The following is a 72089-nucleotide window of genomic DNA, read 5'->3' as shown; positions in this document are numbered from 1 at the left end:
TCTCTCTTTCTAGGTTTAAAGAAGAAATGAGAATATTTTGAAAGTCTAAATTTCACCAAATTCAATGGACAAAGTAATTCACAGAGTGAGAGGGACTGAATTAGGAGTTTTCAAGATCAAGCCTGTCAGAAGCACTAGATTTAGAGGGTAAGGTGGAATTTAGGCTGACTGAATATGGCCAATAATCTTCAGCAACATAAAGCAATTCTTACAAGCTAACTAAGCCCTAAATCACCAGCAATGTGTTCTCAGTGATAAAGAAGTAAGATTAAATGTTTCCCACATACCAATAAAATTCAGCTGACATTTTAAATATAAACTAGAATTGAAGATTAAATCTACAAGGCTTGAAAGCCAGATCACCTGTGCAGACATATTACTCTATGCAAAACCAAAACTCAGATGACGATTTTTTGTACTTTGTGTCTGAATGTGTCTCCTGTGCTCAACCCATTAATCCCATCCAGATTATCCTGAGCACGGCAGGCCCTGGCCAGCTCTTAAGAACTACTTCAAAACAACATCTAACTTCCAGATAAACTTTCCAAAACAAATATTGATTAGAGGCATGGGACTGAGTATCATGTAGGTCTTCTGTACCCAAACAAGATTCTTTAAGGCTGGAAAAATCTTCAAGCTGCTGGAGAAGGGCGTGAGCCAGCTTGACATTGAGACACAGAGCACTGGAGGTTTTAGTTTGAACATTTTCATATGTGACATTAAGTGACTACAGAAAGAACAGCTCCCGTGGGGAGTTCCCAAACCCCTCAAAAGCCTGTTTCACTCTCAGTGGTGTCTATGCATCTCTAATGGGGAGACCAACAATATCTCTTTACCATGAAAATTATTGGTAGTACAGTGAAAAAAAACCCTGAAAACCTGTTAGGCAACAAACACATGATGCAATAACACTACCACCCTCTGAGAACCCTGATTTAAAGTTTCTCACTGATAACAAAACTACCCATACAGAGGCTGGTCAAACTTCAACAAGACTGTCACACAAAATTTTCAGCAGTGACAGATGTGAGGCACAGTCATAAAAGGTCCAGCCACTCAATATTACTTGACTTTTTAAGGTGGGCTTTTAAAGGAAAGAGCAAGTTGGATCAAAGAGAAATGAAGAACAAACATGTCCTCTCCCATCTGGGTTACATACAGCAGGGAAATGATTGACTGGTTATTCCACAGATTTATTTTCTGGGTGGTTAACACAAAAATCAACCTTAATGAAAAGCCTTGGAAAATAAATGCCTGAATCTGGATTTTGCTTTGGCAATTATTTAAGCTCCCAGCAGTTTACCATGTGTGTTTTCCTTTCCCCAGCAGTGGCATCACGCCAATGTTTTGCTCAGTATCTGCAGCAGGCCCAGCACAGGGGACTGCAGGGAAGGGGAAGATAAGAAAAGCTCCACTGACCAGCAGCTGACCCAGCCGCCTGGGAGGATGAGCTGCTGGAGGTACTGAGGCTGCTGCCCAGCTTTACAGCTTTACAACTGATCCACTACTGGAAATAATTTAAAACTGGGCATTTAAGGCAAGAACCAGGAAGAACACACACAGTTTTATGCTTCAGCGAACGTTGTCAGGCTTGTTTTGAATAATTTTACACATCCTTGTTGGATCCTGAATGGAGCAGGGGCTTTGTCTAATTCTTTTCTTACTGAGAGGACACTTAGTTTAGCTCAGGCACACCTTTTATGACCTTACTTACAAACTTCTGTTTATAGTATTTTCAATATTAGTACCAATGGCAATATTAAGAGGGCCAAAACAACAACCAAAACAACTTCATAGCAAAATCAACATAGTAATACACCTATGTAGCTAGTTAAAATTTAGCAAACTTTACATAGTAATGTACCTTTTCAGTTTGTTAACATTTATTCTCCTTCTTTCCTAACAAACAAACATTACAGAGACTAGAATTTGAGTGGAGTAAGATAGAGTTCTGCCTATGACAGTCGGTCAATAATCCCTGTGTCATTTTTTGCTCAGAAATATTTCTGAGATACAACTTTATGCCACGGCAGTGTTGCAATCAATGGCAATCTGCTCATGGGCTCCAGCAAGGTCAGCGTATCTTCTTCACCTTATGATGAATGGCTAACCTGGGGTAAAGGGACAAGGGACAAAGTCTCACCTATTTAACTAGCTCCTCATGCTATTCTTGCCTTTTAATAACATCTCTTCTAGTGCCTTATTTGATCCAGCTGTCAGCTGTTTGTGTACTCCTACACACTGACCATATAAAATTGTACCTGACTGTTTCGTGGGGCTGGGTTTTGCTTTTGTCAGGAAAAAAATCTTTTTTCCTGGAAGTAAATAAACTGAGTAGCTGCCCTTTTACAGGAATTCCATCATGCAAAGATATGATACTGCAGCACTAAGTGCTTTGTTATTATTTTTTTCTAATTTAATTGTGTTTTGTGCCCTCAGAACTCCATTACAGAGATCAGAAAAGCTATTAGCAGCACAGTATGTAAAGTGGGAATTGTCTCTTGCCCTATGGCCATGTTTTAGTGAAGTACTTAAGCCACTTAAGCAGCGTCATGCAAATTTTTTGGAAGTGCATTGGCCAATAATGATGTTGCCACTAAATGTGTGATTCAGTACCTTGCTGAAAAGGAAAGTAATTACTCATCTCTTCAGAATTATGCACACCAGGAGCTCTCATGGTGTAACAAGTCCTCCTCTTACCTGCCAGAGATGCCTCAGTTGTTCTTTTCTTTCTGTTACTGTTTTCTAAGCAGCTACACCCCTTCTCTTTAGGAAGCTGAAGATTTCGACACACCAGGCAGCCTGGGCCTTCTGTGATTTTGAGTTTGGCTCTTCAGGGTGTCTGGATGCTGCCTGTGCTTTGCTAGGAAATCACCAACCAGTGTAGGTTTCATCTTGTCCAACTCAGCCATCTACAAGACTTATGTCTTCATTTTTACTGAGGTCCCTTACAGTCAGCAGAGAGAAGCAAGGATATCTAAGCAGTCACTGGATCCATGAATACAAGCACACAACCCTAGACTGCTGCTCCTGTGAAATAGAAGTGTTTAATGAGTACCTCTAGTTAATTTCTACACCAGTCATACAAATATCTAAAATGGGAAATAAATCACAGCTGCTAAAGTATTTTCTTCCTCATAAATCAATGTATGCCTAGTAAGCAGCTTGGGTTCTTCAAACCCACCCATGTGCATTTTATTTCTATTGAAGCTGAAATAAGGATCTGAGATGCCAAAACACTTTCTCCTACAGCCAGATAAATAACAAGACAAAGCCAAGAAGTCTGTTTTCAGAAATTGTTATTACAGCACAAATCTCCATTGTCTGCATGGCACTTGTACTACCACACCAGAAAGGTCCAGGTCCACAGGTAGCACCACAAAGTGTCTCATTGCTGTCAGTTCTCATCATAGCCAACCTGGGAAGAAAATTAAAATGTTTTGCATTTAGTAGATCATCCATGTTCCTCCTTTAATGGCCTGCTGCCCAAGGGCACTTGGCATCTAAATGGCATTTTGGCCTTTAATGCTTCTTCTGCAGATGCAGCCTATTTTCTTAATAGCAACAGAAGTGGTGATATGTTTATGGATGTAGGTTATGTAGTTTACGGATAACTATTTTTTTAATGGACTCAGATTATGAAGTGGCTAAGATTGCTTGCAGACTTGCCTGCTTTATTTTTTTAAGAATATCTGGAATTTTCAGTTGCCAAAGAGTAAAGCTATAGTGTTTAAAGATTTTTTTTCAAAAACTTATCATTCCAAGACTCACTGGAGCTGCCTAGGAGAGAAATTCTCCATAAACAATTAAAGTTTGGTGTATTTGACTTGGGCAATTATTTGATATGTGTTACACTGGTTTTGTGTTATTCATGCTCCTTGATAACCAAGTCAAACAACCCTGCAGAAGCCCTGGTACAGGGCACAGACATAACTATTTCTATGAAATAAGTCATAATAAAAGATGCCAATTGAGATCAGTTGCTCATCAGTTCATATCAATCAACATTTTTACACTATTTTTACTTAAATTTGTTATGAAACCATTCCATTATTTTAACTGACACTATATCAAATTGACTATAATGAGCCACTTATCCCTTTAATGCCCTTACATTTTGACATCAGCATCAAATCTTCTAGAACATCCCCTGTATTTCAGTGGAGCTGAATCAGTGATCACTGTCATGCTTTAGCCCTAGCAGGCAGCCAAGCACCACTCAGGTTTTGTCCCTACTAATTTTTAGGGCACTGGGAGGACCAGAAAAGTCCTGAGACTGTGTAAGCAGGTCAAGGTCAAGGTCAACATTAGTTAAAACACTGCTTATCAGAGATAGATTTGTACATCAGAGCAGCAGGTTTGATAATTTTACATTGTGACAGATTTGGGGTTTACTTTAGTTATTCCATGCGTATTTAACTTCTGAGAGACAGATTTGGTAACAATACAGGGACTGAATTTTACTTAGGGTTACCAATATAGTACCTGCAGAAAAACTGAAATTTCAGTTACAGTTATTGTTATAAAATAGGATATATAATCAGAACCCATTTGTGTTTAAGCCTGTGTTTCACAAACACCCCTAAAAAGTAAGCAGATTTAGTTCAAAAGTAAGACTAATCATTTTAACAGGCTAATCAGCATGCAAAATATCATTCCATTTTTTGTTATCAAAATGTCTGTTCTGTTTTGTTATCATTTGGAATCAATTTTGTTGCAATGAAACTAATTTAGATGATCTATACAACTAATAACATATTTCTGTGTTACAAAAATGAAATCAGCATGGAAACAGAGAGTTTCCTGTATTAGCTGACTTCACAACATTGTTGTTTACACAGCACTAATAGCATTTGTTTCAGATCTCTAAATAACAATTTGGTTTTTCTCACTCTGACAATCCATGTTTTCAAAAACACCTAAATACTATAGCAACTGCTCACATTGTCAGTTCATCTGACTGCTGAATGCAGACAGCCCATGGATCTGTTAATAATTTAATTTGTTTCTGTCAAAACCAGGACATCATCACTTTTGTTTCAATACAAGTCATTCTCTTCCATTTTAAAAAGCATAACATCTCAGTTTTCCTATTGATCTGTTAAAATACAATGAAGGTTGATTGGTTTTAAGATAGAAATTGGGCCCTTAAGTATTTCTATTTGAAGCAAACCCTGTTGCTATTCTCAACAAATCTGTCCTTTCCAGGAGCCCTTCTGATCTACCCCCTGACTTAGGAACTCATCTTAGGACGTCTCCTAATGTTATGGAAAATGTTAGAAGAAAAATGAAGGGGCAATACATGGCATGGGCCTGTTAATAGCAAATGTAGCACTATAAAACCATCTCATCCAAATTCTTAGTTTGCAATAAATACATCAAATTTGAGCTTAGGTAAGAATAGAAGGATATCAAAAATGAACTGTGGAAGGCCATTTTGCCGAAGGAAGCAGAAGAGGTGATGAGACCTGAGCAGGAATTGTTGATGGACTTAGAGAAAGAGATTAGTTCATTAGAGGTGGTTTTATTCAGCAAAATTCTGTCCATTAGCTTTTTCCCTGAAGAAAAAAAAAAAAAAAAAAAAAAAAGAAGAGCTGCTATTTTGATAGATTCATCACCATTAGTTTCAATCAAGGAAGGCAGGAACACTTGGAAAACATATTTCAATTTGCCCAGTCTTTGAAGAATAAAAACAAAACAATGACATGGTAAAAGTAACATTCTCAGTGTGTGCTCAGATAACATTCTTTAATATATGTGTTTTAAACACATACTTTTTAATTTCTGACTGGAGCTAACATGCAAAAATATAAAGGGTTAAAACCAATCTTCTGTGCACGTCCCTCCTGGGAAATTTTCAATGAGAAACAAATAGTATTCAGTTGCTGTCTCTCTTGTATGTTGTATTCACTTCCCCACATTATTAAATGGATCCCGAGTCTAAGAATGTTGTAAAACAATTATTTTGTCAGTGGTTCTAGGGAAGAAAAAAAAAAATATATGAAATAGCATTAAAAATTTTATCACTGCAGTTGAAAAATATCTCATAAAATATGCAGCAGCATCTCTTTCACTTTCAATATTCAGATGGCTTCTGACAAAACTTATTAAATCTTTAAAATATTTGTGAGATTATGACTTTGGAAGATCTTACAGGAATGTGTGTGGTTAGTCCCATTCCAGCAGTGATCTGCCTTGAAACCTCTGCCACGACACTTTGCCTCTTTGAACTCCCTATCTCTGATGCAGAAAGAACATGTGCTAAAAATACAGAGCAGAAAGGTTCTCAGGCAGAATTTTTACCGGATTTTTCCTTGTTAATGAGGAGATCTGCTTCATTCTTGGGGAAATCTGAGTTCTCTGGGGACAAAATCCATTCACCCCTTATTCAGTAGGGAATGAGGGAACCAAATGTGAGCTGCACAGCAGCTCACTGGCTCTTAAGCAGCTTTTCAGCTGTGCTGCTCCTGTTCCACTCATGCACAAAGTTCTGCATGTCCAACCTGGCTCTGGGAACAATCGCATTGCATTTGTGAGTACAGCAGAGAACACAAAATAATGTGGCTTTTTTTTTTTTTTTTAATGTAACAGATTTTCTCACTTAGGACTTCCTGCTGCAGTGAGACATTTTAAGTAATCCCTATAGGGATTATTTTGTGTTAGTTCCCATTTCAACAAGAAAGGAACTGTGAGTTCATGAAAGTCCATATTTGTAAGGCTATAAAATTCCCAAAATATCATACTTTTATGCCTGGCATTTTTGTGCACAATATAAAATAATATTTTGAGTCTGCAAGAGTTAAAGATGAGATTAACATCATAAGAAGCCTTTTTCAACCTCTTCATATATTTTGGTAGACATTTCCTTTTTCATTCAGCTTTTCCTTGGAAAGATGCTTTCAAAGGAAACATAAAAAAAAAAAAAAACTTTTCTGAAGTTTTACTATTTGTTTTGTTCTGGTTGTTATTACAATAATAATTCTTGTTGTAATGATAGTATTATTAATATTGATACTAGTAGTAGTAACAATAGTAAGAAGGACTTACTCTCCCAATTTTGTTTTGCTGTCCCATAATGTGATAAAAGCAACTCTTTGCATTTTGGTCAATCTGCTGCTGTATGGATTCATTTAGCACTAAGAATGCCCAGATTATGCAAAAATCATTAGGATTTGATCACGCCTCTGTAAGATTTCACATGCAATACACTCAGGTAGGTGTCAGGTGAGAACATGAATCCTGTTTACCCTTCTGCAGGGGGGCTCTCTTGAGGTCACCTGCGAGCAGATAGCAGAGCCCAGGAACTGCAATGAGTAAAAAGATAGAGTATGAAATGCTTGGAGACAACAGCAGGGCAACCTGTTCTTAAAATCCACTGTCAGAGTCCTGAAGCATCCCCAAGAGGCAATCCAAGATATGTTTCCTGCATTAAAACGTCTTCAGAAATTTGCTGGTGAAGGAAATACAAAGCATTAAGGAAAATGCAGATCCTGAGTTGGGATTGCCAGAACCAGCCTTCCCAAATCTGGCATCCTGTCCCATAGGAAGAACTGAGCACAACTTAGAGTTTGATGTGGAGGCTGCTACCACTTGTCTTCATCAAGATTTAGTTTAATTTTCTCCCTGTTTCCTGAGTGGCCTAACTAGTTAACCTGCATCCTTTTAAAGTTTAATTTCCTGAACAGCCTGCAGGACAAGAATTCCATTTAGCTTCATCCTTCCAAATGCACATGAGCTGTCCAGGGCTCCCACAGTCTCTGCCAGGATAATAAACCTGTATTTTTTATCCTGCTTAGCTCAGGCTTTGCTTTAATGTGTACAATTAAAAATCTACCCTTTTCAGCAAGGCTGGTTATTGAATTTAAAAATTATTCTGTAAAAGCCAGTCCTGAAGAATTCTGTAGACCCTTCCATTCTTTAGTATCCCAAAACAGCTTCTTGTCTCCAAAGATATATTTGAAAGCCATTTCAACTTCTTATAAAACTATTTATCTCTTTTTAAAAAACCAACCAAACAAAAAATTTGCAGAGCAAAATTTAAAGGAAGATTCAAATTTCAATGGCATCTTTGCAAATTACTTCAGGGTTACTTTTATATTTCATATATTTCAATGGCATAAGTTTTGTTTATCCCAAAGTTTCACTCATAATTAGAAAGAAATGGGGTTGTCTTTTTTTTTTTTTAAAGAAGTTAGTCCATGCTCGAACTTTTTGTACATGCCACTGTCTTTTTACACAGGTTTCAGAAGAGAAAAATATCCTATGCCTGTCTTGCTCCAAGCTCAGTGGGAGAGAGGCTCCCTCCTGTGGAATATGAAGTCTCCATAACTTTTCACTTACACATTAAAAATCCCCTAAGGAAGTAAGCCGTGCTTAATTTAGTTATAAATTAGTTAAATTTTGAAGGCAATCAAGAAAATAAGACAAAAATCTGTTACCATATTTTTTTGAGATTGAAAGATTTGGGCATTTAACTCTCACTGAAATCTGAGCAGAATCTCTTGCTGAATTTATCTCCGTGGAGCTGAAATTTCTTTTTTATTTGAAAAGTTTGGTCTGGAACTCTTACTAAAGCTTGCTGCTTTCAAATTTTCTAAGAGGAGGTTAAGCAGATTTGAAAAAAATCATGAAAAAACAGAATGATGCAGGAATTTCCATTTAAGAAGAGCACCATTCAACAGTTAAAAGGAAAAATAACTCAAGAAGAATGTCAGAAAGCTCCCCTGATGGTATCCTCTCTTTATTCTTTTCTGTTTAAAGAAAAAGAAAGCTGTTGACTTCATGTATTTGAAGATCTGCAAAAATGATTTGCAGATGGATTATGCTGACTTAAGTTAAAATTTTCTCATTTTTTTCAGGGAAAAATACTTTTGCTTAAATAAGGAATATTTCCTAGGTATACACCTAAAGTACTATATTAAGGTTTTTTTTAAACCTATTATAAAATTTTTATAGATTAAAATGCTTATTCAACATCATCTCTCTCTTAATTCTCTTTTTTTATCCTTACATACTTGAAAAGTGCTTGGAGCATTTTTAAGACAGTAGGACATTCATTGAAAAAAAGAAAATGATGTTGAAATAGCACCATTAAATAATGCATTTTTAAATACATTTAGGGTTTAGGGTTCTTTTTTGGTGCTTTTTAATGAATGGTACATATGCTATATCATTGCTGCGTTTCCAGTGCTCCATTTATTAAAGTGCATCACATTTTTAAATGGCCTAGTGTCTTCTGGTTATATAAAATCATCAGAAAATTCAGTCAAGGAGAAATATTTGTCTGAGTTTTTGATTAGAGTCATTGGATTTTTTGTGTTTCAGTGCAACATTACCTAGGCATTAAAATACCAAAAAAAAAAAAAAAAAAACAAACCCAACACAACAAACAAAAAGGTGGTACATCTCTTATATTGCTTCAATTTTTAACAAAATATTTCAGCTTACATGAGCAAGTTTCTGTGCATTTTGTCTTGGATAAATAGGATCTATCATAATGAAGATAAGCAAAGCAGTCCTTTTCAGCAGGAATAGAATTTATCAATAATTTTAGACAATGAGTATTTTATTTGCAGAAGGTTTGTAAAGAACTTCTTTAGCAATTTGAAATAAATAAACTACAGTGGATCTTGCTTTTGAAAATTGATTAATTGCTTTCATTCTCAGGCCAGTTGCTGTTTCTGAATAGGTTGTTGTGTTCAGGTGTTATTGGTTTATAGAGCAAACACCTCCCCCGGAAAATAAGTTCAGTTTCTATTCTCAGTGACTATGTTCCATAATTTCATTACTGGTGCACAGTAGGCACTGGCCAATTTATTCTTTATTCTTTATTCTTTATTCTTTATTCTTTATTCTTTATTCTTTATTCTTTATTCTTTTTCTTAGAGAATTACTTCTTAATAAAATAATCATATTTTAACTTTGCATTTTGTCTCTCACCCAGAATGAGTGGGAAATGTGCATGGGGGGACAGTGGAGCCTCCACTCCATCCTTCCCCCAAGCTTTGCTGGGCTGCACTCAAGCAGCTCATCCAACACTTCCTTCATTCTTTTCCTTTCCACCACCACAAATTTATCAAAACACATCTCCATCACTGGGATGTCAACCTCATCCTGCAAGTTGAGGTTGATGTGTAAATCAGAGCTTTTAATTTGTATTTATCACTGTTGATTGTAAGAAAATTTATATTTTACTGAGTCTATTTTTGTCTTCCAGATAAAGTGCTGAGCCTGCTCCATTTAGGCAAACCACATCTTATTTTTAAACCATTAATATTTTGAATGAAATATATGCAATGTGCTTATAAATAGACATAAACAAACTGTTGTATTAGTAAAAGCACACCATTTCCTTACATGAAATATGATGAAGTCATCCCCACTGATTTCAATCCTCTTGCAATTGCTATATGTCCTTTTTTTAAACTGAACAGTTATTTCTCTATTTGCCCAGCATAAGCCAGTGGCAAACATATATGTTCATAAAATGACTATTCTAATTCTATTCAGAGAAAGGACAGTAACTTAACTAAGTATATCTTTCCAATACAGCAATCTCCTCAGCTTAAAATCCATCTTTCCATGGTAAAGTGGCAAATTATCTCACTCTCAACCAAAATGACTCTTGAAAGTCTCAGTAATCATACATGACATAAGTAATTTCATTTTAGAAACTGCAAGATGAGCATCCACATATTAAAATCCAATACTGCAAAATCAGATACAGCTGTAAAATTAGAACTCAAGTAACTAATCTGCTCAGTGTAGCAACCTGACTGCAAGCATAATTACTCCTCTTGTAATTAATTTTAATTAGATGAGATGAAAATAGGTAGATCAGTTTAGTAAACAAATCTTAATAAATATAATCAAGAATGGCATTGCACTAAAATTTCCTGATAGCACTTTCTTTTCTGCTACTAGGTTCTTATAGTCATTTATTTCTCTTAAAGTATATCTATTTAATTGAGTTTCTACAAGAATAAGAGTGTTTGCAAAATGTGATTTGTGTTACAGACCTAACTTTTTTCAATTACAATTGCAATATCAATTTGCCCATGCCTTAAAACAGGTGGATCAGAAATTAAATTACAGGCTGGTTACAACTAGAAATTAGACAATATTATTTCAGTTCCATTTTGGAGTTTGACCTGGACAGTCTCACAGAATAGTTGAGATGGGAAGGGATCTTGGGAGACCGTCTAGTCCAAGCCCTTGCTTATGTCAAGGTCAGTCAGAGCAGGTTGCTCAGGGCTGTGTCAGGCCAGGTTTTGTGTATCCCCAAGGATGGATGCCCCACAAGACCCCTGGGCAACCTGTTCCACTGCATGACCCCCTTTTCCCCTTAAATTAGCCCATATTCCCTTTCTTTTTCCCTTTAAATTAGGGAAATTAATGTCTTATTCATGAAGCAGATGATTATCTGTGCTCACACAGTAGATCACTCTTGGAAAATACAATCCATACTGAAATGATGGACAGGAGAAGCTCACAAATATGATGAAAGACCATATTCCAACTGGGTTGGCACAAATCAAAGGTAGGCTTGATAAAATGAAAGGAAAATGTCTGTCCAGACTGTACTCATTTACCTACAAAATAATACTTAGGCAATTTGGAAGTTGCATTTTTGAGCCCTAGGGAGCTCTGCTTTTCTTACTCAGGTGAGCATTTGAGAAAATGTATCAATCCTGGTTTCAGCTTTGAGTTAATGTGGAGCTGGATTTATTTGATCATTGAAATCTTGTGGTTTTCACTTCATGGCAGTGATGAGAAGTTTGGTTCCAAAGAAAAAAGTGTAAATAGAACTGCAATGGTTCATTGTATTTTCTGTATGTGCTGAGGCTGAAAGCAAAGCTCACTTAAAATGATTTGTGAAAATCATAGTTCAATTAAAAATTGGCCTCTTGGCCTCATCTTATCTCACATAAACAGCCCAATACAACAGAGTGATAAATTCCAGTCCCTGAGAGTCATCCAGCATTGGGATTTTAACAGGGACAATAAATTCCTTAAATTGTTGGCCCTAGACAGCTTTGATTTCCCCCTTCTTTTACCTCATGAAAGTCACCACAGCTTGGAGGTGACTCCAACTCTTGACTCAGCATCTATAACAGCAAAAATTAAAGTCTTTTCCTCAACCTTGGTCATCTCATTGCTTTACCTCAGATACAAAATGGAACACCTGGGGTGCTCTTTTTGGAAAGTCTATGGTAGTAGAGCTGTGACTGACTTCTGAGCCTCAAAAATATCTGTATCACCTTTTTTGCTATACCCTTGGACAGCAAATGACAAGCATTTAACAGGTCTTAAACCTTCCATGGAATAAAAAGGTTTAAAAGGGTTGCAGAGAGGAATCATGACCAATAACCATAACCCCTTCCTCCAGAGTACCTTTTTTGTCATGTTCACCATATAGACCAGTATTGACTAAAAAAGCTGTTTTCCTTTGCTCAGGAGTACAATGGGTTTTTTTTAAACGGCAGTTTTGTTGACAACCACAGCACTGCATGTGTCAACCAAATTCTCTGACAGATAATTCAGATTTTTTATTAGCATGTTTTTGGATTGTATGCTTCAGTTTTTTTACTTGAAATTTATGAAGTTAATAAAATAACACTGAACACAATTTAAAAATCTAATTTGGCAATCTATTAATTGATATTAGCTTGTGCATCCCACATAATATTTTTAAATGCCTATTTATTTGTCAACTGCAGGGAAGTTAGCCTACTTTGTGAGATGATAGTTTAATAAACTTTGAGCATGAGAAAAATTGCTGTTCAAATCAGTCATGTTATGGTTTGGTTTTTTAAATACAGTGCCATTTATCTTTCTCAACAAAAAATTTCCTGTGTAGGTTTGGAATACAAATCAATTTTAAAAAATAGTACAAAGATGGCTTTAGAAAGATCTAATTTAACCTAGGATATGAGATTTAGAGTTAATTACACATATACACACAAAAAATATGTTGTAGGAAAAGCCTATTTTATAAGAAACCTGTTTTTCTGCCTTCTCAATTTTCTTTATGCTCATCACTTAGGTATGTGATTCTCCTCTGGGACAAAAAATATTCCCTGCTTTTTATGCTTTTACAAGCATAAAAGCTTTGTCAGAGTAGACAGCACTGCTCATATTGAAGGCAGCTGCTGGAAAAGGAAAAGAGAAAGAGAGAAAGGGAGAAGAAAAGGAAGGAAGGAAGGAAGGAAGGAAGGAAGGAAGGAAGGAAGGAAGGAAGGAAGGAAGGAAGGAAGGAAGGAAGGAAGGAAGGAAGGAAGGAAGGAAGGAAGGAAGGAAGGAAGGAAGGAAGGAAGGAAGGAAGGAAGGAAGGAAGGAAGGAAGGAAGGAAGGAAGGAAGGAAGGAAGGAAGGAAGGAAGGAAGGAAAGGAAGGAAAGGAAGGAAAGGAAGGAAAGGAAGGAAAGGAAGGAAAGGAAGGAAAGGAAGGAAAGGAAGGAAAGGAAGGAAAGGAAGGAAAGGAAGGAAAGGAAGGAAAGGAAGGAAAGGAAGGAAAGGAAGGAAAGGAAGGAAAGGAAGGAAAGGAAGGAAAGGAAGGAAAGGAAGGAAAGGAAGGAAAGGAAGGAAAGGAAGGAAAGGAAGGAAAGGAAGGAAAGGAAGGAAAGGAAGGAAAGGAAGGAAAGGAAGGAAAGGAAGGAAAGGAAGGAAAGGAAGGAAAGGAAGGAAGGAAAGGAAGGAAAGGAAGGAAAGGAAGGAAAGGAAGGAAAGGAAGGAAAGGAAGGAAAGGAAGGAAAGGAAGGAAAGGAAGGAAAGGAAGGAAAGGAAGGAAAGGAAGGAAAGGAAGGAAAGGAAGGAAAGGAAGGAAAGGAAGGAAAGGAAGGAAAGGAAAAAGAAAGAAAGAAAAGAAAGAAAGAAAGAAAGAAAGAAGAAAGAAAGAAAAGAAAGAAAAGAAAGAAGAAAGAAAGAAAGAAAGAAAAGAAAGAAAGAAAAGAAAGAAAGAAAGAAAGAAAGAAAGAAAAGAAAGAAAGAAAGAAAGAAAGAAAGAAAGAAAGAAAGAAAGAAAGAAAGAAAGAAAGAAAGAAAGAAAGAAAGAAAGAAAGAAAGAAAGAAAGAAAGAAAGACAAAGAGAGAAAAAGAAATAGAGAAAAGAAAAAGAGTAAAAAAAAAAGGAAAAAGAAAAAGAGAAAAAATATATGGCTGCAGTAGTCCCTTAATTTTATAATTCATCCCCACCAAGATCCTATCTATGCCTTTACCAGCAAAATTTATCTGAAAGAGAGATAATGTATTACTCTTGCTGTCTTTAAAAGATCACAGGATTCAACTATCATTCAAAAATACATAGCACCCTATTGGAAGAATGATAAAACAATTATTTGTTTGATATCAAAAGAAAGCCCTAAGTTATCAAAGTTTTAAACACTATGAATCTTCTGAAATTAAAAAAAAAAAAAAAAAACCTGCAAGTTTTTATGCTGTAAATCAGAACATGAAGGCATAGCTAACAGCAGAAGGGTGGCTGGACTTATTTCAGCTAGTATCACAATCCAACCAAAGCAGAACCGTGTAGAACAGCCAAATGAAAGTGTTATACTAAGAATGCTGCTAGCAGATATTGAGAAAGAAAGAATGTAGTAAAATGACCTCTTTTAGCACTGCTCCTAGTGAATGTTACATACAATATGGAACACTGTATAGAAATTAATATGCACACTGTATAGAAATGGCTCCTTTAAGATTTCACACATGTAAGAACACAGAATTGTGTCTCCATTTTATATTTCATTCCCTAAACAATGATGTGAGATTACAAAGAACTACTACAGGTCAGTCTTTACCCATAGGAATAATTCTATGTTTTATACTTTCTAGTTGATGGCCAAGGCAGATACTGAGAAAAGCCCCCTGGGCACTCTGTTACCTCCAAATGACATGGAAAATACACACAGAATGTTCATACTCAGCATTTTTTGGCAAAGTCATTTAATTCTTCAGTTCCAAGTTCTTCATATTGTAGTTTCTTTTCCTTCTTTCTAGTTTTATTTGGGAATAAAAATAGGCTTGCAAGATTAATATCACAGCATTAAAGTCTTATTTCCAAAAGAAGCTGGAGTTTATTGCTAAAATTGGCCCATCCTTTATCTAAGTCATTTTGAAAATTCAGTTTAATGCAGCCAGGTTCATATAAAGTTCCTTCAGTGTATTTACTGATCAAAATCTAAAGTTCTTGTCATATCAAAAGGCATTTAAACAACAGATGACTCATTTCAGTTTGTTTACTCTGACCCTTTCCCCTGCAAATTTTCTTATAATTTATTTATTGCCAGATTTGTGCTGGCCAGGCTAGAACTGTGTGTATTCTATGTGTTTCTTAACTCTCACATTTCCTTAATTCAAAATCCTTAAATTCATAACCTTGGTGTTCTCTACTTGAAGTTCTCTTAATTAAAGTTGCAAGCTTTAATTTATATTGTGTGTCAGAGGTTTGCGAACTGTTATGCCAGGTATAGTCATTTCCAGGGAAAAAATACTCTTTTCAGATAGTTATACTGATTTCCAGATCATTACCAGTGATGGTAGCTCTTTTATGTGATAGGATATAGAGATTTCAGGTCCTCTCACCCCTGAAAGACTCACAGAAAAATCTCTACAGAGGGAGAAGCAAAATCCACTCAGTGTGATTGTTCTTCTGTTGCTTTTCCTTCAGCAGATGGCACATGCATGGCTAATAAATACCAACACATGAGCCCAACCAGCCATTCCTCACAGTCCCTGTCACTCTGCTGCTCCCTTTGATGCTTCTCATCCTTGCTGGTCTTCCTCCAACAAAACAAAGCCATTGAAATCACTGCATCCTGACCTCCTGGTTTGATACAGCCCTTCAAAGATGGAAGAGTCACATGCAAGTTATGCAATATTCTTTTGAACTGCACTGTACACACAAAGAAAAAAATATTCAATTGCCTGTGAGAACTTGCTTTCCTGCATTGCTTTCCTGGGAAGCAGAATGTCAACCTGTTGTTGACTTTGTACAGACTGGAGAGGGGTAAAATCTAACAAAATATAGCTGGTCAGCAACTCCCAGGGAAGAAAGCTCATTTTTCATCAAGATCCAAGAGAGGGGAAAATCACTCAGGCACTGTGCAGCAGCACAGGAACAACAAAGAGTAGCAGAGCAGAAGGTCCTGGGGGACATCTGTGTATACAACACTACTATCCCAGAATTGAAATATTTGTGTGATGGTTTAGCCTGTTTGTTCTTAAATGTGCTCGACAATAATGCAGTAGTTCCTCTGGTTTCCAAGACAGGACTCTGAGCAACCAGATCAAGGTGAAGATGTCCCACTTCATTGCAGGGGGGTTGGAGTAGGTGGTCTTTAAAGTTCATTTCCAACACAAATTATTCTATTGTTATTTTTCGGGATTCATTCAATTATCTGATGGGGTCTTCCATATTTCCCATCAATATCTCACAAAAGGCAGTGAGATACCTTCCAATCTTGAAAGATATCGCTGACTTAGAATAATTTAAGTTGCCTCTGGCACAGAACAGGTTATTTCTGTGAACTAAAGTCTCTCTGACAGATGAATGACCAAAGTGATCCTTTCATTTTTCTCTGTAGGAGATTTTTTGAACTCTTAATGATTATCACATCTCAGATGCATCTCATAGAGGCTAAATTTAAAGCTAAAAGCTCTCCTGATGGTCATAGATAAAGTTCACACCTTTCAAGATATCGTTTTGTTTGACATGCAAGAAATGTCTTTATTTCAGCCATGAATTATCACTGATATTTCAATGTAAAATTTAAAAAAAAAAACCAAAAAAAATATTACTTTGTTATTCAAAATAAGTCTTTCCACCTTCAGTGGCCTCTAGGTTGCACTAACCAGTCATTATTTTATAGCCATCATACTTAATCCTTGTTTCTCCTAAAGTGTTGTGCTTGTGCAAATATCCCTTTCTAGAGCTCTAAGGTCCTGGATGGGTTATAATATCCATGAGTTGAATTGTCTTTTTTTTACTTCCATGTCATTTCAAAAGGCTAATACATTCTGTCTATTCTTCAGGCCTCAAGTCATAGTGTATCAACAGGTAAACTTGCAATTCCTTATGGACATCATGTCAGTTTGGTCCCAGCAGGAGAGAATATCCCACAATGTAACCTTCACTTTCTGCAGAATATAATATGATGGGTATAAAACTTGCAGACTCATTAGTACTTTATGAATCCTCATTTTGGTTTATAGTGTGATAAATTTAACCCACCCTTCCTTCTCTCTTACATAAAATAACTTTCTTAAAACTTTTACTAGCCTGTGTGACCAAACAGAAATTGTAATTTTTCTTTATTATTTGTCTCAGTAAAAAGTTTAGAAGTATAAATTAGAAAATAAATTATCCAAAATTTTAATGAGACATTTTATGATATTCCAACATATTCTGCTTTCAGAAACTTATTTTGCATTTTAAGGTTTATGTTTATTACAACAATTTAGTATATTTATAGTCTCATTACCATGCTTATTGTAACATGTAACTTGCCTATATTTCCAATCTTTTATTATTTTCCATTAAAAACAATACAGAGACACAAAGTTCATTAAAGTTTGGAGCAGATTGATTCAACTCCAAGTCCAAATACTTTCTTGCTATTATTACTCAATTCATGAAGCATCCATTCTCAGTGTGAAGAAATCTAACACCATTTCCCATCTCTTTTTATTATTTCTTCTTCATAATTTCCTACTTATTTCCTCTTGATGAAAACAGAAAACGCTGCTCTTTTCCCAACTCTGTGCTGGAAGCAGATTTGACCTTGCTCAAGGTAAGCCATATTCTTTACCTCCCCATCTTTGCTCCTGCCTGCAACACTTCCTGCAATGTTTGCATATAAAGAAACCAAAGACTTCAGTACGTCCTACAGAACTTAATTGCAATGTTTTCATGTGACTTTGAAGTCAAGGATTATATAAGCACCTTTTCTTATAGCTCCACCAAAATTGTCATTAGCTGTATTCTGAGTAACCTTTTACTAAGTTTGAAAAAGGAAAATAAACAACACTTTGAGCAATTGTAACTTTGGAGATTTAATCTGAGGACTAAATCTCTGTGCTTTTTAATTTATTTCGCAGTAAACTACAAGATTACATAATTTCTGAAAAGGAGTAACACTTTGAAGAAAAAGTGGCTGACAACTGAAGTCACACTCTTCTTCTATGTACAGTTACCAAGAAACAATGTCAGTAATTCAAAATCAGCTTTTGAAAAAGAACGCAGAGAAGACCTTCTGTTTGACAGACGTAGTTAAGTTTCAGCAAAATATCCCATGTTTGATACACAGGCTCTTTGTTTTTCTTAATAACTTTTATTTCACACTGAAGCGCATAATAATATACAGTTATTCTTTATAAGATGGAATACAAATATAAAATTTGTCCTTTTGAGTACTTCTCCTTCTGGAAGAGATAAAAACAGGGATAGAAGGCTTTTAACTACCTGAACAGAATTACTGCCATTTGATGATTAATACAAAAGAAGTGGCTCAAAGAATTCATATTTAAAACAAACAAATTGCCAGCAGAAGGGTCAAAGTCCTGGACTGGATCTCAGGATTCAAGACCTGTATGACTTTAGGCAAAGGGAAGTAAGAGATCTCCTGGGGTTTTCTATTGTCTCCGTTTTCCAACTGATAGGCTTGGATTTGTCATGCAGCTTTTTTGCTGCCCTGTTTGTTAGTCTGACTTATTGAGGTTATTTTTTGAACAATAGATTCAGAGTGCTCCTGAAATGGACACAGGCTGTGCCATGTACAAATCACATCCCAAGGATGCAAGGCTCACTTTTTTTTTTTTACCCCCGCCTTTTTTCACTCTCCCCTTGTCACACCTTGGCTTTCAGAGGAAAGAAGTGTGGCTACAAGAAGCCAAACACTATATAGTGCAGCCATGTTATTTGTATGGCCAAATCATATTATTATTTTATTTATATGGCCAGATTCCATTATTATTTTATTTCACATGGCCAAATTCCCACAAACATGATCAGGACATGAGGCAGAAGCCCAAGGCATTTTTGTCCCCCACTTCTATTGCAGACAGCAATGCATGAAAAGATATCATGAGCTCTGTACTGATACAGCTTGGGGAATATGTTGATGAAAAAGGGTCAGACTTCTACTCTTGTTTGGATGAAACATGCATTCCTTGGTCCCACATACAACCACTGAATGCACAGATCTATGCTCTTCATGTTGTAAGTTATTTGTTCTTGGATTTTTGTCCATGTGGAATTGCAACTGATTAAAACCTCGACATCCCTAGAAAACAATTTGCAGTCCTTTTTCATAGCTATGAGTAGACAAGAAATCCAGACTTTCTTCCTCTCCAGTGAACTCCCCTGGATATAAGAATGAGAACATTAGTCTGTGCTTGTCTGTGCATTCCTCTGTGTGCTCATACATGCAAAAAATGAAGAGCCACATCACCCATTACTAACAGACTGCCAAACCTCAGAGCAGAACACAGCCCAGCATGAATAGGAGCTCAAAAAGCTCAGAGCAGCTTTCACAATGGGGTAGGAGAGGAAGTTGAGGAAAAAAACAATCCTAGAAAGCTGATACAAAGAGGTCTATATTAACAGTATTCAATTTTCTTAATTTGAACTATTGCCAAGATGTTGTTTCAGAGCTGTGGAATACAGCATAGAAGACAGAGCCTTTTTTCAACTATGTCCCTATGATGGAGAAAAGAGGAGCTAAATTCTCAGTTCAGGAGGGAATAAACAAACTGTTACTGATGGATCCCAGTAGTGAGAGGAAAGATAACGGAAAGCAGCTCATGCATGTTTTCCAACTGACTGCAATTCCTACAGACACAAATTTTCGTCTTCTTTTCCATCTAAAATGCATAAAATTGGATGTATGCATTTTACATGTATGTTTGCCTATATATATTTGATGAAACAACTTAATTTCCTTTCCATACTGTGGATTTTTTTTTATTTTTGGCATCTTGCAAGAGAGCAAGTTCTGTCTCATCTGGGCCACTGAATTCTGAGTTATACTGACCTCTTTAGAGAGAGGGAGAAAGGAGAAAAAAAGCATGAAGTAGTGACAGGAGAGACCCCCAAGAGAAGTAAGGGGCAGCCTGCAAGGAAGAACAGACGTGTTCAACTTGAGTCACCTGCCAGCTACTGCCAGAAGATTTGGTGCTGCTCCTTCTCCTGCCAATCTCACAGGAAGCCAACCCAATAAAACAGAAGTTTCTAGTTTTGCAGCAACTGCAGCAAGGCAAGCCAGGAATCTCACCGAGTGACCAAGCTGCTGCTACACCCACCACAAAGGAAAGATCAAAAGCAATTAACTGAAAGTGCAAAGAAAGAAGTGGAACCTATCATTTTGGCAGCAAACTATGTAAAATTTGGCATTGCACAGTACCTTGAGACAGGGCACTTCATTAGCAAACCAGAAGAGGCTGTAGGGGTTTCTGCAGTGTCCTCTTGATGGGCAAGGGGAAACAAACAGATCTGCAAATATCAGAGTGGTCAGGAAGGAGATTTATTACAGTTCATCCATCTTAACTGTAAAGGTGTCCCAAAAAACCCGTGATGCCATAATTGATAAATTTACATTCTAAATAAAACAGTGATTTAACAACTGAAGGCCTCTGGTGTTCTTTCCTTGTTAAAAAAAACAGAGTTTGGGGATGAAATTCCAATCTTTCTCTGCACATGATTCCAGGTCTAGTGGGGAAAACTTTCAGCAGGGCTTTCAGAGAGGCTGGAAAGGAACCTGTCAGTAACAGAAGATGTCCACAGTGATTTTCCAGTTAAATTACTTGCCACTGCACATTGTGCAGTCCCTTCTTCCAAATAAGATCTAGACAAAAAAGAAATGTCTTTGTCTGCTTAGACTGCTTTTGGGTTGAATATTCCAGTTTAAATTGCATGTTGAGATAAGGGCTTTTTGCAGCTGTAGGAAATAAATTAGCATCAACAGCATGCCTAGGGATCAATTAATTTTCATCAATGTCAAAAAAAAAGTACAACTTGAACAAGATCAGCCAGGCTGGATTCAGATTGTGGAGAGACTGACAGATTCATTTTAAAAAAATCTTAAGTGTGTTGCCAAAACCAAATGAAATATATTTTGTGGAGGCCAAGACAATATTCATCCATGCTATATCTGCATTATTGGCAGTGGCTTGACATCAGGGGTGCATTTGGAAGCATTACTCCATATTTTCAGGAAGCACTTTATCCCATTCTCCCATTTGGAATGATTGCCTGGAGTTGCCAAAGGGGAGTGAAATACAGTATCTGCTGGCACAGAGAAGGAAATTCCTAGTTACAGTCTTCATAAACCTAAAAATGAAACTGGATACTACAGAAAGCACAATGGGTCTGCACATATTTCTATAATTTATCTAAATACTCCACAAACTGGCAAAAAAAACCAGCAGTACCCAAATCTCCTGCTAATATTAAAATGATAGTTGACTTCAGGAGAAGACATAGCAAGGAGCAATTGACTGGCACAGAGAACTTCCACTGTCCAGATTTAACATCTGCATTAACAGCTGGCAGGTGCTGTGATATGGATAAGTATACATGAATTTATTATGCAGCAAGCGAGCAAAGGGTAAGCATGAGAGTGTTTTGAGTATATTGATCAAGCCACAGCTAGAAAATGTTTGTAAGAACCCCTCCAAGGTTTCATCTCATTTTGCAGATGGCTGGAAGGCCCTAGGTGCCAAACTGTCTGTTTGGGTGATGCTGTCAAGTTTGGTTCATGAACACACGTGAAACATTTTGCAGTCTTTGGAACAGAGCAAGAAATTTAAATTTGGATTTCATCCATTGCTTACTCTCTAGAGGTTAGAAACGTGTTTCTAACAAATATTTTGGTTTACTCTTTTAGGCCTTCACAATTTTAAACTGTTTTTACACACTTGACCTTCATCATTAAAGCTGATGTGTATTCTAAAGCCCCATGGACACCTTGCAAGACCACCAAAACTACAGCAGTGGTTTGCTGTCCAACTGCAAATCTCAAATCTCATACAGATGTGCCAGGAAAATATTTAAAAGCAACTCTCAAAGCAAAGTTTACACATTAACACTAATCCAGGTCAAGATCAGGACAGTTAACCACAGTGACAAACTAAGAAAAAATCCCTTTCAGAGAGTCTGCCAGAACCGGAAATATCATAATAATAGTAGAATTTAATTATTCCTATATAGGAATATATATATAGGTATTTTTAGGCACTCAGCAGGAATGTTTCATGGATAAGCTAGTCAGGCAACTCAAGGGGAAGCATCTGGTTTTGATTCCCTTCCCAGTGGCATTTTTGGCTCGTGTCACAATGTTACTATCAAGGACTATCTCTGTAATAACCACTAAATTGTGTTTATATTCAACATTCTTCAAGGAATGTGAAGGTCAAAAAAGAGGTTCTGCACTAGTGTTTGACTTCAAAATGTCAGTTTAGAAGTAGCCAAAAATGCTAACTGAACATAAAGGAATTATTAGGTGCAGAATAGGCAGGAAAAGAAAGGAAATAATCACTATATCACTGTGTAAGTCCAAGGTGTCTCGGCACCTTAAGTACTGTGTACAGTTCTGGCATTCCATCTTAAAAATTGTAGAGTTGAGCAAGAAAAATGAAGGGTGATAAAGGTGACCTACAATCTGAAACAATTTGCATAGAAAGGGAGATGAAAAGGTTAGAGGACTTTTCAGCCTGGAAAACCAATTTCAGAGGAACATAACAGTGAACTGTATAATCAGTAGCACAGACAGGATGACTAAGAAACTGTTATTACTTTTTTTTTTTTTCATAATGCCAAAAATAGATTACATCAAATGAAATTATCATGCAGCATTTTGGAACAACACAAAAGGGAATGTATCTTCTCATACCCTGTAATTAAGCTGTATAACCTGTTAGAGAGGGGCAACAGTCATGCAAAAAGGCATCATTCAAACAAATAGGGGAAAATCATTGGAGACAATTAAACACAAAGGTACTGCCTCTGGCTGGAGATATCCCTGAGCTGCTGTAAGCTGCAGAAGGATACTCAGGGAGTACTGTTCCACCTTTGTGCTGTTTTTATACCAGACATCCACTGCTGGCTACTATGGCAGCATGGTAGGTTACCTTAGGGTAGCCATAGTTCTTGTGCACTCCCTAGACCATGTTGGAAATGCCTAGGATATTTACTTTTTCCTTGTATTATACCCACCAGTCATTGTGCTAACAGCAAAACCTAAAAAGAGTTATAAACCTTAAAATGTTTAGGAAACCAGGTAGCTTTTTACACTGCAAACCTGTTTGCAATTATTTTGAGCCAGGATCAGATCGGACTGTACTTTCCCTGACCTCACAAAAAATGTGCCCATAAAATGTGGATCAAACTGATGGATCAAAAAAAAAAAAAAAAAAACCACCCCCAAAAAAACCTCCCTAAACTGTTGGGAAGTCATTGTGTCATGGAGCAGCTCTTGACGGCAGTCCTTGCTGGCCAGCTGGACCTGCTGGGCTTACATACAGATTGCTTACAAACTCTTCTGGCAACTGGAGTCTGAGATTTTCCTTCCCCAAAGACAGAGGCCAGCTTTGTGCCTGCTTTGTGCAGTTGGGAATTCCAAAATGAACATGTATGTGCACTTCAGTTTCCTTCCAGCTTCATGTGCTGTAAGTTTCAGTGCATTCTGTCATTCTCTTATGGTGCCTGGGTAGGGTGCATTACATGGCATACTGCAGATGAGTGTCTATTATAACAGACCGTTCACGTGTGCACCCTCAGGTTGTGGATCAACAGAATGATACAGAAATAGTCTCCCATCACACATTAAATATATTAAAAGCAGATTAGGAAGATATCTGTGTTATTTTAGATACCGCTAATCCTGTTTTACAGCAGCAAATGAGTAGGTATATTCCTCAAGCCCCCTTAGTACTGATTTCTACAATTTTGCTAAATATAATAGTAAAAGAAATTAGGATATTTTAATGAAAATAAGAATTTTCATTTTGCCTGAAGTACAGCTGTTAACAGCTCTTATTAAAAAAAAAAGTAGCTTTATCTCAAAGTTTTATCATCTTATTGATGGGGGAGATATAACCAATAGAAACTCTTTTACTAACACTAGAAAAAAAAAGAGTCTTTTTAAATGTTACTCTAATACTTTCCTCAATAATCCCATCTCATACATTTCAAAATTAGGAGCCAGAAAATAAGAGATGGTTTTCATTCTCTGGGATACCACATTTCTTAAGGAAAAACATATAATTTCTCCATCCCTGACTTGTATATAAAGAGGAGACGCCAGTCATTTGGATGGTATTGTTTCCTTGTAGCACAAGGTGAATTCAAAAAACTCTCACACATGCAGCACCCAATGAAAGAGGGCCTTGATAAAATTCAGAGCCTCTAGGTGCTACTGCATGCAATAACAGCCCAAATAAACAAAAATAAACCCCAATGTCCTCACTTTCAGAATATTTATACCTCTGCCTACATATACAGCACATTCTTTTACTACAGCGACCAAAATATTAATGCCTGGGAAAGCATCCACACCTGAGACAACAGAATAAGTGTGTTACCCAGAGCAGTGATTGCAGCTTCCTGGAATTAGCCTCACTTCATTCCTTTCATTCCAAGCCCTACAGACGAGTCACATTGCATTGCTGCTCTTTATAGCACAGTGTCTGATACCACCATTTGAATGTGTCTTCCCAGATCTTTCCTGGCTGTCTTCCCAGATGATTCAAGAACTGACAGATGCAGGGCACAACCTTTGTCCTAAAAACTGCTTATGTGCATCTCTGAGGCTGAAAAAGGAGAAAGAGAAAGAAAACTTTTAAAGTATTACACTTGATTGTTAAAGTGAGAGTCTAAAAATGATAGGATGATTTGGAAAGAAAAGAAATGAGGACAAGAGGACAAGTCAATTGCTTGAGTCAGCAGGACAACAGTCCAACACATGGACAGGACCATGCTGTTACTTTATTGATGCTTAAATGCAGCATTACCAGCTTTGCCCATATCTCCCTGCTGCTAAGTTTTGTCTGCTTTGCCAGCAAGCCTTGAGCCTGCTGCGATAAACTGGGCAAGAAGAGCACAGTCAGGGGAAGGTTATCCACAAGATATTGACTGGCTGGGACAGCAGGGGCTTTGCCACCTTGCCCCAGGACTTGCTGACCACCCCACCTCCAGATCACAGCATTAGGTGATCCTGCCAAACACAAAGGATCAGCTGGGAACTGGAAATTTTAGATTAATGCTGTCTCCTCCATTTTTAATCTCTGAAAAATACCTTCCCAATGGGGCTGTGCAACCAGACTGTCCCCTACCCACAGTTCAGAGGAGCCTACTATCAAGTAAAACATTCCCCAGGATCTATCTGGGGAAGCTCCACAGGGATTATTCATGGTCGGGCATGTTAAAAATGTTATCTCAGTTCCCTCTGTTCCTGCTGCCTCCTTCACTGTGACAAAACCCTTTTACAGCATCACAGAGGACAGGTGTCATTGTACACAAGGGCAGCCACCCTTTCTCTTGGAGATTGTTCTGCTGTAGCAGAGCACAATCTAACCCCACAACTTGCGCTGGGCACAACCTTCAAATACCTCCCTTGGTTGAATGCACCCCAGCAAAGCTCCCTAGCAGATCCCTGGCAGCACCACCCCATTCCCATCTGATCTGTCACTGTGTGGCAGTGACACCAGGCAAGGCTGCTCCTCAGACTGTGGCTGGGAACTTACCTGGGGACTACAGTACTGGCCAACAGCAGCTGCCACCCTGCTCTAGACACCAGCACCTCCAGCTGCAGGGAGAAACAAACTGAGGCCTGACTGACGAACTGAACAGGGTTTTGTTAATGACAGCAGGATGCAGGTGAGTCATGTCCTACTACACAATAAAAAAAAAAAAAAGAAGCCTGAGGAGCCACTGTTATCTGCAGTCCTTGGCTCTCTTGAGACATAAAGCAAAGCTCATGGCCACGCAGCAGTTTTGGTATGGCATTGCTCAAGTCACTTTGTCAGCTCTAGGCTATGGCCTGGATTTTCAAAACCAGCAGTCCCACACTCACCTCATGGAAATGAGTGAATGCTTGTGACGTCTCAATGAGAATAATTTTCATCGTGTGTCTATGTGTGTGTGTGTGACTGTGGTTTTCCTTTCCTCAGGCAATTTGCTGCTCCCTTGAACTCTGTCTAGGTCAGGGAGAGAGTCTCAATCACAGCCCTCATTTCGTTTATTGCAATATCTCTTACAGGCAGAGAACTGCTATCACACTCATTTTACCAATGTAAAAATAGCACTTTTCCTCTAGGTGTCTCAGGAAAAAAAGTATTGACTTTAAATTATCCTACAAGACCAAATAGATCATCTTCTGCTTCTGTTTCCAAAAATGATGCTAGAGTGAAAAAAAAAATGCTACTGGAAGAAGATGCAAAAAAAAAAACTGCAATAAAATACGGATCTCGAATGTTTTAAAGCACGCAGTTAACTCTTCCCTGTGCGCTCTCCAAGCTCTGCCGGGTTTGCTGGGTTTGGCCGGGAGCTGGCACCGGGCGGGCTTGGCCGTGCCGTTCCAGCAAGGGGACACGCGGTGGCACTGTGGCCTCTCGCTTCTCCAAGGGCTTTTCCTGGCCTTTCCTTCAGTGGGATCACGCAAATCCAACCAGAGAGAAGAGGACACCTGTAGGGAAAAAAATCCTGCTCTTCCTGACTAGCCAGTACTTAGATACAACACCTCCAGCCACGGGATCCAAAACAAAAACGGAGGGAAACCAAACCTTGAGTGAATGGCACTTTGTTTTCTGTGTGGTCCTAGGGGTTTACACACATTATTTCTGGGTGTATTTAAGATGCTGTTTCACATTTAAATGAATGCATCAGTGTTCATACTTACACCCGTTTTTCCTGCAGCTGAAAATAATTTGTTTCCAGGGCACAAACCCGGCTGGTTCCATAAGTCCTAACAGAGAGAGAGGGGGACTGGGAAGGAAAAAAAGAGTGAAAGAATGAATCACCACAACTTTCATATAAATATCACTTGTGGGAAACTTCTGGTGGAGAAAGGTTTTGTGGTTTAGGCCAGGCACATCTGGTAAGAATAAGAAATATGTCTTATTAAAAAAAAATTGGTTTCCTGATCTGCTTGACTGCATCAGACACTGGGCTGAAAGCAAATGTTTTTATATGGTGTTTCACATCCCTTAATCAGCACTTGCATTATAGTTAATTATCTTTTTCAAAAATCTAATGAGCAAACATGCATCACAAGTTGCAATCTTTTAGGGATAATCCCAGCTATGTTGTTTTCCACCTGCAAATGACACTGCTAAAGTATTTCACTCTCAACAGACTTTGGTTTGTTTTTTTTTTTTAATTCAGTTGAGATGGGATATTAATCCAAAATAAATCAACTTCAAGGAGTTGCTATTGATGGGGCAATCAGTTACATGACATTTGTTTATTTTCTTCATCTAAGAAAAAACCTTAATTCATTTCTATTTAAGATCTTGGCTAAGCATTTTCTGAATTGCTGTGCAGGCAAAATTGTTTCTTTCTCCTCTCTCCCCCTGCCCCCAACTTTCCAGTCAGCACTCCTCGTTACAAGGACAGAAATCTATCTCAGAAATCTAATTAAAAATTTTAAAGCCCAGAGCAAACTGCTATTTCTTTTGCCATGGATCTCACAAGCACAAAGAAATGTACATACTTGCTAAATAAAGTTAATAACAATTCAACAGACGCAATGCCACTGTGCCAAGAGCTTGTACTGACGCTCTGTAGTGTCAGTGGCATCTGAGGACACCCTCTGCAAGAGTATTTTCTAAATATTAAATCTATTTCAGGTGCATTATTTTGTGTTAAACCAAATTGGTTTTGACTATAAAAACTATCTAGAATTCATGTTGTGCTGGAGTTCAGGAATGGAGAAGAGGGCAGGGTAAAGGAGGAGGGGAGGAAATGTTTCACATTTTTTAGGCTATTTCTAATCTCCTCACTCATACTGCCTGAGAATGAAGTATCTATTGTTTACTGGAAATGCTTTTGTGACTGTCTGCATGTCAGCAAAAGGGTCTAACATAGCTTCTGACATAGTTTACATTCCTTTCTAGCTGTGATGTGTCTTCCCCATTGTTTTTCCTACCCTATCCTGTCCATTCTTTCTTTTTTCTACTCTTGCACTTTTCTGTTACAATTATTTCCTGCCCATATTCATCAGGAGTGTACGATTGACTGATGACATGAACACAGCTTTATTAACAGGTCAAGGTGCAAATTATTCTTATCCTACTGCACAACAAAAATAGCTGTGTGCCTGAGGAACCACTGTTATCTGCAGTTCTGCCACATACCTCCAATTTCCTCCTCTTCACAAATTCCTGCTCCTCTTCCCAGTTGGTTCCCCCTCCACCCCACCATCTCCAGCCTTTCTGCTCCCTCTCTGCCTTTCTTGTGGTGCAGTGTACCCGAAGTCAAAGGTCACCCCAGTTCCTCCCCAGCCATGTGTACCCCCACTGCTGTCTGAAATTTGGTAAAAAACAAGCTTCAATAGCTCATTTTGAGTCCCAGCATGTCTCTGAAATAGCAATATGTGAAGCTGAAAGACTCATTAGTTTTCATTTGCTTTCATGAATCAGCGGGTTTTCTGTTGAAATACCTACATGCAGTTTGGTGGAATTTGTTTGGTTTTGTTTTGTTTTTATTGTGCAACCTCGTATTGCCTAGTTCTTTTTCCAAAGCCTGAATTTTCCTTTCCTCAAAAAACTGTCCGTTCCTTTGTTCCTCCTCCTTTGAACCCACCGTGAGCAGAGTGTTTGAACACTAACTCCAAGCAGTGTCCTGAGATCGTGTGAGAATTTCAGCCTTCCCCCAGCTGTACTTCAGGGCACAAACCCCTCACGGCAGCAGGGGCAGAGCCGGTCGGGGTTTTTCCAAGCTTTAATTGAGCAATTCCCTCATCACCCCTCTACAACCAAACGGAGAGAAGGTGGCTGTAACTTATCTCTCTACAATCCCTTAGGGCAGCCTGGAAAAAGCCCAGACAGCAGGAAAACCTCCCAAACCAGCAGCCCTACAACCACTCCCGCCTGAAAGTTTGGTCTTCACAGCACGGACCACCGCGCTTACAGCATCTTCTATTTCCAGGCTGAAACTTACCTACAAAATGTCTAAATGCGCAAGAATATCGAATTATCTTATATATACCGTGATGAGGATGGCACATGAGGACAGCGCATATTTATACGTTTAAAATGGGTCCGTGCATTTGTTCACGGGGGGGGCGCGTGTGCCACGGGAACCCGGTGTCCTGGCGGGTGCGACACAAGCACACACAAACACAAAAACAAACACAAACACGCACACAAACGCACGATCGCGGCCCCAGGAGCTCAGTCCCGGCCGCTTCGGGACTGCCCCGGCGGAAGGACGGGGACAAGCGGCGGTTCCCGGCGGCGGCGGCCGCTCCCCGCTAGCGAGGGCTGGGCTGGGCTGTGCCGGGCTGGGCTGTGCCAGGCTGGGCTGTGCCGGGCTGGGCTGTGCCAGGCTGGGCTGGGCTGTGCCGGGCTGGGCTGTGCCAGGCTGGGCTGGGCTGTGCCGGGCTGGGCTGTGCCGGGCTGGGCTGTGCTGTACCGGGCTGGGCTGTGCTGTGCCGGGCTGGGCTGTGCCAGGCTGGGCTGGGCTGGGTTGGGCTGTGCCGGGCTGGGCTATGCCGTGCTGTGCCGGGCAGCCCCGGCGGACCCTTTCCCCCGGCGGGCAGGGCAGAGGAGCGGAACAGCGGCCAGGGGCCGAGCAGGGAGGGGAGTGCCGGTCCCCGCGGGGCGGGGCGGGGAGAGGGCCGTGCCTGGCACCTGTGCGGCGGGCGGGGCGCGCTGGGCGCGGCTCGGCCCCGGCGCTGGGGAAGCGGCGGAGGCGCAACAGGTCCGCGGAGCCGAGCGCAGCCCGGCCGTGCCCATGGCCGGCCGCGGGCCCGAGCAGGGCTACATCCGCACCGTGCTGGGCCAGCAGATCCTGGGCGAGCTGGACAGCTCCAGCCTGGCGCTGCCCTCCGAGGACCGGCTGAAGCTGTCGGGAGATCGCGCCGGGGAGGAGAAGGCGCTGCGGATCCACCGGCAGGTCCAGCAGACGCTGGCCAGGAAGAGCCGGGGTTCTCTGTACAATGGTGAGTGCCCGCCCCGCCCCGCCCCGCGATGCTCTCCGGTGGCGGCGGGAGGCGGGAAGGGACCTGGGACACGGCTTCGGGATGGGACCCCAGCTGGCCCCGTGTCCACGGCTTCCCGGCTCTGGGCGTGTGGACCGCTCGGGCACAAAATCGTGGCTCTGTCGCCTCTTCTTTTACTCTTTTGCCACCGCCGCGCGTCAGAAGTTTCTCCCTCCCAACCTCCGCCGTAACTCGGTGCGTGGCGCGGCCGCTCCAGGCTCTCCGCTGCCCGAGAAGGGAACCGAGCTGAAATTCTCCTGATCCAACAGCCGCTCCACGTGCTTATTTTAGTGCCTTTAGCTTTACCCACTGCTCCTTTTTGCGAAGTAAAATGGGAAGAATCGTTGGAAAAGTTTTGCCTTGTTTAACCGTGAAATTACAAAAAAAAAAAAAATAGTTTGGAAAAGTGACTCTAGGAAAGGCATGAACGGGAAGCACAGAACGATAATGCTATCAGACATTATTTACCCAGTTCTTTGACATGCATGCTACAAATTGACGTCAATCATCCCTGGCTTCCCAGATCTTGTAGCCAGAAGGCCAAACCCGTCAGGAAATCTGCAGCCACACCTTGTGCCCCAAGCAGAGCCCGACCACAGCACCAGGCACCCACAGGGTGCCTGCCAGGTGCTGACGGTTAAAGACAAAATGCTCGAGGGGTTTAGTCTTAACTATTCATGAAAACTTTATATACCATGAGACTTTAATTTTAAGTGGGAAGATGTGACTGACTCGCAGGCTACATGCCCTGTTGCTCTATTGTCCTTAAAGAAGCTTTCACCTTTCACTTGCTAAAAGCTGTGAGACAGAAGTCTTTATAACCATATTTCACTCATTTATCTTAAGAGTCAGGCAGACGAATATTTTCTTGTTCTTTGTCTGGCCTCTATTTTAAAAAACAGCTCATGGCAAAAAATGGACATATTCTGCTTGTAGAAATCAGTTTAATCACGTAAACGGGTGTACAATGTACAGATAAACATGCAAGTCCTTAGCTTGGCTGCTGTCATTTAAATACAGATTCTAAACACTTTTAGGGTAGCTTAATTTCTTTTTCTCTCAGCAGAGAGCCTGCAAAAAGCTTTTTAAGCAGTAGTTTATAAATGATACAGTGTAATGAACCTGAGCTCATGTCTCTAAACCATGCATAAAACACTGTGAAAACAGAGTTCCCCTGCTCTCAAGTCATCCTGGCTTCTCTGGAATACATTAACAGACCTGATGTATTTGGGGATAGTTATCTTGGTTTGCTTTGTTTTTCTAAAAGTCAAGTATTTGATGCCCTTGCATTTCTGAGACACCAAAACCTTTAAACTTCAGGCTAAGGGATGGAAAATGCCATGTCTGTAACATGTCTTGTTCATGCAAAAATGAACTTTTCTTCTTTCAAACATATTTTTATGGGCAAGTTGTTGTACAATTTTTAGTTCCACTGTAAAACTCAGAAAAAAATAATGAAAACTGAAATGCATTCCATTAATTTATGCATATGTATAATACATGTATATCTGTCTAGATCTTTAATATATATAATGTGAATTATAGTCAGTCTTGCATTTAACATGTTGACTTTCCTGAAAAATATATATAAACTTGCATGTGTGCCCCAATGTGCTTTCTATATAGACTTGCTCAAAAATGGACCAGAAAGATTTGAATTCTGATCTGTAGGGAACTTTTAACAACTATGCCCTTTTTTACATGCAAAAGCTTCCTTTTCTGTGAATTACAGCCCTTTTCTGGCTACATTCATCAAGGTTCCTGTATTGTTTGCAGTTTCAGGGGAGGATTACAAAGATTTAGAGGGAGCAGGAGCAGTCCCCTGTGACATAACTGTCCTGTCTGTAGGAGAATTTCAGACTCTGCTCAGCGAGGTACTTAGTGCATACCAAACCACAGTGTTCACATGCATGCCTAAAATTAGCCAAGCACATAACCACTGGGTGTGAAAAATCAGCGCTAGGAAAGGTCTTGCCCAGTGTCATCAGTGCACATCCTTTTTCTACTGACTCTACTCTGACTATACTCTACTGACGCTTTGAAGCCACAAGAAGCAATTTGTCAGCCAGCATAATTTCTCCTTAGAGTTTCAAATTAGAGGTGTCTGCTTAGCCTTCGGCACTGCTTTTGTGTGGAAAAAATGATTTTTTTTATCTGCTACCCCCATACTGTTTGTTGTTTCATGCCCTTTTCCCCCTTTTGGAAGGTGTGCTTCTTTCTGATAATAGAAATTCAATAGTCTTCAGATTTGAGGATTCCACCTGCTGCCAAAGGATTGAAGTTACATATGTCCTCAACTCTTCTCAAGATGTTGTCAAGATTTGTTAATAGCTTTTCAAGCAGCTCAACAACAGCTGCAACTTGTCCAGTTTATCCACTGCTGAGCCTTTATAAATTAAAGATTGTGCTGCCCTTAAACATTTTGAATAGCTAAAGCAGTCATATCAAATTTCTGGATGCTATTTAGGAATGGAAATACAATGGTAGGTGTTTCCACCTTATCAAAGTAAAAGTGGCATTTGGAATCAGAGATTTTAATGACTGGTGTTTTGTTGCACATGCTGTTTTTATTTCATATACATTTTAGGAATTATTTAAACTTCATTCTGTTAATGAGTCCACTTGCCTCTCCTCTTGTTCCTTTTGGATTTTGATTGGCTCTTTAAGGCATCCTTATCAGATCCTGATTGTAAAAAATGAGGGCAGAATTGCGTAATGTATCACACAAAACCAAAAGGCCTGATGAACTGCTGCCTGTGTACTGATTCTTTTTCTAACAAGTTTTATAAACACAGTGTGTTTATTGAAAAACCAACCAAACAAAAAAATAAAAGCAGAATTCAATCTTGCATGATTTCCAAATAAACAGCATCAGATGTAAGACGGTAGAAATCAGAGACTTTTTTATTCCTCGCATTTAATAATTTAAAAAATTCATAGTGTTTTCTTATTGCAGTTGCTTTTAGGGACTCGGGGCACTTTTCTATCCTTAGCTTTCTATTTTGCAGAATGCTGGCATGTTAACTGTTCCATAGTAATTTTCTGTTTCTATCTTTCTGGGATAAGGAAGTAGAAAAAATATCCATGTTGACTTTCAAATTTTGTTGGTTTTGTTACATTCCTCGCCTCTGCTTCCTGAGCCAGAAGAAATCTTTTTCTTAAATTTGGACCCTTGTGTAAATGTCCTAACCAACACAAAATGTTAGAAAAACTCCTCTGGGACCAGGCATGTGCTGGCGGAGTGATGAAGGAGCACAATCAAAAGGAAAGCTCTTTGATCTGGAGATGAAGGGATTCAGTGATGGTTTTGATATGCCATTATTAAATGTCATAATTTCAGTCCATCCTGAGTGCTGAAGTATAAAAAGGGATGCAAGAGTGCCAGTCCAGGAGCACTGAGGAGTCCCCATGGAGGAGGTGACCAACCAGGTGCCCTGAGCAGGAGTGGACAGTGAGCACTGGGCAGGGGGGCACTCAGGCTGTGTGACAGTCCCTCAGTTCCTCTTACACTGATGTGTACAGGTACACATTGAGGACTACACTGAGAGGTTCAAAATCAAAATTTGGCTTTCATAGTATCCATTGAAATACAAAAGCGCTGAAGAAGACTCACAACACAGAGTTACCCCTGTACGTGATTTAAGGGGGATTCGATACACCCAGCTGCTTAGTGGAGATAATTGTCCTTTTCATCTTCCAGATATCTTAGAGATGCCTCTTGTCATTGTTGTTTCTGAAAGCAAAGCAAACATTGGGGTGGTCTGTCTGCAGCCATAGGCAGTGATTGCTGGGCAGAAGTTTCAAGGCCTTGGGAGGTGTTGGGACTGTCACTTCCAGGGGAACAAAGGGGCCTTGAGAAGAGCCTCTCTGGAGACAGATGGGATTTCTGCTCAGTCATCTGTACAGCCTGCTGCCTCCTGATACTGGAATTATTTTTTTCTGGTCTCAGAATTTTCTTGTAACTGTTGCAATATCAGGTGGCTTCTGCACTTTTATTTTAGGCGTAGAAAAGAGCAGAGGGGTTCAGTTTGCCTCCTCCACTGACACATCCAAGGCGTTCCTTAGTTGTTTTAGTTCATCCTGACAGCAGAGAGGCAACTGATAAGCAGTTCCACTCAACTGCCCACACATGGGTCTTGTGCTGTCTGAGATGCCTGAGTTGTCCAAAATACCCTTATGGGTTGACAGACATAATGCAGGGCCTGAAGCAAACCCATTTTTTTATCCTGATTGGCTGCTGGAGATCAACTGTGGTGTCCTCTGGCCTCTCAAATAGTGTTTGTCCCCTGTGGATGAGTTAACTGAATCATGTGCTTATTTCCTCAGGAGAAAGTTTTTGTGAGACTTAAAACACTGAGAACCACAGTCAAAGAGTATTAGTCCTAACAGTAAATGAGAACATCATATAAATTTAAAAACTAATAATTAATGGCTTTTTAAAATCAAACAACAAAACAGTGCACTGGGTGTGTAAGGTTTTTGTAGTATGGTGAAAATAAACTGAGGGAAGCCTCACTGGCACAGGCAAGTTCTGATCAGATCACCTGTTCTGTATCTCATAACTGTTGGAAAGGCACAGCACTTCACACTTTTTCCTTTACCACCCTGACTTTTGGCACAAGTAACCAGCACACAGTAAAAAACATGCCTTTTATGTCTGCCTAATAAATCTACAGGTAAAAGGCCAGCAAAATAATTTACTGATGTGATAAGAGCAAGCAAGGCATAACTGCAAAGTAAAATTCCATAGGTTGGAAAATTCCATGTGTTTGTCTCTGAAAGAGAAAAGCTTTTACTGATGGATAATTTCACAGGGAGACTGAAGGTGAAAAAAGGGGACTGCTTGAAAGATAGCTGCATGGTACAATTTTTGATTGACTGTATTTTGTTCTTCTAAGGAGGGAACTATTAGATATGTAGTTTATCCTCAACCAGTTAATGGATGGCCTTGTTATTTTTAACTTACCCTCTTTTTTGTGTTTTTATTTTTAATAAAGACAACCATAGAGTTACCTGAAATATGCAAAAATTACTTGCTGAAAGGGCCCTTATGACCTAAGTAGGTAACTGAGAATACTTTCTCACTAAGTACAGTACAAACAGGAAAAAAAATACAAACTGTAAAGAAACAGAAATTTATGGTTATTTATATTTCATGATTTATTGTATGAAAGTCCTTTAATATGCAGCAATGAAGAAAGTAAATCTTTAAAAAGCCAGCACTTAGCTGAGGTGGACTCTTACTAGGCACCTGAAATAGCACATTTCTATGGGAGTTACATGACACAAATAAGACATCCATACAAATCTGTGGATTTGGGATGTTGGTGCACATTTCTATGAATTTTTTGCAGTATAAGAGAACAATTTACTCCTGCCTCTTTCTCATGTGCTCAGGTAACCCTTGGGCTATGGTAACCTTGTAATGTCAGGAAGGAATGATTACAATCCAAATCATGAGTTTGACCAAGTTGCACCATTCCACTCTCATGACACGAAGTTACTGTGAATATGTCCTAACAAATCATACATGTTTAAATCTGCCAAAATGAGAGAATTGGAAAGTATGATTAAACAAGCAAAATAATTGCTTTTATAAAGCCTCAAATTATCACTGTCTGCCATTATATTGCATTGTATTTTACTGTATTATGTGATACACAAATTTGGTCTTCAGCAGTTTGGGCAAGTCGGCTATTGGTTCTTTAGATTTCTTTTCTGTAGTATCTCAGGTAATATTTACTATTTTGAAAATTGATGGCCAGTTAACTTCTTTATTGACCACTGTTACCTGTTCAGCCTAGTAGGCCCATTTATGACTGATTTGAGTTCTTGATTTCAACTTCTATTTCACCTCTTTAAACCTGTGTTCATTATATTCCTATATGCAGATTCTCATAGTAACGTGGGCATCTCATAAATAAATATTTCATTAATATCAGTTGCTTTTGAAAGTTTTGTTAATAGAAGCACTCAGTCTTTGAAAATGCATTATATCCGTGAAAAAAAGGAACAGCCCAAAGGTTTTGTTGGCCTGTTTGGGGTTTTACTGGAAAAAAAAACCACAATGTGCTGCTCTATTTTCAGAGCTGGGTCATGGGAAAAAAAATAATCAGAGCAGATAACTAGATAAGATGTGGATCTTTGATATTATTTGTAGGATTAGTGAACCTTTTAGATGCAGATTTGAAGTGTCGTTGGACAATCCAACTTTACAGCACCATGAGCCATAGAGTTTGTTCACAGACTCTTTGTGCTGCTTGGGTGGAGCACTGAGATCAGTAAAGCATTATTTGCTCCAATACATTGTCATTAAATTAGCACCTGAGGGGGAAGAAACATCAGCGGCTGAGGCAGGCAACTGTGAAATAGTCTATACTCAAAGAGTCTATACTCAGAGTGTGCTGGTTGTTTACAACTGTACATAGTGAAATCTGCATCTCTAGGGTGCACAGTAACAGATACAGACATCAACCTGTGCTTCTTAGCTCCGATCTACAGCTGCAATATTTTCATCTCTTGTGTACTTTGCATGTCATAGTCAGCCAGGGTAAACCATGCATTTATATATTTGCATGTACATTCAAAGTGGTTACAGTGAAAAATAAGTGGTTTTAGTTCAGTGATACTGTTTCTCAGCACTTAATCAGTTTGTTATCTGGGATATTTAAAATATCAGCTTGCTTTGCTAAAACATTTTTCATAGCTGCACAAGTCACTGGACTCCTAAAAGCTAAAAATAACTCTTAAGCAAAGTACATAGGGAACTGGAAAAAAAATGGCTTGTATCCTCGGGAAAATGCAAATATCCCTCCATCATGTCCCTGTTCAATTTTCAGCTTATATAAATGTCAGCGCTGACTGCTACCAGTATTGCGTATCATCCTCTATAACAATGCCATGTTTTGGTAAGATCTTACTAATATTAGTCTTTGGTTCCAGGCAGCCTGCACCGTGCATCCAGTGTACCAGAGCGTGTCTACAACATGGGGATCACTGAGAATGATTTTGCACCAAGGTCTCCCTACAGTTTCTCATATTACCAGCCAAACCAGGTGAGGAAAGGAAACAAATAAATAGAAATAAAAATAGTATCACACATATAGTTTATTCATTTTGTCGCCACAAATAATAGCATTTAGATGGTGTTACAAGGTTTGTTTGCTTTTTTGTTTTCTTCTTAAAACCTGGTTTTTAGAAAATGAGGGTTTTACAATGAAATCTCTTCATGTTCTCCCTTCCTTCCAATGACTTCAGAGCTCAATATCCAAATCCAAGTCAGTCATACAGATGGGCTGTTTGCAGTCCTGTTGGGTTTGTGAGAATTGGCATCTGGGTAGAAAATGAAAAATCATATTTACACTCCACTAAGGCAAAGGCTGTGACAAGTCAGAACTTCATCCCTCCAGCAGCTCAGTCAGCACATCTGTACCTCAGGGTGGCCAGAGGCCAGGCTGCCCAGGCAAACAGAATTAAGCATCCAAAACCAAATGAAAACAGATTGCTTTAGTTTCACAAATACTTTAATTTTCACAAGATAGAGTAGCTCCTCATCATTTTAACTACTCTTGTTGTAACCTGTTTTATCATTACAAGAATTCCAGCAGTACAGTCCTTGCAATATAATGGTGTTTCTAAACCATCTAATCATAAATTTTCTTGTTATTTTGACCAGCTTTTCTTAGGGTCATGGCCTGAGTGCTGAGATAAATAATTGGTTTTCTGCAGGGTTTTTGACACAGTGCATAATTGGTTTTGAACCTATTTGAATGAGCCCCTGGGAAATCAACACAGCTCAATAGCAATGCTCCTGCACAATCAATTTAGTAAACTGAAAGCATTTTGGCTTGAGAACAGAAACATTTATTTGGTAAACAACTGTGTATGAAAGGGGAAATTCTTTCCTAATTTTAGACTACTCAAGACAAAACTCAAGGCATTTTGTCACTAAAAGCAATAGCCCAGCTTTTGACCAGTGGAGCAGCTCTGGCTCTCTATAGGGAGAGACAGAAGCATTTACCTAAACACATTCCATTCTCTGTCCTCCCATCCTCTATTCTCATCTGTCCTGCAGTCCATAATATTTGACCTGAATTCACTCCTTCCAGAAGGCAGCAACAAGAAGAAAACTGGAGGTGACATAGGAATCACTAGAAAATAACACAGTTTACCAGGCAGGGGGTGGGGAGAAAAGAGAAAAAAGTGTAAAAGCTGGGAAAAGCCACAAAAAACGTTAATTATCCCCAAACAACAGATAAAGATATCCTTGCATAACTTCTGTAGAATAAACAGATACATCCAATGATCTTTTCTGGAGCCTGCTAGTTTCGATAACCTTTACTCCTTTGTGAGTCAACTATCACCCTCAGGATCTCCTTAACAGTGAAATTAAGGGAATTCAGTCTGGCATCTATCTGTTAAGCACTGTTTGTTTAATTAAAAGCTTGTGTAAACTTCTCAGTTTACCTTAAAAATGCCATTTATATTTCTAAACTTCAACACAATGTGAAAATGGAAAATATGGAGCTTTCTTCTATGGATGTATGCCCCTATGCTTACTGATTTTTTTAAGAACTGGTCCATGACTCCTCTATTTCAAGGCCAGATAGTGTCCCAAGTTGATTTAGTTCTGGAAGGTTTTGAATGGAGTATGCAGTCCAATATGGAGTACAAGAAAAAGTATAAGAATCAAGAGGCCTCAAACGGTACCTAAAAGTAAGAGTCTTGAAGATACATTCTACAAAGAAAGGTTGGTGGCAGTGGATTTGTTTGGTTAGAAAAGAGAAAATTGTAAAGCAAGATGATGATCCAGTACAGTCTGTCCCCATTAGGTATAGGAAGAAAAAATAATCTAAAATTGCAACTGTAGAATTAGGGAAATCATTGAGATGGCGAAATGGTAATTTTAATTTTCTTGGAATGTTATACAATCTCCTTAATTTTTAAGAGGCTAGACAAACAGGGAGGGGACTATTTATCTCCTTTTACTAGATCCTACCACAAACGAACACGAGTGCTAAATAATTTTATATTAATAAGGTTATTATCAATATGCAGACACTTCAGTATAATATTTTTTATATCTGTTTGATTAATTTTCTTCTGTCTATTAGACAGCCTTGAATTTAGCTTTAATAGCAGATGTTGGTGTTAATCCCCAAGGAGTTTCAACAGAAAAAGATCTCCATTAATAATCAATTTGTTCATTACCTGGCTTAATTGACTTATGCAACTATTTTGAGTTCATGACAGAAGATTGGATGCTTAGCCTTTGTTTCTTGATGTTTAGACTGTACTTCTTCCTGCCTTCATGAGGGAGGTACCAAGAAGTGTGGCAGAATGCCATTTGATGCACAATTTTAGCAATGTTCACAAATTTTTATGAGATTCCGAGAGCACTCTGTAGAATTTTTGCCATTACTTTGTTTGGTTTGGTTTGGTTTCTCTGCTGCTAATCCTACATGCTGTGACCTTACTGTGGCTCCTGTTGTTTCATGCCCCCCCCTGGAGCAGGTTGCCTCCCCATCCTCTTACACCAATGGCTGGGGGACAAGGATTGCTTACAGGATGATGGAAGAGAGAGCTCAAAGGCAGCCTCTGAAGAGACTGGAGGTTTCACCCCAGCGAAATCCGGAAAGATTGGCCTACGTGTCCAACGACTTTCACTACGATGGAGGGATTTCAGCCGGATTCTCCACGAGACACGGAGACGGCCTGAGATCCAGCGGGACTGTGCCGCCAAGATATGCTCGCTCCGAGATCATTGGTTACACCCTGCGTGACTCCATGCACAGGGGACGCTCCTTCAAGAGACAGTCCCGCGTGGGGACTGTCACTGATGCTGTCCCTGATGGTGCCTACCCCAGCCCCACTGTCCCTCTGTACCACCAGCCTGGCAACAGCCGCAGCATGAGCAACCTCCTGGAGAAGGAAAACTACCTGGCCTCGGAGAGTGCAATGGGACAAGTGAGGTCCCCGACCGTGTCCCGCTTGTCTCAGAACAGGCAATCTATGAGGTCCAGCTTCTACCAAACCGCCTTCAGAAACACCCAGAGCAGGAGGGAGGTTTCCCAGCCAGCTTCCATAGCCAGTGTCACTGCAGAAACGGATGGGAAGAGAATGCCAGTGACAGCTGCTGTGGCCGCAGCAGGGAGAAACGGTTTCCTGCAGAGCGAGCAAGTGACCCTCAATGGATCTCAGCTGGGGTAAGCACAGTGCAGGACCTGCTTTGGCTCTGGGCTCTCACAGCTGACAGGAACGTGCTTGTTAGAAAGTAAACTGATAGCCTGTGGTTCAGCAGCCAGCACCATGCATGAAGTATCAGTGCAGAGGAGGCAGAAAGTAGATTGGCTTTTAAAAAGCCACATCCAGTGCAACGGAGGAAAGGGGAGGAAAACTGTATATGTATGTACAGTGCAAGGTCTACACCTCCTGCTGAAGTTTGGGACCCTCTTTTGCCAAGAGTTAACTTTATCAGCAGACATGAAACAGTCACTGAGTAATTTACAACCTAAGTCACAATACACAAAATTGTATTGGCAAATTTTGTGCTCACAAGAGCCCATACGATATCAGCACTGGTTCTCACGGGAACAGGTCAGAAATGTACCATGGGACAGCTTTTGGCAGACTGACAATTTCCAGTTAAAAATCCTCCATGGTTTCAAGGACACTTCTTAGTTTTTATAAACTTCAGGTAAAACACAGGCAGAAATTTTTCTTAGCTCTGTAGTACCATCATTCCCTAGAACAAATGCAAACTGCTCGGAATCCCAAGACCCCAGAGCTTACCACTACCATGAGATCCTACATGCTCTGAGGGAGTTATCCTTATTTGAAACTCTGTTAGCTCCATACCAAAAAGTCCCAAATCTGCCCCCACACTTCATGAAAATTGTTTAAAATACTGGAAAGGGTTGTTTGGGTTTTTTCCCAAAATTACTTCCTCCACCAAAAATTCCTTTCCAGAGAAGATTTCAGAATGTTTAAAATCTGTTCCATTTTCAAAAGAGAAATTTTATTATTTCTGAATTTCCCTTCAGGAGTGAATATCTTTTCATTTTAGAATAATTCCGACTCTTTCCACAGCTGCTGCATTTCAGTGGACAGAACAAGCCACTTGGTATACAGGAGATGGTTACTTGCATGTTTATTCTGGTTTTTGTTGTTGTTTCATAGTTCAAATAAGGATCCGAACATTTCTGTTTAAGTTAATCGTAGTGTAATTTACAAGTGTTATTAAGGAATGGCTGTTTTCCCATAACTGTGTAGCTGTTAAGTTCATCTTTCTGAAGACCAATCTTTCTTTTTTTTTTTCCTGTGTTTCTTGCTGTGTGAGAAAGGCATCACCTGATACCACTGCTATGTGCAGATCAGGTATTTTTTGTTGTCAACTAAATGTTGTGTGTTATGATTATATTTGCAAACATATATGGTATTATGCTCACTGCTGGTCTGGATTGAAATTTTCATCTCTGGGTGATGCAGGATTTATGAGATCTGACATTAATTATGTTGACTCATAAGTATTCAGACTTTGCAGCTATTAAGTCCAGAAAAACCAAGTGAGAGGTCACAACAACTGAATTTTGGAGTAGTAATACTGAAAATAGGTACCTGGGTTTGTTTCTCAGTAGGGAGGACTTTGTTTTTCAGTAAGACAATTTACAAACATATATCCCATTGATTTAATAATCTGCTTAACTTCTGGCACATTCTAGAATGCATTTCTGAGCCACAATCAACAATTTTTTCTTGAATTACATGTAGGAGCAATTTTGGCTTTTCTCTTGGAGGTGCAGACACTGGAGTCTGGTTGTCTGTCTGTACAAGCAGCAACCAAAGTATTTTAATACCTGCAGGTGGAAAAATCAGTCTTGAATCATTGTGCAAGTGGCTTTAATGTGACCATGTTCACTCAGATGGAAGATTTGTGATCTGCTGGAAATCTTTGTGATGGCATAATTTGTTAAGTGCCAGCTTTTAGGTTCAGCATTTGCCAGAAGTTCTCTCAGTTCAAGGAGTTTGTAGACACTCTCAGTTTTCTTGTTATTTCTCATTCTCTTATTTGAAGGTTGCATTTATCTGACATATTACTCCCTTAGTAATATAAAGGAAAAGAAAAAGATAAGCTTGTTTTTGGAGTAATTTAATTTTTCCAGAAATCTGGTTTTTTTTTCTTTTTTAACACAAGCCACCATTTAAGTCTTTCCAAGTGAATTAAGAGAATGTAAAATAGTTGTGTAAGGTTAAAGAGAAGTAGTGGACCAGCTGTGTACAGTATTTGAAACACATCACAAAAGCATTTCCAAACTTCCTGTAAAAGGATTAGCTCATGCTATGAAAGCGAAGTGGAAAAAAATCAGAGTACAGAGATACTATCTCTGTGTCTTCTGCTGAAATTAATCAGTTAAAAGCATCCTTGTGATTAAGAGCTTAGAAAAGAGAGAGGCTCAACCTGAAGCTGTCTGAGAAATGGCTGCTTGCAGAATCTGACCGCTAAATGTGCTGAAAGCTGCCACAAACTGTATTTGTCTCAAAACTGGTATACTTTGGCAATTAAGTCAGAATCTGTCAAATCATTGTGCTGTTTAACAACCTCTGCCTGGCTGACCATTTGTTTGGTGTCTCTTCATGTGCCAGTCAGCCACAGAGCTAATAAAGTTTGCCTGTAAATACTTTGAGGGTGGGAATGGAATCTTTGCATCAAATTCTATTTTGACAAGAGTTAGGGTGCTGCAGCTTTGTGAATACCATTGAGGGTCAGAGATGGTATTGCATCCCTTATTGCTGCCAGATAAAACGTTAGGGAATGTTATTTTTATCCAATGGAGAGCAAGCCAAGTATGGCAGTGCACAACAGGAGAGAAATCCTCTGCCTGCTGCATGAAGGGATAACTGATGGGGGAGCTGCTGTCAGTGTCAGGGCAGAGCTACACCCCCAGCACCTAGAAATGCACTGTCTGCCTGTCCATGTGTCCATATCAGCCTGGCAGTGGCTCCTGGTGGACTTTTACTCCTCTAGGCCACCTTTGGCATCCTGAGGCTGAGTTCCCACATAAACTCTCTGGTGTGCCCTGAGGGATCAGCTCATACATCAGCCTGGACCTTTGGAAGCCCATGGTTCTGTCCCTCTTCAGCTGCTGGTCAGTGAAATGCCACGATTTAGTACATCAGAGATGTCTGCTGCTCACAGAAAGTGACTGAATTTGGTCACAACACTCCAAAATTATTGCTGTGTCCAACAGGTAGACATGGTCACATGTGCAGATTTATAACACGGTCTCAAAAGCTTTGCTGATTTAAGACTTGTAACTAAAACCAAAGTTTGAAAAGCCTGTTTTTCTGTTCCACTACAGAGTAAAAAGAAGGAATATGATCTGGCTAATTTTCCAAATTCCCCTTTTCTGAACATTGTTAATTATTATTTAATATTTCTGCTTAGTTTAAAGAAAAAAAAATTAAGTTTCAACTTTAGTTAATATATTTCCCAGGTACTAATTTTTATGTAAAAGGTAATTGAGTTAAAATGTCTAACTACAGATTCATTTGCTGAGAATGATTATCAAGTAAACCATTCTGATTCTGATAGCTCTGCAGTAGGGAGTTATTGCCAATTGCTGCTTGTTTCACTGTGGGTCACAGACGGCTCTCTCATTCCTTTCTGGCTGGTGGCACATCTGCTACTACAAAATGATCTGGATTAAAAAAAAAAAAAAGAATGCTCACATTCTTGTCAACTTTTCTCTTCCCATTTTTTTATCTGGGTGCAGCATATTTGAAACCAAAAGTAAATAAAAAGTCTGGGGAGCATAACCACCTGTCCCAGAGCTAATGCACCTGATTGTGCTAATAATTGTTTTATGTTCCATTTACTGGGGAAAAAAATGTGTTTGGTGACCTCTCTTTCAATTTTTTTTATATGGTTGTCTAACACAATCATCATTTAAGCAAACATGCTGGAAGTGGTGGCCCATATTTTTGATGCTCTCTACCACAGGATCTCTACATACTCAGTTTAATGGGTGGTATTCTTATTTTTCCCACCTGAAAAATAGCTTTGCCCATCTATTTCAAACAAGAACAACTTCCTTTTTTGAAAAAAGGAGGTTCTGAATCCTGCATAGATGTAGTCTGAGAACTAAGACACTGATGAAAGGCATAAGGACAAATATAAAAAAACAATCCTCACACTATTGAGGAAAACATCAAAGTATCTTCATGGCCAGTAATAGTCACTCTGACATGGTTATGGCTTTCTTTTGATCCTCATCCACTTCTTCATCCTTCCTTTCACATTCTTCATTCATCCACTGGATGGAAACACTGATAGAAACTGATATTTTTATTTTGTTATTATAACTGAAAACATTACTTGTTTTCTCCAGAACCACACTTATATTTATGACCTTCTCTTCCCCCTGAATGTCAGTATCTCTTAAAGCCATTATGATATTTTCTGCTACTGGAAAGGAAAAAACATTTCTAAGAAAAGCTAGAGTTACATGAAAAACACAAAAATCCTAGTTTTACAAGACTGATAATTTTTCTGCAGTCTTTCTTCACTAGATCTCTCTGTCTATACTTTTAAGGAGCCCAGAAGTGGAGATGACCCTGGAGCATGCAGTGAACATTCTGAAGAGTGAAAATACACAGCCCACCCCCAGGATCCTTGCTGCAGTGACTTTCATACAGCATGAGAGCTTCCAAAAAGCAGATGCCAGGAGAAAAGTAAGTAATTATTCTTTTGCCAGTTACAATCAGGCAGAGAAAATAAGATTCTATACTTTATGGCACTGTGTGCCAACATGAAAAGAAAGAAGGCAGTCCGAGTAATCTTATAGGATACTGATGTTAGATATTTTCCCTAAAATGCATTTATGTGTTTTGCTGCAGATTCTTTTGAACCCACTCAGTGTATACCCACTCAGTTTGCCCTTTTTCAGCTGAACAAACTTAATTCTTTCAGCCTTTATAAATCATGGAGTCTGAACTTTTTGTCAGTACAGTTGCTCCTGTCTCTCATTTTTGAGTTGTATGCAGAAATATCCCAAAAAAGAAAATTCTGAGTACAGTGCAAACTTATCCAAGCTTCAGAGTTTGTTAGGACTGCACAAATGTGTTTTAAAAATACATGGATTAGGGAAAAGGTTAAAGGCTCACTGGAACTATGCACATGCATTAGTACATTGTTTAGATTAACCAAATTTTGAAGTCTCTTACAAGAAACTTCTTAAGTCTCTTACAAGTGTTTTGAAAGGGTCTATTAAAAAAATCCTCTCTTCCTTTTCTTTAAATGTCACTACTGAACCCAAATATGTCTCTCCTGCTGAACAGTTCTGTACAATAAAGTGTAAGGCAATCGTTTATTTTAACTATTAAAAAACATTATTACACCTGCTTTGGTTTGTAATGTGCTCAGTTATCCCAGCCTTATTTCCATAATTTTGTGCATGTAGTCCAGTTCAGTGACAGCCAAACATCTCTCTGTGTTTTTGACTTGATTTAGGGTATGTCAGAGTCAGTTTTGGGAGAAAATAACAGTACAGGTGGCAACCTTAACTTCAAACTGAGGACAGAGCTTCAGAATTGAATGTTTGCAAGTGGGTTATTACATAGACTTCTCTCAGGCAGCTTCCCAGAAAAACAAGTGTTCAGGTTGGAGTGGTCAGCCTGAAGCCACATGCTTCACATATGCACCCACATAACCTATAATGAGCTTTTCTGTTTGGTGCACCGTCAGACTTGCTCACGTTGGCATCATCTTGTGTCCCCTTTTTAGCCTTTCAGCCTGCATTCTTTGTCTATTGTTCCCTGATATTTGAGAGTTTGTGGGTCTAGTGGTTTTTGTTATTGTGAACTTCTCAGTATTTTGGTGAATTTTGTTTGCTAATGAAAATTTAGAAGGACCAGTCAATAGTAGTTGTAAATTCTCAGCAAATTAGATTGAAATAGCACTCCTTTTACAAATGCCTTAAAATTACTGACAGAAAGTCTGCAGAAATACTTTAAAAAACCAAACAACTACAGTATTGGTGTCAAAAGGGCTGATCTACTGCAATAAAATAGATTGATGTGCCTTCAGCATGCTCTGTGCACCACTGCCCTCACCATAGATATTCCTGTATTCCATTCTGCTGGAATAGATATTCTGTATTCCATTCCATTTAGGTGATTGGTGAGTGATTGCAATCACTCAGCAGAGGGGGAATCAGCTCAGCAGAGCAGGATAAAGAAACTGTACCTTTTGTACAGGTGGATCAGAGGAGAGGCTGCCAGGCTGTGTAGTTTACTCCATGAAGGCTTTGTTGCATTCCATTTCTTCATGTTGCCAGCACCTGCTGGTTGTATTGAATTCTTTTTATCGTTAAACTCTGGACTGTTTAAGACACTTATATCAGATTTCTGAGCCTTTCGTGTGCTGTTGGTTCTGCACAAGGGTGAGTTTTCCCACAAAACCATATGGCATTTTGAGATGCTGGAGGAGACTGTTGGCAATGTTACATTAATGTAAAGTACTTTCCAGAGTAAATTCACTCCTGAGTCAGCTCAGGCTTGCTTGTGTCATATCACAGTTTGTATGGGATTCCTCATTCAAACAAAACAAACTATTTGTTTCCATACAGCTACTGTAAAATAATATCTTTTAAATTCTTCATTCATTTGGGGTCAAAACCTCATTTTCTAAAGATCTAAACACTGAAAAGTAGTCTGTGCTAAATGTGGGTAGTTCGATGGATAGCTGGCTAACAATGGTTAATGCTCTACATTTTGATGCTTAGTTTTGCTATTCTTCCTCTGTGTGGCATAGTTAAGTATTAAGTGTAATGTATTGGTTTTTAATATACTTTCAATACATGCATTGGGAAGAACACTGCATTTTCATCAGGCTGGTTGCTGAGGGGAAAAAAAACCCAAAACCTGTTTATAAATGTTCCAGAATTAAATCTCAAATATTCATTTCACCAACATGGAAGCTAAAAAGCAGAGTGATTAAATGTCTTGTCAGAGAGTACAAATCTGTGGCAAAGCTCTAAGAGATTTAGTATCATTCTCTGACATTAATTATGAAAACATGTTGCCTCTCCTAGTCGTGGATTTTAAGTATTAGTCATACAAAAGCCCAGAGGTTAATAGTCATGTCCAAATGATTAATGATCTATGCTTCAAATCTCTCAAGTAGGAGCAAATGAATAGAACTATTTAAACGTTATAACTGTAACTATAACTATTTAAAGGTTTTCTGGGGCGGGGGGAAAGGGGAGTTTGTTATTTACAGCATCTGACGATTCTCTGCTGTATTTTATTTTCCTCACAGGTTTTCTCACTTGGTGGCATCCCCAAACTTTTACAGCTCCTTGAGGTTCAGAATGAGGACATCCAGCGGGCAGCGTGTGGTGCTCTGAGAAACTTGGTGTTTGAGGACAATGACAACAAACTGGAAGTGTCAGAGCAGAAGGGGATCCCGCTCCTGCTCCGCCTGCTCCGGCACACCAGGGACATAGAGACTAAGAAACAAATCACAGGTAGCGTTTTCTCTGCAGTCAAGCATGAAGTGCTTTAAGTAGTGCGAAAGCTTTCAGGGAGAGGTACATGATTGTTTAGTGACTAAATACAAAAACATTGTCACCTACACTAAGCAATTCCCAGAGGGTAAAATTCCAAGGTCCTTACTCAAGACCAGCCTTTAGTCATTAACAAGAGATTAGGAACTGCAACTTCCCTCTTAAAGCTTCTTCAGAGATTAAGTTAGTGTCCTTGATATTCCAGAAAAGAAAGTCAGGCTCCCTAGGGGTGCCTGGGACCATAATTAATGCCTGCTACTTACACAGAAGCTCAGCCTTCATTTTTTGACTCTGTGTTAACAGTGCCTACTAGAAGTTCGTTGTTGAAGACTGTCACCCAGAGCTGTCATGGACAGAAAGTGGTTGTTCTATTCCCCCGAACCCCACTGCCCCAGATTCCTACTTCATCCCTGCAGTCCCATGTGTCCATAGTGTGTCTCTTGGAATTCCACTGCTTGTGATCCACATTCTTTCTAATTAGCATCCAAAGGAAGAGCAGGCTAATATTTTATAAATGGAAAACATTAATAAATGAATGGGGATTTATTTCAAATGATCTTTAGACACCAGGGACAAAATCTATTAAGAGAACAGTGTGTGAAAAGATACTGAAGTTGTCAAGCAGCCCTCTCCTGAAGCAGACATGTCAAGACCTTCTGTAATTCTGCATTCTTTAAAGTATTTGAAATACTCTGCTCCCTAAGCTGGAGAACAAAGCTTTGTATTGTTGGCTCTTTTTTAGCTCAATTCTGCAGCTCTGCAACGTTAAAGTGTTTTAAATTTTTTCACACTCATCAGTTGCAGAATTGGGTCAGAGAGTAATTTACTGTACAGTGCCTTAACTCTCAGTGCTCCCTCAGTGAGGGAGGCAGTGAAAGTGGTGGCAACGTGGACAGAAAGCCAATGCTCTTTCCTTGCTAGCACTTTCAAAATTTCTGACAAAAATGTTGACTGTGCCTGATAACTCATATGTATATTGTGAATATTACTGTCTTCCCCTTCACCAATGTGGAAATGGATAAAGGAACATCTTCTTTCAGCAATTACTGCTGTCACTGAATGTGAATATTTACTCACAAAACAAAGAAGACATCAAAAAAATATTTATGCCAAGCAGGATGATGTAGCATGTGTAAAGCAAAATATTATGATGTTCTTTCATGCCTATCAGTTGCAAAGGACAACTTTAAAAATACACCAAGAGAGAAGTATTTTTACTTTGTTCAAGACCAGATCTGCAGCCAGGAGGAAATGCACTGGGTACCTTAGTGAAAATGCCACCAGGACATATTTTTTGCTATCACTTGAACAGTTCTTCCAGCTCCCTAGCAAAGAGCCTAGAAGAGCAAAGGGCAGTCTGGATGAGTGAATTTCACCTCTTGCACTGCCTTTGACTTCATACAGGACTAGTGGACTATCATATTTATGCATGCAATCTCTCTGAAGTGTGCACTTCCAGGGAAAGGTTAATGTGAAAGATTTGGTCTTAAACCAGGTAGCACCAGAGGTCCATTTGTCTTTCCACATCATACATATTACTTGCCTACTTTGACTGTAAATTAGGGACTTCCCAATGTAGGACATCATATTCAGCTAAATGTCTTTCCCCATAAAAGATTAGAAAAATCATCTTGGTACCTGATAATACCTCATTGAATGGTAGTGAAAGACTCTTGGCCAAGGATTGAAAGCATGCAGTATTAATTAATAAATATGTTTAAGCTCAGCAGAGGGAAGTTTTTTGTTTCTACTGCTGTGTGGGAAGCATGGTACCAAAGCACTCCACCTGACAAAAGTATATGAAATGAGGAAGTTTTAGGAGAGAAGGAAGTTAAAACTCTGAGACAGAAGTTTTCGGATACTGTACTTCATTACCTGTCAGAAATATAGTACTTATGCACATGAGATAAGTAAATCTCAGCCTTAGAAGCTTGTCTTTAAAGGTCACTGGTTTATTAGGACCATCAGTGTTAATACAGACAAGCACTTGCCTAACATTAATCCATATGTGCTTAAAGAATACTTTGATGGCCTGTATTTTCTTCAAGACACAGGCTTAGGAATACAGAGTGAGCCCAGTCCTGCACTGTGCCTGGTATTGTGCTGTGAAAACACGGAGAGCAACCAAAGTGTGTGGAGATAAATGCTGATTACAGCACGTGCTGTGACTGCCTCACAGTCTGTGAACACACAAAAACCACCAAACCACTGCCCCACCAAAGCAGCTTTGTGCTGATGACAGAGGTTTGAAAGCTGCTGTGGGCCAGTCTGCCTAATGCCGCCTGCAGAAAAGAGCTGCCCAGTTTCTCTGCAATTTCTGTGCTCATATGATCTCTTCACAGGGGGAATCAAACCTGCCAAAGATCACTAAATTTGACTGAATTTGCTGGCTTCACAAAAGCATTGATACAGATAAAGTAAGCAGAGGCTCTGTCCTTTCTTTGGCTTACAAGCTACTTAGAAATCTCTTAGGAAAGGAGTTTCTCCTAAATTGTAGGAGAGGATTTTATTTGCAGGACCTAAGACAGGATTGGAGTTTTATACAGTATTTGGAGAGCATATTGAGGAACAGAAAATAAAATGGCTGTGGCATGAAAGAAGCATAAGATTTTAGCTTTTGAAGGTAAGCCAGATGAACCTCCAGGGAGCAGCTAAACTCCTGATCTTGTTATCATACAGCATAAATAAAGAAATGAAAGAAAAATTTTCCTGCAGGGAAGATTACAGCACAAGCAGAACTGTCGTTAAAAGAAATATAAATTTAAAAGCAGACCCCACCCATTTTCCCAAATAACCATATAAGGGAAACTATGCTCCTAAGAATATAGCATAGGTGCAAGGAAACAATCCACTCCTAAGACATTGCCTAATGTGCACAAATTCATCCACACCCAGAATACCACTGAGAGAATCCTTCTGAGCCCAGAGACACAGTGCCTGTGGGTAAAGGTAGGGTTTTTGTTGGAAAATGTACCATGAGAGAACTATCTCAAATTCTCTTCTGACAATTCTAAGTATCGGCCTGTAATTCCAAATTTATTTGTTCTTTTAAAAAGTGTATTCTGTCCTTGTGCCATTCCTTGCATTTGTGCCCTTCTGTTTTAACCTGCTTTGCTTACCAATGCCCTTTGGACTGCTTGTCTGTTTTCCTGTAACCCTTACCTATCCTTCAGAAAAGTACATTCTTCCTTTTATCCCCTGATTCAGAGGCTGAAGAGCTGATCCCAGAAGAAGGAATGGGCTGCTTCTGGCTGGCTTTTGTTTTGATTTTACCGTTGCTCACAATACCTGAAATCAAATTCAAAGTGTAAGGAGATACAAAAGAAACATTTTTCTGTTGTTCTTGTTGTGAGCTGATGAAAGGAACATTCACTAATACTCTGCCAGTGTGTGGAGGAGGAGGTCTGTGAAACTTAGAGCAGCAAGCTGGAGGAACAATGAATGTCTTTGTAGTGAAAAGCAGAAATACGTGTTGTTTTGCAAGGGAAGAGTGCTTTAAAAAGAATTGTTGTCTGTTGGAATAGAACATAATGGAACCTGTTAAGTTCAACAAGATTATATTTGAAATTAGGTTTGGAGACTGTGAGTAGACAAGGTTCATAGCATTACTTAATGATTTGTTTAGTGACGAATGTCTGGACAGTAGCAGCCAACCAGTGTTAACAGCTTTCCCTCTTACGAGAAATTTTGTTATCAAGTGATAGAGAAACTTGGTAATGGGCATTTCCTGTCTTCCAGCAGATCTCTTGTAAATCAGACCTCTGCACCTCCCATCTATCCCTTTCGTGAGTTTGTTTTCCCTTAGCTTGTGCTGCTTTGCTAACAGAGAAGGTGATTGCAGCAGATGGACAATGCAGAGCCATGGAAAGCTACATTTCTTGGCTGGGCATTAGACTGACTATGCAGGGATTTTACTTTATCCACATGGATAACTGTGCCCCCTTTTTTGCTCTGTTTCCATGTCCCTGAATCAGGGCTGGTGAGCATTTACCAATCCCTTCTGCTTCTCTTCAGATTATCAGTGGCAGGCAGGTTCTTCACTCATTGACATCAAGGGGTGTAGAATGCCCCTGTTCCTGAGAGACAGACACTGCAACAAAGGGGTGTGAGATTGAGTCTTTCAAAGTGGAGAGGAGTCTTTTTGCCTCTCTGATTTTATTGTGGATATTCCAGGTTTGCTGTGGAATCTGTCCTCCAATGACCAGCTGAAGCACCTGTTGATTAGAGAAGCCCTGCAGACGCTGACTGAAGCTGTCCTCATCCCTTACTCAGGCTGGCCAGACAGAGATTACCCAAAATCAAGTGTTCTACCCGACCCTGATATCTTCTACAATGCCACAGGATGCCTGAGGTGAGCACTCTGTCTACAACTACCCAAAGCAATGGTGATGACAAAACAGGGGACACAATTATTTTTGGATAAATACACAGAGTTCATTTCAAGCCACAACCACTTCTCATGACTTAGAAAGGGGACAAGCACATAAATATTTTCTGTTTCCAGCTGCTACCAAAGATGCTTATTTGAACATATCATAATCTGTGCCTAAACTGATTAGAAAGTTATTCAACTTAAATTGTGGGACAGCCATTTTTTAAACCAGAATAAGCCCTGTCCAGCCTTTTGCACAGGTTCAAGCAAGTTGCAGCCATGGGGTGGAGGAATAGATTTATAGTTGTGTATTTAGTACTGCAGTCTGCTAATAGACTCGTGGGCACAGTAGCAGTTACTATAGACAAACACCAAAGGCCTCCGTGAACACACCCCTAAATGGCTGAAGTATAAAAATCACATCTTCAATGAAAACATCTTTAACAGTCTATAAATTGGAGGCCCTTTGTGAGTTCAAATTCATTGCACATTAAGTAAGTTTACACATTTAAAAATGCACAAAAGGACATAATTTGAACTTCCTAAGGAGTAACGTACGACTGCAAAGACATGACCTGAGGTTTAAACTCCTTCTAGTAGAGTTCAAGGAATTAAGTTTGGAATTTGGAGGCTGGAAATGTGCCCATTTTGCCTCACACATACCTACTATGCTGACATGTCCTATAGCAGAGTAGTCATAGGTATATGGCATTTATTTTTCCTGTGCAACAGCTCTGTATCTGACTTGTGTGGTTTCAGAAGACAAATGAATGGTAAACTACACAAAATATTCAACAACAATACACCTTTTCTGCAGGAACTCCTGTCAGCCCACTAACTACTAATTAATTTAATCTCTAATTAATAATTAACTTTTATTTACTGACGACTCAAAAACAAATACAAAGAAACATTAACCACCCATCATAAAACCTCTCTAGCCAATGCTTAGTGCCACTGTCTAGGAAATGAAGGAGGTTGTCTTTTTTCATATTAATTAGCCCAAGCTGCATTTGTGCAGAAACCAGTCCAGCTGCTCCTCTCTTGGTGTTTGGACTCTGGAACTGTCTCTTCCCTGTGAAGCAGCCGATGGGGGCACAGATCATTCTCAGGCTTAGCTTGGTGTTGCTCTTCCTGAGCTTGTTTCAGCAGATTGACACAAGTTGTTAAGTGACAAATAGGGTGTAACAGTACCTGAGTTCTTTTAAATGAAAGTGGATTCCTGGGTTAACCTCACTCTGGACACAAAGTCGGTGCTTGGGGCTGCTCCAGAATTGCTGTGAGCTCTCCAGCCTTAATTAAAAGTCTCTAAAACTGCCCTTAATGTAGGTGCTTAAGGATACATTACTGATTTTAAAAATATGATATCCACATTCTAATCCTTCTCATTCTTAAGAGCTTCAACACTGAAAATTAGAAATAGAAAAAGAAGGGCTTGAAAACTCACAGGTAAAGATGATCTGCAGGATCGCCACATACTTTCTAGCACAGAATATTTTTTAATGAGGCTTACTTATTTGTACATGCTAAATAGCTGAGATCTTTAAGATTAATCAGTTTGCATCTCTTCTCTGTAAATTGACTCACCTCCCAGATTAGGTCACTATAAGTATTCCTTCCTTACATATTAGGGAAACAAAAAATCTCTGCATCAATAAAAAGAAGAGCATGCCACGGAGTAATGAAAGTGTGCACTGAGGGAATGATGTTACTTATGAATATGTTTAAGGAGTCTACTTATTTGCCAGAATATAAATCTGTAATTAGTCTTCCCTTTTGTGATGCTAACATGTTTGTCGGGCATGTTGATAAAGTCTATAGCCTGCAGCTTCTATTAGAGGGTATAAATAGTACTTTGAAGTGCAATACATTATGTGTAGTACTGTACTTAGTTACAGGGGAATGCAAGAACTTCTTTTCAAAAATTTCCATACAGCTGTTGACTGAAAGGGACAAACACAGCCTAAACCTAACCCTAGCATCTGGTGGGGGTATATGCATTGCACCACATTACCCGATTATAAATTAAAGCTTCCTTCATCCTCTTTGAGAAAACAGCAGCAGGAGAAATGAATCCACATCTAGCAGGTAATACTGCAGGTTCTTCCAAGCATTGGAATGAGTGCATGACCAGACCAGTCCCCAGTTATTGCCAGAAGTATTGTGGGGTCCTGAATCTCGGCGCCTGTGTCGGCGCATGCAGTCACTGATAAGGAAGTCTGACGTTAGAAGGATTTGTTAATCCCATTCTCTAGGTCTGCATTTTGTCTTAAGACCCTGTGAGAAGCAAAGCTTTACAGAAACCACAGGTCACAAGCTTTATGTAGTAAAAAGAAGCTGTGTAAACCACAGAATTCTGCATTGGCAGTTAAAATAAGAAATAGTGTTGTTTGGTTGTGAAATATGATAAAATGCACTCTGCTTGGACCCACAGAGTAAGCCAAATCAATAGACTTCACTGGTTGCCTGACAATAAACTGAACAAGTAAAATTGGTGTATTAAACTATCTAGAGGAGTGTTACAGACATTTGTAGACAAGTCCTGAAGGATTTTAAAGGTAAAGTCACTTTTTCTTGGCCTGAAATCCTATACATAAAAGTTCTGCTTCCAGTTCCAATACAAGGGATAAAAATCTTCAAGATATTTCCCCATACTCCTCTGAGTCAGAAAGGATAAGATCCCAGCAGCATGTAGAATGCATGGTTTTGAATATTATCTATATACATAAGTGAACCTCTGGCATGACTTTTCCTCTGAAAGGAAGGTTTAGTGGAAGGCTATTTGTATCACACCTTGAAAGCTGATAATGAACTGGTTCCACTTTTATCTTGAAATACCTTTTCCCAGAGCTTCTGCAATGCTGAACTTTCCCAAATTTATACACAGTTATCACATTTTCCCCTGCAAAACATTTAATTTAAGTGCTGAAGCTGCCATACTTCACTACAGAGCCTTCCTTTTTAACTGCCCTGTAACTGAAGCATCCTGTGCCCCTATGTATTCTAGTTTTTCAACACTTTCCACAGAACTATTTCCAGGATAGTCAGCTAACCTCTCTCTTCTCACCCAGTAAAATAAAAGTCATCCTTCCTTTTTCATTATAATTTTTCACAGTTTGTCTGTCCCAGCTCCTGTCTGATCTCCTTTTGAATTACACAGTGACCCACAAGGACAGTAGAAACCTGTGTTTGGAGGAAATTGTATCATTGCAGCCTGGGAGGCTGCAAAAACATCTGCTTCCATTTACTCTAGAGAGAAGCAAAGCCAAAGCTCTCCCTGTATGTTGAAAAGCTTGGACTCACAATGGCAGCTTCTAAGAGCGTAAAACAAGTGACTGATGATAATAAGTCTTTGAACCAAAGCCTCTTGCATAGCATTGCCATTCCTTTAAGTATATTTCCATCCATTCTTATCTCCTCTTGCCTCCTCTTCAGTTTATCAGCTCCCTCAATTCCTGAAAGGAATTTTGTTACTTCCAGCAAGCAGCTTGAAGCCTGGCACATCTAGTTACCAAGTAGATCCCAGATACCTTTACCTCCTTGATGAATTTTAGAACTGTGCAAGGCAGGAAAGGAATAAAATTTCCCAAAATGCTGTCTGGTGTGAATTAAATGTGAATTAAATTCACATTACCAGTTTTAGCAGAATGAGTCCCAGGAGCAAAATCCTGCTTCTTATCAGTTACATGGACCATTCACAGCAGTTCAAGAACGTTTTCCAACAGTCAGTGTATGACTCAGTGTTGGCTTAGAGGGAGTATCCCTTTCATTTGGTGCCATTGATCTGCTAATTGAACATTTATTATCATCATTCTGTTTCCTTCAAAGCCATGCTTGGTTTTATTGCCTCAAATTTCTTTGTATTTACCTCACAACTCTGCATCAAAATAACATTTTCCAACAGGAAATTAGCTGATCCTCACCGCAGGACTGTGGGCAAAGGGCTATTTTGATTACAGATGTAGTTGCACCATGCATGTGTGCAGGACGGGACAGAAGCAGTAAATGCAAGACGAGATAAATGAGGCGTGCAGACAGATCAGCAAATGGCACCATTTGAGCATGTCACCAGGATTACCACAGCTAAGCATGCCCAAAGTCAGGGATTTTTCATAGCTGGCTGCTGCCAAATTGTAAGTTCTGAGTCACTCAGAAGAGAGCATCCCCCACAAGTGGCAATCTCCCTGAGGCTCCCTTCTCCTCACATTGCAAGCACTGAGTATTTCAGGGCCTCCTGGAACTCCACTACAATGAAGTCCAGCTCCCGAGCTCAGAGACTGGCATTTCACTTGTCAGGAACCTCAAATCTTAGGAAGCCAAGATAAAGCCAGCTTTAAAATTCTCTTAAGCGAAATGTCTCCATTTTTCAAAAAAATATATATTTAAATTTATATTTCTGGGACACTTCTCAGAAATATTTCATTTTTTTAGCAATCTAACAATATTTTTATCTCCTGGAATTTCTCAAGCTTCAATCAGCAAACAAATTTAAGCTGTCAGCTGAGGTTTTGCCTGAAATGCTCTTCTCTGACCCTCTTTTCAGTAAGGTGCTTACAGCAGTGTCTGGAGGAGTGGGAGAGCAGGAGCTCTTCCCTTCCCAGTCCACGTTGTCACCCTCAGGAAATAGGGAAAGGTGGAGAAAGGAGTAGCCATGTGTGTACAGGTGTGCACACAGACACACACTGATACCTGTCTCTGGATGAGCATCAACTTCTTAATGAAACAGAGCCCAGGAATTGATTTCCCTTGCAGAACAGGACAGTGCCCCTAATTCAGGCTCTTCTCTGCCTCCTGAGCTAGAAAAGCTCTTTACTCTGTTCATGCTGACAGCAAGGCCAGGGCATGGCCTCTCCTTGCACAAGCATTCAGCAGGATCAGTTGTAAAAAGTTGAGGGGATTTTAGAATATGTGGGACAAAACAAAACACTGCATCAGCTGAAGTGTCTTTGGCAAGGGAAATTCCACACTTATCTTTGACAGTATTTTTAGTCTGTGTGCCCCAGAAACTATTTTTGCTATGCACCAGGAGGGCTGTAACATGTACACTTCTGTCAGCATAAGCATAGGAAAGGGTGACGTGCCTTGAATGTGACATATATAGGTAAAATTAAATTCCAAAGGGATTTCTATAGTAGGCCATGTTGTGGGATCTGAATATTGATTCTGTGATATATAATTCCATGAGAGAATAAATGAACTCTTAAATAGAGACATAGTTAACATCATGACCTAAAGTAAAATTGTAATTACAGTGCTTAGTATGTAACTTGAACATGCACTTCCCAGAGGGAAAAAAAAAATAGAAGTAAAATGACAGTGTATAAAATGCTACATACATTTTACAGTCATAAGCCACAGGAAAGCTTAAACCTTACTGAATTTGTCATTAATAAAATTGTAAACATTGTAATTTTTAGTGGGCAAAGTAAGCATGCAAAATAAGCAACCTGAAACTATCTAAAGGAACATGTCCCTCTGTGTTTTGATGGATGCTAAGATTGGCATTGGCTAATATTTAAAGTTATTTCAAACAAAGAATCTTCAATGTGCAGTCGTTTGTCCAGCAGAGCTGCAGGAGTCAAAAAAAAAAAAAAAAAAAAGGCCTGGATTTATAATTCTGGTATTCCATAATTCAGATTTTGCTGAGTTGTAAAAATAATTATACCCCAAAAGTGTAAGTGTTGTTTCTTCCATGGAAATCAGCAGCTTGTTTAGAGCCAAGCAGCTTCAAACAGCAAGGTGTGTGTTTGGTTTTTCAAGAGTTTTTAAATCAGTTTTTTAATTTATTTGTAAGTTGTACTTGGTTTACTACAAATCACAGCAAATGTTACTTGTAAGCCAGGGAAAGAGTGAGTCTTTGCTGTGAATGTGGAGATGGTGCTAAAACTCTCAGACCATGTGCCTGTTGATGGGTCATCTTGGATCAAGGACCAGCCTGGTGTAAGTAAATTAATTCTACAGGACATCTGTGTGCATGGAAATCTTTACAGGTATCTTTCCTCTGATATTTTCACCATCCTAAATATTAAAATTGTAATGGAAAATGGAATAAGGAAAAAAAAGTACAAAGTTTTTGGAGTTTTTTTTGACTGCTTAAAAATGATTGAGTCAACTTTGAGAGGAAAATTTGAGTCAGATCTTACCTTATCTGTCCAAACACAGTGGTTTGTTTCCCTGGACTATTTGTTTCTGTCTGAGAGTGAAAGTTTTATCTAGAAGAGGCTCAGATTGTCTTACACCTCTGAAGAAAAGAAGCAGTCAACCTGAACTTCAGTATCTTTAAGATTTAGCTGGAAAAGTTTGTCAGAGGAGCACAAGAAAATCCCTTTGACTAAATCTCTTCTCCCCAACATCTTCTTTCCTGCACAGAAACATGAGCTCTGCCGGCCCAGAAGGAAGGAAGAAGATGAGAGAATGTGAGGGCTTGATTGATTCTCTTGTGTATTATATCCAAGGAGCTATTGCAGACCATGAGCCCAATGACAAGGTACTCTTTCAGATGAAAAGTGTTTTCCTAGGGGAAATTGCCAAGTGAACATTTTTCTGTTGATGTTTAGAAACCAATGTTCAGAAACAGCTGTGATGCAATTGCAAAACTTATTTCCAGGGCTTTTAAAACTGCCACCAAAGGTGAAAGTTCAGTAAGATTTTTGAAGTATTTTTATGCTGCAATCTAAAAGAATAGTATAACTCAGCACTGGGAAAACATTTTCGGAACAGAATCTCTAGACAGAAACACCTGTCTGTTGCTTTTTTTTTTTTTTAGTGAGATAAAATCACAGCTGTCAGAAATGCTGAAACACAAAAGAGTGAGATGTTGCCTTTTTGGTTGTCTCAGCTAGCTAGAAGCTTAAAAAATTAATCTGGTTACTCTCCTGTGTATTTAATGCTACTCTCCTATATATTTAATGCTACATACCCCTTAGGAAATGAAGAACCTAAATCCCTTTGAGTGGCAGTGTGATTAAGGAGCTCACATCATTTAGAATAGAAATAATTTTCCTAGGTTATTTCAGGAAAAAAAGCTACACATTTTCCCTTGCTTCCTAAGCCTGAGGCAGTAACTAAAAAGACATGGACACCTCCAGGTGCCAGTTTCTCTCACTCTTCCTCCCCTCACTGAGTGCAGGTGAACCCTGAACACAGATTCTTGGAGCAGAGGCTTGTCTTTCAGCTGGGTGAAGTTGGGTGAGAAGAGCAGCTGTCACTGACATTAGCTGCAGCCTGTAAGGCACTTCTGGTGGGCCTGCCATAACTTGTGCTGTGTAGTGGTAATTACTGCACATTTACAGTTCTGTTCTAGGATTAGTTCCTTGAGCTTCCCTATCTCCCTGTATCCAGTGCCATTAGCTTCAGGGAGAATCCAGCACATTACACATGTGCCAGTAGCTCCCTGCTACATTTTGTCTTAAAACCACTCATTCCCTTTTGACTTTCAAAAGAGGAGCAACTGGTAACAAAGCTATTTGCCACTAGACTCGTCACTCAGAAATTGCAGACCTGACCTTAGCCATGTTCAGGAAGGAATGTCTTATTTTAAAAAGCATTCCACCACAGAAAAATGCTTCCTCCTTGGGGAAGATAAAAAGCTTTCCTCTTGCTGATGCTATGGTGAGGTGTGTACATGACCATCTTTACTCCTAAGCCCTTAAACATTTCTTGGCACACTTCTGTGTCAAGCAGCACTCGCCCAAACAATTCCCAGGCACAGTTCAGGAATTCTAATGTCCCAGGAGTGTTTCCAACAGGCACGCACCCTGCTCTGAATGCAGACCCGTGTGCCAGCTGCCCGCTGGGCTCAGGAACATCCCGGGGCATGTTTCATTTCTCAGTATAAAGGCAGTCTGGTGGATCACTGGCATGAAGCTTGGCTCTTCCATCAGGCATTAGAAACTCTGCAGTCAGTTACTGAAGATGCAAAAATGAAATCTCTTCCCGTGTCTGTACATGTCCCTTCAACACATGCCAAAGCTTTCAATTTCTATTCTTTTGTTATTTTAGGCCACAGAGAACTGTGTGTGTATTCTTCACAATCTTTCCTACCAGCTAGAGATAGAGCTCCCTGAGAGCTATGCCCAGAGCATATATGTGCAAAGAAGAAATATTTCTAACAATGATAAAACACCAGGCTGCTTTGGAACACGGAGCAGAAAAGTAAAAGAGGTAAAGTACATGATTAGTTACATCTCATTTGGTTAATAACTTGTAGGAACCTCTGAAGAATAAGGCTGCCATCTAATTAACAGTCTGTTATTGATGTATCTGGTAGGGTGACATTTCCTTGCCCCAAAAATGCAACTTTATTGGTAGTCCTTCTCGACACCAATTCTCTCGTTCAGCTGCTGCTGATGGCAATGACATAGCAAATGTTTTAATAGTTGAGGAATACTCCACTGGATGGACTGGCCACTATCATTAAATACTGAAATTTTGCACATTATTATTTGAGCTCAGAACTTGACAGTCTCCAAATAACCTGGTCATGAAGAGTTACAAAATGGCAAGTTCAGCTTGTGGTGCATTAAGCTATAGAGGTCACTGTTTCTAAAGGCTTGATCTGTTGACATGTTTAGAAGCAGCAGGACACTCCGCTTCCCGAGGAAAAGAGCAATCCCAAAGGTGTTGAATCGCTCTGGCATTCTACACTGATTAGGATATACCTCTCCTTAATAGCAAAGAGTACCAGAAACTACACCCAGGAAGCATCCCTGGGAGCTCTCCAGAACCTCACAGCTGGCACTGGACCAGTAAGTCAGCTTTTTTCCTTTTCTTCTCATTTAGTTCTTGATGTGAATGTTGAGTTCAGGGCTGCAGTGCAGCTGAGCTCAAATAAGCACTGACAAGTCACTGGCTCAGTAGCATGGTGAAGGAAAATGAAGAACATTGAAGGGAAAGTCATAACCAGCAGTGCAGCTTTTCCTTGCTTGGCAGATAGTGGGTTCTGCTTCTTCTCCCTCTGTGCGCATCTCCATGTGTGGAGTTTGCTAATTCATTACACAGTGAGGGATGAGCAGATGTTAAAAGCAATAAAAAAGTCATTTTGTGGAATACAGTTCTGTGGAGAGAGGAGGGTTCTAACACAACAGCAGATCACATTTGTGTTGAAAAAAACTAATGATATCTGTCTGAAGAACTAACCAAAGAGCACCTGGGAGAAAGAGGGCTTGCAACTTCTTTTTTATCACCTCTCTTTACTGCTGCAACTCATATGTAACTCTGGCTTAAAACTCTTTTAAATATGCTTAAACTGGTGCAGAGAGCTGGCTGTGTGTGGCTTTTTCTGAGGCTCTGCACTCGTGGCAATGACACAGAAGTGCCTTTCCACAGATGCCATTCGCGGTGGCCCGGACTGTTGTTCAAAAGGCAAATGGGCTCCCAAGCATCAGAGCTATGCTGCACGTCAGCCACCCCGCGGTGAAGAGGACAGCGGTCTCACTGCTCAGGAACCTGTCCCGAAACACCTCCCTGCGAAATGACATAGGTGAGCAAAGACTGAGAGCTTGCTCTGCTCTCTTCACATCAAAGTTTCCTGTTTTCAAAAAAGAAATGCGTGAAAAAAAAACCTGATCTGTGAGTAGATTTTTCGCCGGATACTTGAAGTCTCTGTACAGGGCTTAAAATAGTTTTGCCTAAACAAAGTTTTCACTATATTGGGTATTCCTCTTCTGATACTTCCATTGTTGTTACTTTCAAAAATACATCATTGAAGTAAATTCTACACAGATTTGGAGAGGGAGTTTTTCTTCCGCTCAAAATAGGGTAAAGGAAGGTGAGTGCTAAGTTCTGTGCTGCCACAGCTGAATAATGCTTTGCAAGAAATCACAGAACATCTCTAATTCTTCTAGTAAAGATCAGTCCCTCTCTTATTGAACACAAAGCTTTAGAAGTTTGCAGTCCACACAGTTTTCCTGCAAAATTTTTTTGAGAATGGAAGCTAGAAGATGCTATAGAAAAAATAGTTAATTCTTTTTAAATTATTTCATTTCTAAATAAAAGCCATTTCTCTTCTGAGTATTCTTATTTCAATTTATTCTGTCTTTAAGACTTTTTCCTACTGACAGGATAAAATGTATTCATATAATTCGTTGTCCTTTTTTGTGTTCCCACCAAGGGGGAAAAGGGAAATTGCAGGTATACAGATGGCTCATGGGGCAGATTAACCTCCAGAATTCTGCAGAACAGTCTCCTGGGTCTTGTTTGAGCCTTAAAGAACATTCCATATTAGTGAAAATATTACAACTTTGTTGGGCTGATTTCAAAGGGATAATCCATATGTTTTTAACAATTACAGGTGGTGAATCCCCCTGAAAGAGAAGAAATTAAACTGATAACTAGTTGGGATATCATCCGGAAAAAATAATTTAGGAGAGTGTGGGAAAGACAGAATAGCACAAAGCTTTGGGGGAGGGTGCTTCATCTTGCACATTCACAGTTGTTTCTTTGCTTTATCCATAATAGAGAGGACTGGGGAAATTTCAGGTGAACATTTTCTCTATTAAAAGATGTTCTTTTTGATTGACTGAAAGCATGTGTGAATTCAGGTCAAATTCCAAAAAGAAAAATTTTGGCCAAAGGAAAACATTTGAGAGGGCACACTGTTTTCTAGATGATAAGGGTCTGAATTTATCAAACAAAATGAACTACATTTATCCAAATGTATCAAGCAAAATGAAACTCCCTATCAAATGGAGATAAATTTAATATAAAACATCTCTAACAGGGAAGTGGCAGCCTGCAGCTGGCACTTGCCTGGTGAGTTCAGGTGCAGCTTCACCTGACCTGTGGGAATGTAATGCAGGCAGGAAGCCATGAGTGTATGGTGGGAGCACACAGCTCCCTGCTGAGGGAGAGTGGGAGGAATAAGGCAAATCTGCCCCTGTTAGTAATGGAACTACTTGTCTCTCTTCCACCTTGCAGCCAGAGAAGTTCTGCCTGATTTGGTGTCAGTCCTGCCTGAGTGTGTGCCAGGCTGCGAGGCTGCCTGTGAAACCACGGCATCCATCTGCTACACCCTGTTCAACCTGACCCAGAGCAGCTCGCACAACGCCCGGCTGCTCCTCAGCGCCCAGGGCCTGCCCAAGGTCATTGCCATCAGCATGAATGACAGGTAAGGGGCTCCACCAGTCTCCCTCTTTCCCCAGGCAAAAAATAAACTGCAGCCTCTGCCACTTGGGGGGAAAAAACGCTTCATCTCAAGGTACAGGACAGCCCAAACAGGGATGTGAATGGAATTGCACTGATGGGGAAATACAGAAAGATCTCTTGAGACAACTCTCCCATCCATAGCTAAACTCACCAGGACCCAGCATTTCAAATAACTCCTCAGAAGATAACTGCACCACATTATCTGTATTCTGATATATATGTAGTGACTGATCATCAGATCTCATCTGTACCCAAAATGTCTTTCCTGTTCATTGTAACATAGCCCTGATAAACTTTAGCAATAACTACACTTCACAGAATACACTTCACAGAACTTAGAGATCTGTACTTAAAAATAACATGCTGGAATTTTAGAGAACAGATTTTAATAATAATAATAGATTTTTAAAATAATACATTGGAATTTTAGAGAACAGAATTTAATTGTTCTTTAATATGTAAACAAGTGCAATCAATATTTACTCCAATGATAATTAATGTTTTAAAAATATGAATAATCATTCCATTTGCCTTGCTCTCTCTACAAAATGAAAGAGGAAATCAATCTCAGTAAAGGAGACCCCATGAGGACCTGAACAGTTTAAATCCTGTCTAACTAACCAGAGATTTTACCTACTGGAAAGATTCTTTCTAATGGTTGTTTTGCTGAGGTTATTTTCCTCAGCTGAAAATGCACACTATGATAGCTGCTGTAGGCAGCAGAGGCTAGCTAGCTTAGATGTAGGCTACAGAGCACTTGATTTCTCCCTAAATTTGAAGAATGAGTGGAGCAGGGAGGCAAGTTTCATTTGTTTCAGTAATAAGGACAGCCTGAAACATGCTACAATACCTAAAGGGTGGCAAACCAGCACTTAGAGAGATAAAACAAATGCTAGGAGGTTATGTTTGCTGAGGTCTGTACATGCACCATGATTATGATGTGTGAATTTAAATATGTTTTATCATTCTTCTTGCAAAATGGCAGCAATATGTTCAGCAAAGCCAGCAGGGCTGCTTCAGTCCTCCTCTACTCCCTGTGGTCACACACTGATCTCCACAGTGCCTACAAAAAGGTAAGCACAAAGAAAAATAATCTGTTCCTTGAGACCTAGAACCCTTTCATTTGTCCTCTGGGACCCTTATCACTCCTGTACATTTAACAATTAGCCTATGATAGGATTCAAGTGGTCCCTGAATTTGGTTTTATTTACTTGTACATAAGCCTGTGTAAGTAATGCATGGCCTTAATTTTTGCTCCTCTGTGTTCATGTTCTCTCCCCTTGTGGTTTTATATCCACTGGCAAAGCTTATGAAAAGCATTGCTGCTGCCTGACAGAAGTGTCAGGTGGTGGGAAGTGATGCAGAGGAGGTGCCCATCCACACTGGCTGAACAGCCTGGCACAAAGGAGCCACGGTGGCAGCAAAACCAAGGGTAGGGCGAGGCAGCTTCCTGCTTTAAAACCAGAGCACTTCTGTTCTCCTGTTTGCGCAGCCTGCTAGCCCAGCTGTCAGTTATAGTCAGACAAAAACTAGGTCCTGGGAAAGGTGGTGGCAAACATTTAATGCCATAGTCAGATCAAACAAAAAATGACCAGCATGAGTCTGCCACAAACCAGTTTGGTTCTTCTGAAGCTCTGTGCCTGCTTGTTCAACCAGTTACCTCAGTTACAGCTGAGGTAACTTCCACCTACCTATCTTCATCCTGCATCTCAAACTGTTTTCAGTCCTTGTGTAAACACACAAATTCTGTTCAGAATTTGTCACTTCAAATCCCCTATAACCTAAAACTGTTCCAAGTTCTCAAGCAAGCTGTTAGCATTTATTGTTCAGCTATTTCTCTTTGTAGATTTTTTTTTTAAATTTGCGCCAAAAAACTTTCTTAGCATAAACTTTACCAGTGTTGCATCACACTTAGCAGGTACTGCCCCACAAACCAGAAATCTGTGTTCCAGAATAAGGCTATTGTGCCATATAAATTCTTAACTAGTTGTCTCTGGTTTTTTTACAACTGAATTCACCATACAGCAATATCCCTGATGGCATGAATTTACTGATAGTTTAGGAAAGTCTATAGCATACATTTGTCAGACCTGATTTTCAAAAATGCTGATTATTTGCTCTTCCTATGCAAATCAGGTCCCCTAGAGACCAGGTATGGCACTGAAAACTTCAGAACCACCTAATGGCCAGACATTTTTGAAACTTTAGTCTAATAAGCCACGGAAACCACTTGATCAAATAAAATTGATAAAATCATGAGTCATTGCCCTGTGTTCTTTGTTCTGACAGGGTTAATCTCAGCTAGGTTAATCTCAGCTAGGTTAATCTCAGCTATTAGTCACTTAAAAGTTAGGAGTCTGTAGAGCAGAGCTGGAAAAATAGGCTCCTGGTACAGTCAGTGGAGGGAGTTCAGCAATTCCAATTATCCTCTCATCTATCCTGGACTAAACGAGCACTGCCTGTTCTGTCTCTGTGGCTGCTCAGGACTCTGCCTAGACCCCTACCATGGCTCCTTATTCAGCTCTTAGGCAGCTGGACCCAGCCTTGCCTTGCAGAATCAACACTGAAAATAACGAACTGTTCTGTTTCTTCCATTCCAAAGGCTGACTTCAAGAAGGCAGATTTCATCAACAGCCGGACCACAAAAGCCTACAACTCACTGAAAGATTGAATCAGAGCATAACACCAGGGAAGACAGAGTCCATACGGCAGCCAATGTAACCATCTTCACAGGGTTGGTGTCACCACCATGAACCACAAAGTATCTCAAGAAAAAAGGGGCTGATTTTCTAGAAAGACTTGAGTGGCCAGAGAGTAGCTTTTTTCAGTTTTTAATCCTAATCACCTCGTTGTCACTGACAACATCAGTACAAGTATATCAACATCAATACAAATGTCAATACAAGAGTAACCAAAGATGGATTCTCCAGGATGTCTGAGGTGAAGTTTCATCCAGGTTTACCACTAGTCAGAGCTCCACATGACTGCCTTTGTTCCATACAGAGGAGTTTGAAGTGCTGGTTGGCAGCAAATTCTTTTCAGACTGTTTTATACCAGAAGTTTTTTAAAGTGGGTAAGCATCAAGTGCACTGCTCAGAATTTAGTTGTTTTTCACTCTTTTGTTTCTTCACACAGCTGAATAAGAATCTCCAGACTCTATGAGTATGCAGAAGAAGCTGTTTCACTACATGAATTATAAAAGCACCAATGAAGTTAAAATTACTATTTTTGTATTGCTTGTTTTCATGGGCTCACTGGTTCTTAAGCCTCTTTCCTTTGAGATTTCATCAGCAACAGCAGCAAAACTGATTTTACATAGATCTTACCATCCCTTGCTCCTCTCATCCTCCCTCACGTGGCTGTTGCATTTTACAACTGTGTCCAGAAAGGACCTTAACTAGAACCACTAGCTTTAAGGCACTGTGTTTCAGACACTTCGGGCTGAACTTAAGCTCATCATTCTGTGCTAGTTGGTGGAGAAATTTTTTGTGGGTGTTTCAGTGATTATTTTAAGAAAATAGCAATTTCAAAACAATAAAGGGAGTGGAGTCTTGCCTTTATTTTTGAAGTAACAGACACACAAGAGGCTGGGCTCTGTGCTGATTAAGAAATTTATCTGATCCTGCTTCATATTCTCTTACTCAAAATGATCATCCTCCCTACAGCAATTACATGCAATGTGATAACTTCGGGACTATGCCTGCACATGTGGAATAGGTGACAGGAGGGGAAAAAATTCATGAAGACCTGAAGGCTCAGTTTTTCATTATATGATGCTCAAGATGGTAAAGAAGCACTTTAAAAAACCCCATCTGCTACATTTAGTAAGTCAGATTTTTCTCAAAAAAAAAAAAAAAAAAAACAAACACCCAGGGGTTAGATTGTCCATTAAAACAGCAGGAAATTCTTACATAAATATTGGGTTATCAGCAGATGTGATCTGGCATTACTCTTCTGAAATCAGGGGAGCTGAGCTACCTTTATGGCAATATGGATGTTTTGTCATATGTATTTACAAGCCCTGCTGCTCCAACAGAGCCCATCCTGTACCCTCACTGCTGAACAGTTGCTCTTGTCCAGAAGGAGATGCAAAATCCTTGGAGTAGGGACCTCAGAGGGAAGGTCACCAGGCCTCTTCATTCAACACTCCTGGCTAAAGGTCTGGTTCCTACCAGAAATTTAGAACCAATGGGTTGTACCACTGCACCGTGTCCAAACATATTCCTGGATATCTGGGAGCTAAATTCTGCTGGCAGATGCCCACAGTTCTCCAAGGAGTCCCAGAAAGTCCCACACGTGCACACAGGACACAATGTACCCCGGGGAGGGAAGCAAACAACGCTGCTTTCCTGTCACTGATCCTTTTCAGAGGGCTCTTAGCCCTCCACATTTGCTTTGAATAACTCAAATCAAATGCACTCCAGTAGGAGGTTTTAAAAATACTATTATTTTTTGTAGGATGTCATATTCAAAATACTGCCGGTCCAAAAACAATACGGGGAAAGGGAACTTACAGCACCGCATGTTGAGGGAATTGTTTTTATAACTTTTTCAAATATGATAGAAAACAGACAATTAAAATCCAACTTTCTCTTCTAACTTGTTATCCCAAGTTACTCTGCTTGTGCCATGAAAGAATGAATACCAGCAAACCTGGACAAGTCTCATTTTATTGCCTAAAAGAAGTGGTAGGCAAAATTAATAAAGAAAGAGTAAACCTCAATGCAGAGTAGCATAGGAATGAAGAATTGCAGCCTAAAAGATCAAGAAGAGAGTTTTTAGAAATGCTCTTAGTCTTACTAAACTCACATGCTGTTTAAGAAACAAAACAAGCAATGGTGTTGAGTACTTTTAAATATATGTGTACCTCTCAGTAAGATGTCCTTAAAAAGGAAATGCAGAGATTTTTGGGTTGTTTCCATTGATGCAGTGATTTTAAAGGTCTTTTTCAACGGAAATGAATCTATGATAGTGCCCCTTTAAAATCAAAGCAGTGTTCAGGAGTCATTAAGAATTATCTCAGATCTGGCAGCAACATGAGAAACATGAGACACACCTTATTACAACTGATCTCCTACTTGTATGCAATCAAAAACATTACAGCAGGACTCCAAAGAAAACAAAGCAGAGAAATAATAAAGTGCTCTCTCTAATGCAAAAAATCTGTCTTTGGTCTTTTTGTTGTTAGTGAACCTAGTTGGCTGGGATGCAGCAAATGTATTTTTAAGCCTTAGCCCTTCCTTCAAAAGGGAAACTCATTTTTAAATTAAATCTAGGTATGGAGGCTTAGACTTTCCTATAACAGCACAGTGTTACTGAAGGCAAGCTGTGTAATGCTCCTGTTGGCATCAGAGGCCTCCTGCAAATCATTTCTTTGTCCAGTTTTATTGACCTATCAAACCACCCAGAATCTGCTGGTTTCACCTCTCTTTAATAGGTATTTTCCAGTAAACTTCACCATGGGCCACTGGAGATCTCAAAAATAATTAAATCATTCTCACCATAGCCTTGGACCTGGGAAATAGAACTTTCCCACTTGCTCTCTTCCTGAGAGGAGATTGGAAACCTTGAATTTAAACATGCTGAGCAGTGCCCAAGGAGTCTTTGGCTGAACAAGAAACGTACCCCAGGTCCTCTTGTCTTGTCCCTTAACCACAACCCAGTACAACCATCTTTTACAGAATTGTTTTAGTAGAAACTCTTAAATAGTACAGATAACTGTGTAATAGATTATAGACATTACCAGAGAATTAGTCATTCCTTTCCTCATTTCATCCTCCTACCTTATTTTCTACTGTCACTACTCCTAAACATTAGTGCTTTTTCTTCTCCCTCCTTTCCTGAATAGAATTAAACTATGTAAAATAATTGCATTATATTGTGCATGGTCACAGGGTTTGGGTTACTTGTCTTTTTTGTGGGGTTTTTCTTTTGAGAAAGAACATGCTATCTATTAAGAGAGGTTCAACCTCCCTTTCTGGGCCCATAAAAGAACTTCAGGTGAAACGAGCTGGCACCATCAAAGGCCACACACAAGAAGCCCAGCTCTCCCCTGGCTGTTCTTTAGCCTGGCAGCCCGTGCTCCAAAGGCAGCCCATGGAAGCTGAGGGCAGTCAGGTTGCCTGTTTGTTTGGTTTTTTGTTTGTTACCATGCTTAGTCCTTAGGTTCCAGGACCATCAACATTTTCCTAGCTTTAGTTTTGAGGGCCAAAAAGCCCAACAGTGTCTCTTGACAGCCCTCTTGGGGGATGCTTCACAAACTGGCCTGATGAGCAGTCACACAGTGAGTCATGCACAAGCCATGCTAAGTGTTGAGGACTGGTGCTTCCCAAGCTATTCCAACTCCAGCAGCTGCTCTTCCATTCCTTTACTTAAAGTGCTGCTGGTTAAAACCTCAGTTTACATTCCTGACTCATGCTCCAGACCCATCCCATGGGGAAGATAACATGACCTTAAGGCATCATCTGATAGGAGACAAAGATCTGGAAACAGCAATCAGACTGGAGAAAATGCATGTTTGAGCTTAACAGCACAGCACACCAAGGCCAAGCCCTGGACCATCAGATCCTGGGGCAACCATGTGAGTTGTGCCTGGCATATTGGTGTAGATGTTGCACAGCCCACTGGAAACCCAGCAGAGAGATTTGCTCAAATACATCAAAACCAAAAAGGGCTTCAGTGCAGACACTGCTCCCAGATCAGGGATTTGCCTTTCTCTACAGGCTTACTTTGGATATATTAATAGGTTTGCATATGAAGGGGAAATAAACTAATTTTGTCTTATTTCATGTGTTCAGAGCTAAAAACATCCTAAAATATGCATTAGAGGCATTGTAGGGTCATAAATTAGAATTTGCCTGCATCCTTCTTTCACCTGTATCTACCAGTGCTATACCCAGTGTGACTGTAGGAACTTAACATTTCTCTAACAATTTTCCAATGATTCAACCTAAGCTCCCATTCTCTTATTTGTATCTTTTTTGAATCCTCTCTCAGACCAGCCTAAACATGCACAGATACAGAAAAGAGGAAGCAGGCATGTCCTTAGCAGCTAAATTTAGAGCCAATATTGCAAATACCCCCATGGTATCAGTGTTTTGCATGCTCTAATTTGTAATCAGCCACAGGACTATGGGTCAAACTATCACCACTCACACCTTGAAAGGAGCTGGGTCCCCAAAATCCCCACCCTGCTCTTCTTTACACCACTATTACCTCAACTGTACTTAAACATCTGGGTCCTCCTGCAATTTCAGCAAGAGAATTAAGATCTTCCTCAGTTCTAGAGAAATTTAAAGACATTTTTTGACCCTCAAAAATACATCCTTACTGTGTTTTCACCAGAAAGGGAAATAGCCATGTCTGAGACACAGAAAAATAATAGTGATAGGCCAAGGAGGGTAAAATCTTTCAGAAAGTTCAGAAACTTTCTGAAGCCCATGAAGGCTATAAGAAAGTGGGTTCCAGGCAAAATAGTGGTGTTTGGCTTGGAATAACAACAAAATAAATCAGTAATGTAGTATCAGTGTTGAACTCTGCCTGGAAAGCACACTGCGCCTTAGGATACATGAGCACCCTTAACTCAAAACTCTGGACATTGGGATTAGCCCCATTACAAACTGTGTATGAGTTTAAATCCTGCACAATTCTTAAAGACTAGAGAACCATGGCAACCTTTGCATTGCAGTTACAACATAGTAGCACACAGGATGCTGCAGTGAGAGCAGTGGAGGTATTATGCCTTTCTGAAAATTAAAATAGGTATTCTTGAGGATTTTTTTCTTTCCTGATGCTGGGAAAAAGAAGTGCTCTGAACATATGATACACATAGCCTTGAAATACTGTTTTTATAGTAGGATAATATTTGTTATTTTAAAAGCATATTGACAAAAGGTAAGAGTTTTTAACATAAAGGGAGGCTGGGATGAGAAACTCAGGTCTGATGATATATATATACATGGTGATAAAAAGGAGAATCTACAAATCAATATTTGCACCAGCACTGTAGTGGGGTTTTGTGTTTTGTTCTGTTTTGTTTTGTTTTGTTTTAGTGGTACTACTACTTGACCTGAAATTGCTTAAAACCTGGAGGTCAAAAACTGGTGCCTTGGATAGCAGTAATATTCTTGCAAAAGTGTTATTAGAGAAGGTTTGGCACAGTAGAAATGACACAAAGAGGTGGAGGGAAGATTGTCTTCTGGTGTGAAAGATTGGAGCAGAGGCCTTTGAAAGAATTCCTCCTGAGTACACAGCATGAATCACCCATCCTCCAAGGACAGGTTTCCTGATCACATCAGTTATTTTCTGCTGTTTTGCAGAGAGGTGGACAAATTCACCATTACCTCAGGGTAGTAATTAACTTATTGTGAGGGTTATTATGGATAATAAATAGGCCACAATGAATTATACAGTCTATAATATGTTCAACTATAAAATAAGAGGCTCTAAAATGGCACTTTGTACAACCTGTGTTTTACAAAGCAACCCCATGTTCTTCACATCCACTGTAGTGGCTACAGATATAGATTTATTAAATAGGCATTAAAATAAAAAAAAAGAGAGAGAGAAAAGCCATTAAAGTGAGCAAACAGCAGTGAGCTGATTGCCAATAGGAAAGAATACCAAGGTAATGAAGGTAGCCCTGGACAGTGGTACCTGATCTCTCACATGTTCAAACCAACCACCTGTGGTAGATGCATATTTTGCTCTGTCATTGTTCCCACTCCTGCAGTCAGGCAGTAGGACCTTGGCTAGAACTCTTTTTTTTCTCAGTAAACAAAAAAAGCAAAAATAAAATTAAAAACCAGTGTAACATC

General features: G+C 39.6%; 1 protein-coding gene across 2 annotated transcripts; it reads left to right on the top strand.

Annotated features, from left to right (window-relative positions):
* Positions 1-29945: 29945 nt before the first annotated feature.
* On the top strand, positions 29946-66495 carry PKP2 (plakophilin 2). Of its 2 annotated transcripts, none has more exons than XM_053944074.1 (13): positions 29946-30153; positions 37135-37247; positions 39706-40397; positions 44784-44922; positions 47510-47717; positions 51930-52107; positions 58498-58615; positions 60130-60291; positions 60702-60875; positions 61456-61609; positions 63046-63235; positions 64259-64346; positions 65876-66495. In XM_053944074.1, exons 1-13 carry the CDS (start codon positions 29946-29948, stop codon positions 65942-65944), a joined length of 2493 nt encoding a protein of 830 aa, XP_053800049.1. In that variant the 3' UTR covers positions 65945-66495. The 2 variants fall into 2 exon arrangements, with proteins under 2 accessions (XP_053800049.1, XP_053800050.1); XM_053944075.1 differs by having other exon boundaries at positions 30076-30153; positions 39703-40397.
* The last annotated feature ends 5594 nt before the right edge of the window (positions 66496-72089 follow it).

Source organism: Vidua chalybeata, chromosome 5 (genome assembly GCF_026979565.1).
Source record: "Vidua chalybeata isolate OUT-0048 chromosome 5, bVidCha1 merged haplotype, whole genome shotgun sequence".
In the NCBI taxonomy this organism is placed as follows: domain Eukaryota; kingdom Metazoa; phylum Chordata; class Aves; order Passeriformes; family Viduidae; genus Vidua; species Vidua chalybeata.
The sequence above is the reverse complement of the archived record's forward strand: the minus strand, read 5'-3'. Positions and strand labels throughout refer to the sequence as shown.

Excerpts from the sequence above, each read along its gene's own strand:
- PKP2 (XM_053944074.1), top strand. The coding sequence starts at position 29,946 with ATGGCCGGCCGCGGGCCCGAGCAGGGCTACATCCGCACCGTGCTGGGC. Across the intron at positions 60,292-60,701 it reads GGAGCAGAAAAGTAAAAGAG|AAGCAGCAGGACACTCCGCT; the intron begins GTAAAGTACATG and ends TGACATGTTTAG. Across the intron at positions 60,876-61,455 it reads TCACAGCTGGCACTGGACCA|ATGCCATTCGCGGTGGCCCG; the intron begins GTAAGTCAGCTT and ends GCCTTTCCACAG.